This window comes from Littorina saxatilis, linkage group LG17, assembly GCF_037325665.1.
Source record: "Littorina saxatilis isolate snail1 linkage group LG17, US_GU_Lsax_2.0, whole genome shotgun sequence".
Taxonomy (NCBI): Eukaryota; Metazoa; Mollusca; class Gastropoda; order Littorinimorpha; family Littorinidae; genus Littorina; species Littorina saxatilis.
Window position 1 is genome coordinate 50,503,651 of NC_090261.1, and position 72,089 is coordinate 50,575,739.

The window sequence follows — 72,089 nt, forward strand, 5'->3', positions numbered from 1 at the left end:
AAAAACAAACGTACCTGATCCTGAATAAAATCAGAGCAACCCATATGATCATTAAAATATAACCATTCACTGGTCCATAGGTATACTCTTTTCAAAAAGGAGATGGGTATGGAAGAGGCAGTGCTTCTGTTAGTGATTCAAAGTGCCAGACATCCCATCCTAGTGCTGTGAAATGGATATAAATTATATATATATTCAATATTTCATGGAAGCTTACTAATATTTGCATGCAAACATACTGTGACAGTACTAATACAGTAAAAGCATTATTGAGGGTGAACAGCCTGCTTTACTTGGTTTCAGTGAGGAGTAACAATACTAACAATAACAATAACATGCCTAAGTTGTGAAATGTAAGTACTTAACCCCCCCCCCCCCCCCGGACACTGGCAAAATTCCAGCAGAATGTCCCCCACCTTCGCTGACGATTATCCACAGTTTATACAGGAAGTGTGCAGGTAGGTTGTCTGCCTCTGTGTCGGTTTTACCTCCGCGGTGTAGACGAAAAACTTTTCCACTTCTGCCACAGGGCGAAAAGTCTCGTTTTGGCACTTTAACTTGGCATATAACATCAAACATCACGTTAATTAACTGAATTGTGTGGCATTATACCTATGCGATTCATGTCACATTAGAAAAACTGCCGTAACGCAATAAAATTCCTGAGATGTTAGTATTATGCATAACACGGTAAAACATCGAGTTTTGGTGTCTGCGTTTTGGACGTTTTCGCTGGGATTACGGAGGGCTATTCACATCGTGTTAAACAAGTTGTCGCAGTGAGCAAAACACCAGATAACGTCTGGAATTATGACAAGTTATTGCAGTGACTTAAACTCGAAGTTAGCTGTTGGTTTTGATGTGTTTCACTGCGTTTTCGTCTTGCTTTTGTTTCATAATGTTGTTGCTGTTGTTGTTACTGTTGGGAGCTATACATCACATTTTTGTTCCCCCAAAAATTTATTCTTGATTAATATCAGGACGCAAACCATCCCCTTTACTTCACACACACACACACACACACACACACACACACACACACACACACACACACACACACACACACACACACACACACACACAATCTACTCCTCAGTTTGCAGCGTGGCTTCGACAGCGAGTTTGCCCGTACCCAAGGGGAGTAACTCGAAATAACTCAGCGCGCGGTCTGCTGTAAAAAGCCCTAATAGAAATCACCCGCTAGGTACACGCGCACTCAAGTTAACCTCTGCTTTGACCTGTGGCTGTGTGCCAAGAGAGAGCAGAACACACACGCCGTAGACCAGATAAATAGGTGCTTGATTTTGGTATTTTGATTTTACATAACATTAAACTTTTCTTGGTGTTCATGGTCATGGCAACAGCCATAATAATATTATATCATGTATAATATTACATTTCAGCATATGTGAATTACATGTCATCATAACAAACTGTCATACATTTTTATTCCTCATCATTCTGATTGATCACAACCAAACCTACTATCAGTGGACACATCCAAATGCAAGCGCCTGTTCTTGACAAATTGCCACAGTGACTGATCTAAAAATATAGGTCCTTTGCCGCCACGGACACTGTTTGGCCTGTAGGTAAAATGTACAATGTATTTTCTGATTTGTGCACAAAAGCTTTTTTTCTTTTTTTCTTTTTTTTAACATAACAATGTTTAATGTTACTGTATGTTTGAAAGACCATGGTCACATTTGTAAAACAAATGTTAAATTAAAAAATAAATAACATTTTGGTTCATGATTTTTTCCTACACCTGTGCTAAAACTAAGAAGTAAAAATGTCGGTATATAAGTCACTCAAATACTATAAAGTACGAATGGTTAGAGTTCGTTGCGGTTGACCCTGCACAGTTCGACCTACGATGTTTTTGTTGAACAATTTTGTCAACAACAAAAAAAAAAAAAAGTAAGGGCAGTAACTCAAGACGTAAATGTGGCAGTGTCCCATAGGCAACCGCAGAGTTATCCTGTCCATAGGCAAGCGCTTACTTGATCCCAATTACTAGGCGTCTCCGGACGCCTAGAATAAGCTTCTGAGTGAAGCAAATAAAAAAAAAATTAAAAAAATTGCTTGGGGATACTTTTATTTTTATTTTTTATTTACACGACACAGTCACGCAGTCAAACACTGTCAGAAACCCAGACAGACAGACATACAGGCAGACAGGCAGACAGACAGACAGATAGACAGATAAAGAGAGGCTGACAGATAGACTAAAAGACACTCCCTACACAGACAGAGGCACCCACAGACAGAAACACAACAACAACAACAACAACAACAACAACCATCACAACCTCCACCAATATCCACAACTACAACCAGCACCACTTACATCAAGAAGACCCCAAAGCTCTCATCCGCGTCAAGCCTGAACCGCTCCCACAGAAGCAGACGATTCCTGCGCGGGTGAGGTCCTTCTTGCCTGTAGACCGTCTCCACAGACTGATAGTCCATCACGTTCACAAAGTCGAAGATGCCGGCGCGCAGACGATAGACCGGGCCAAGGCTCTGGAAGCTTTGCAAGAACCAGTCATTGAGTCTGGAGCTGTACCGAGCCATTCTCAATATAGTCGTCAGGGAGTACGGTCTGTCCGAACTACTCGGCATCTCTTCGAACGGCTTGGGTATAAACGATTTCGAATGAGGAATCTTGTTCTTGTTTGACGTGTGAGGGTTCTGGGGTTGAGGCGTTAGTGACTCCTCTTTGAGGGGCTTTGATAAAGACTTCCGCGGTGAAAGCTTGTTCGTTTCTGTTGTACATTTCTGAGACATAGAATTTAGTGGCATCTCTTCGAATGTCTTCTCGGAACCCTTTATCCTGGCTGTGGGCGAGGTCGTGTTCGTAAATGTAGAGCTTGGAGTTGATGTAGTAAGTGTTGGTCTTGAAGAACGTGTGTTCTCCTCACGTTCACTTGTACTGAAGACCTGAGAATTGCAGGGACCATCACAAACAGATTCAGTGTTAGTTTTCTGCAGCGTGGAGACTTTTGTGGAGTTTGAGCACTGTTGGTCTTTATTAGAAGTTACCGATCCAGCAGTTGCTTCCAACCTGAAGTTTCCAGTCTCTGTGGAGGAGGATGGCTGTGTTTTTGTCGGTTCTTTCCTGACTTTTGCAGAAGATATCATTGTTCTACACGACAATACCTTCATCCGTTCCACAGCACATTCTACCGTGCTGGGTAAAGTGAACAGAGGTCGTTCAATGCCTTGAACAGTCCGCAGAAGTTGTTGCCGCTTATGACAAGAGACAGCAGGTCGTCGCAGAGCTGCGCCATGTTTAACAAAGAGCGGACTGACATGACTGTAGAAGCGATGTTGATGAACACGAGCACAAAGTTGCGTTAGCACTGATGGAAAGGTGGGATCTCTCGCCGCTGAAACACACACAGCCTGCCTTGAGGAATACAGCAAGTTGCCTGCTCTGGTCACAGCGGTCATTGTGCTAATACTTCTGTGATGGTGTATAGTCAGGTCAAATTTAACTATGAATTATTCACAACTATCGACCACAAACATTAAATTCTGAACACAGCGAACTGCGGGTATAGACAAATGAACTAGCGTAGCTTTTGATGCCCTTTATATACTCTGGCAAACGATGTCACTTTCTTTCTTTCTTTATTTGGTGTTTTACGTCGTTTTCAACCGTTCAAGGTTATATATATCGCGACGGGATGTCACTAGTTGTATCCGTTCGGTTGATCTGAGTTCAATAACGTTTTCTTGCGGGTCAGTTCACGTAAAGTTCGACACCAACTGTACATAGTTCATCACTGATAACTGAGAGTGTTATCTAACAACCCCGTCGCGATATAACATTGAACGGTTGAAAACGACGTTAAACACCAAATAAAGAAAGAAAGATCTAACAACCATGTCAGAGTTCCCCTACATTGACCTGTAAGTCTGTATAAAAAAGGGACTTATATACAGATACGAGCTTAAATATATCCCAAACGAAAGCTGCTGATGACTTCAACATGAATGGTTTGTTTGTTTGTTTGTTTGCTTAACTCCCAGCCGACCACGAAGGGCCATATCAGGGCGGTGCTGCTTTGACATATAACGTGCGCCACACACCAGACAGAAAGGGGGGGGGGGGAGATGGGATAGAGCCACTTGTTAAGTGTTTCTTGTTCACAAAAGCACTAATCAAATAATTGCTCCAGGGGCTTGCAACGTAGTACAATATATTCTTTCTTTCTTTATTTGGTGTTTAACGTCGTTTTTAACCACGAAGGTTATATCGCGACGGGGGAAGGGGGGAGATGGGATAGAGCCACTTGTCAATTGTTTCTTGTTCACAAAAGCACTAATCAAAAATTTGCTCCAGGGGCTTGCAACGTAGTACAATATATGACCTTACTGGGAGAATGCAAGTTTCCAGTACAAAGGACTTAACATTTCTTACATACTGCTTGACTAAAATCTTTACAAACATTGACTATATTCTATACAAGAAACACTTAAAGCCATATGTACTCGATGACTATACACGCTAATTGCTTTACCAACAGCTGGAGACATGCTAAATTAAGTTCCCTGCAAAATATTGTGGTCTAGGACCCCTTCAATGTTGAGATATGTTAATTTTCATTTTGATCTGGATCGTCCTATTTATAGATTTGCCAACAGAGGTAGCGTTGACGCAAGGGAAATAACTCCGCGTCTTTGTTTACATCCAAAGTTTTTGAGACTCTAAAACAAGCTGTAATGCATGTATATGGTCCGCGCATGGCGACATATCGTCATTACATGGTCTTATGGTGCGTTTGACATCGATTATGGGCAAACTACACTTTGTAAACACGGGAGCGCGTACATATGCCTTTAACAAGGGTAAAAGGAGAAACAGAATCCGTTAGTCGCCTCTTACGACATGCTGGGGAGCATCGGGTAAATTCTTCCCCCTAACCCGCGGGGGGTAAAACACTAACCCCATAATGCCAGACGCCAGGCCAATTTTAAAGTCTTAGGTATGACCCGGCCGGGGTTCGACCCTATGACCTCCCGCTCACGGGGCGGACGCCTTACCACTAGGCCACCGTGTTGCGGTTAACATGAATGGTTATTTTGTTGACACAGATCGAGATAAACGCGTCAGATATATAATAAATTAGCGTGCCTAGCCTTTGTATTTGTGCGTGATAGTGGCTTGTGTTAAAGATTAAATCCTTCTCGTGTGGGCTTCACCATCACACATCTGTTCAGGCTTTTACACGAAATAAGAGCATCCGTCAACTGAGACAAACACCATGCGCAGAGTATATGTGACCCTCCACCACGGAATGAGTCGCATGTCACCTTTGCATGATTTTTATATGTTTGCATTTTCTAAAAGAGATTTTTTTAAAGCTCCATCCAGTGGGGAAAACCGTTTTAGAAAAGAGCGAAAACTTTTTGAGTTATAAGTTTGTGACCAAGGTGACCCTCACACTGATACCTTACACCCCCCCCCCCCCCCCCCGCCCCCCCCCCCCCCCCCCCGGACGTATATAAGGCCTAGCGCAGAACCCTGCGAGGTGACATCCGACTCATTCTGTGGTGGAGGGTCACATTTATACTCTCCCAAAAAAGAAACTTAACACGGCACCATGCACGTGATTTTCGTGCAGACACTATTTTTGCAATTCAACAAAAAGGGCGACCACCCAGAAAGGTCTTGCTTCAATGATGTTCTTTTTTGTGGTTTAGTGGATAGCAACAATGTAACTGACAAACTACTGGTTGGTCCGGTGTCAGAATAATGTGACTGGGTGAGACATGAAGCCTGTGCTGCGACTTCTGTCTTGTGTGTGGCGCACGTTAAATGTCAAAGCAGCACTGCCCTGATATCACCCTTCGTGGTGGACTGGGCGTTAAGCAAACAAACAAACAAACAAACTGACAAACTTCAAACTGATTTTTGGTGCTTTCCTCTAACATATTTGAACAAAAATCAATGTTTATATTACCCGTGTGTCAAGTTTCTTTTTGGGGGAGAGTATATATCCGCTGCAAAAAAGAATTGAGCAAAAGAAACCCAATCTACTCAAGTAGCAGCTAGGGTGTTGACTTTGGGCATTAGTCCAAGTGAAAAGCTGCTCTTCACACGTGTAAAACTTCGGCAGAACAGTTCTTAGAATACGCTTGTCTTCAAGTCTGTGGCAACGTTGATTTTGAAGCCGTCTGTCTGTGGTTACATTAATGTTCAATTCTTTTTGCAGCCGATATAATTATATACTCTGCGCATGGTGTTTGTCTCAGTCATCTTTCTGTTGCGACACCCCTCGTTGATAAGGTTCTGCTCAACATCCCTGCGGTAAAAGTTTGAAAGGAGAGATTCTATTCAGCTTAAAATGAGCTTGACTCGCATTACTGCAGATGAAAAGATAGGAGCTTGAATTACATCCCATGTGACTGCATGAAAACGGCTTCAAGTTACTGATTTGAGGTAACGCCTCGCTGATTCTGGAAAAGAACGTGTGCCTTTGAAAAGGTTTACTTCAACAGCAGATCAGTTATACCCCTGTGCCTCCAAACAACCTTTTTTGAGCTCTTGCAAGAAACTAGGATACTACCGACGCGGTAAAAATATGACCATGCACCGTTTATTACGAGACTCATTACCTCCTAATATTTCACTACATGCAAAAGTTTGATATTGATGTCTCCCTGCACTAGTAAGTTCTCTTCTGAAAACAAAGCGGATGTTACATTACTGCAAATTAGGGTTGAAACTCGTTCGAATATGATGCCGTGCGAACCGCCAATAAAGTACACAACCAGAGAATTGGAGAAATTAATACATACATATTATGTTAGATGTTCATGTTTCATGAACTCCCTGCAAATCCGAATAATCCTTAACAAAACACTGTTGGCAAACCTATTACAGCACTATTTTGGAAATATAAATTCGGTTTCGAGCTTGTACAAAAACAATGTTATCTTCTTCTTCTTCTTCTTCTTCTTCTTCTAGAACTTCTTCTTCGTTCATGGGCTTAGACTCCCACGTTCACTCATGTTTTTAGCACGAGTGGATTATTACGTGTATGACGTCTAATGTTACCAATTTAATGAAAGAAACAAGATTAAGACTGTTGCCGCGTTGTGGTATCCTTCGTACTACATTCCATAAATATTCTGTTGTTAGAATCCCATAGTGCAGATTTTAGATAGCTCGTATTGTGTTAGAGAAATAGATTTCATTGACCTTTTGTTCTATTACTGTAACAAACAAACAAATCGGTAAAACGATGAACAGAAATTCTTTCTTAAAAAAGCAAACAAAAATCTAATTTGTATAATTCTTCATTGGTATTGTACATTGTTCTGAATATTTACACTCAGATAGCGATTACTCTTGTGCTTGCAAAATATGTGTCGGTCTGTATCGATATGGAACTCCATTAGAAACTAGCCACATTTTTGGTTAAGAATTGAGGTTTAGGAACATAGAATCAAAGAAAATAACAAGTTACAGAACGACAAAGGTTGGACCTGCTGTCGGAAAAAACCCACACCCAAAAACAAGCAAACAAACCCGCGACGACACTTTTCTTAATTCTCGCCCAAAAGTGTTTTTTCCACGTGTTTTTTAACAGGAGGTTTGAGGCTCCACACACACATGGGAAAGCCGAGACTAATAATGGCAGCCACCATGTGCTATGTCCCAAACCCTACTACAAGTCGGGAATAACACATTAAAATACACATATTAATTCGCACGCACATACTTAAAGGCACAGTAAGCCTCCCGTAAACCATCACAGAGCTCCCCGAGCGTCTACATACAGTACCAGCATACTTCCATTTGAACGCTCACCGAACGGGAACATCCTGGCTGCTTTCTGTCGAGCGTGAGAAATTTGTCAAAGAATTTATTTTCGTGGACTTGCTCCTCGACAACAATGGCGCCTCGTTTTGGTGCTGGGCGGCTGTTATGAATATTCCGCAATACTGGAAATCACGCCCGGACAGTAAGCCTCCCGTAAACCATCACAGATACTGTCAGGCTTTTACACACAGTACAAACAACCTTCCATTTGAACGCTCACCAAACGGGAACATCCTAGGTGCCCTACGTAAAGAGCGAGCAATTTTTAAAGAATTAATTTTGCAGATTGTCACGAACACTTTTTGGACCTATCCTGAACACAGGTCAAAAATGAGTTACTTCCCTTTGGGTCTCATTCTATCGATGTAAACTGGCCATAGCCGTGGATCGATGATTATCAGAATGTTTTTAGACCGTGGTGCGTTTTTGCGCTAGACCTAACTTTTAAAATCTAAATAATAAATTGACAGCTTGTTACACAAACATTCTTTAATCATAAAAGAATTCTTTTTTCATCAAGACAAGATCAGTACAATTCGAAGTTGTGAAAGTTTGAAAAAAGAAAAGCCCGGAAGCAGGGTCACGCAAGGGTCGTAGCAGACGAGTGACGGTTTATGCATATCGCCGTTCCTCTCAACAGTCAAAAGCCATCGCTAGAGTTCTTGTGAACCACAGCCGTTTGTTTCGTGCATAAAAACGTGCTATTGCAGATAAGCTCACATCGAGTCGCATTCAAATGACTAACTGACGACTACATTGTGAAAAAGGGAAACTGGATCACACGCGGGTTCACGATGGCTCAGGGGTAAGATAAACCACGCAAAAATAAATTCTTTGAAAATTGTTCGCTCTTTACGGAGGGCACATAGGATGTTCTCAATCGGTGAGTGTTTAAATGAAAGGGTGTTTGTACGTACTGTGTGTAAAAGCCTGACCGTATATGTGATGGTTTACGGGAGGCTTACTGTGCCTTTAAACTTTTTATATGTAACATGTTGAATTTTAATGTCTAATGTAAAGCGCCATGAGATTGCCATTTGGCGGTGAACAGCGCTATAAAAGAATGTTTTATTATTATTATTATTATTATTACTTATCCCAACGACATAAACTTGAATTACAAACAGTAAACATTCATTATCACATACACATTCATGCATCTGCCTGGGGGCATATAATGCAATGCATTTCCAAAAGTATGATGACATTTGTTTTTCCTCAGATAAGAGAAAACATTTTTTTTTTATATCCGGCGTCTCCCGATAAGTAAAACCTCGGATATAAGACAGCAAAAATGATTTCCCCTGGACTTTCTTATAAGCGGGCTCCACTGCATGTTTGTCTCTCGTTTTTATATTTAGTCAAGTTTTGACTAAATATTTTAACATCGAGGGGGAATCGAAACGAGGGTCGTGGTGTATGTGCGTGTGTGTGTGTGTGCGTGTGTATGTGTGTGTGTGTGTGTGTGTGTGTGTGTGTGTGTGTGTGTGTGTGTGTGTGTGTGTGTGTCTGTGTGTGTGTGTAGAGCGATTCAGACTAAACTACTGGACCGATCTTTATGAAATTTGACATGAGAGTTCCTGGGTATGAAATCCCCGAACGTTTTTTTTCATTTTTTTGATAAATGTCTTTGATGACGTCATATCCGGCTTTTCGTGAAAGTTGAGGCGGCACTGTCACGCCCTCATTTTTCAACCAAATTGGTTGAAATTTTGGTCAAGTAATCTTCGACGAAGCCCGGACTTCGGTATTGCATTTCAGCTTGGTGGCTTAAAAATTAATTAATGACTTTCGTCATTAAAAATCTGAAAATTGTAAAAAAAAATAAAAATTTATAAAACGATCCAAATTTACGTTTATCTTATTCTCCATCATTTGCTGATTCCAAAAACATATAAATATGTTATATTCGGATTAAAAACAAGCTCTGACAATTAAATATATAAAAATTATTATCAAAATTAAATTGTCGAAATCAATTTAAAAACACTTTCATCTTATTCCTTGTCGGTTCCTGATTCCAAAAAACATATAGATATGATATGTTTGGATTAAAAACACGCTCAGAAAGTTAAAACAAAGAGAGGTACAGAAAAGCGTGCTATCCTTCTTAGCGCAACTACTACCCCGCTCTTCTTGTCAATTTCACTGCCTTTGCCATGAGCGGTGGACTGACGATGCTACGAGTATACGGTCTTGCTGAAAAATTGCATTGCGTTCACTTTCATTCTGTGAGTTCGACAGCTACTTGACTAAATATTGTATTTTCGCCTTACCCGACTTGTTGTTGTTCTGATTGTATCATGTTAAAGCGCCTAGCTGGGTGACTGAAGGGAAGAGGGGGGGGGGGGGGGGGTGTTACGTGACGACTGAGAGAGCGCACACCGTTACGCCGGTGTGACTGTGATCATGTCAGACTTTGCAATCACTGTTGACAAGGTTTGGGCTGCCAGGTTAATGGCCTCAGCATTGAAAACAACGACGTTTTTTTCCTTCAAGATTTTCTTGCACACCAGCACTGAATGATCCTGAGAGAACGACTTTGTGTACCTTGCTGCTTGCACTATTTGACAAGCGATACTGCGGCAGTCACCGCACTCAGCAAACACTCACTTCCGCTGGAGGGCTGGCCGCCAATACAAGGACAAGGTGGCCAGGGTCAGTTTTGTTTTGCCAAGCTGCACACTGGCCAGACTGCTGCGAGTGATCTGATACAATGGTGAACGGCCGTGTTGTTGTTGTTGTTGTTGTGTGTGTGTGTGTGTGTGTGTGTGTGTGTGTGACTGACTGATGTATTTATATTTCATATTTAAAGGGATCTTTTTCCTTACTAAAACAGTGCGTGGTAAATTTCGAAACGAGCACCGAGACAAACAGTTGACAGGAGTCAGTGTCCCTTGTTATGATGAATCTGAGTTCAGACTGATTTAAAAGCACGGGCCAATATTAAAGGACACTCAGGGCCGGATCTGGGGGGGGGGGGGGGTCCTGGGTTCCGTAACCCCCCCTCCCCCCCTGGCCATCCAATGTACCTCTCAGAGAAAAAAAAGGTGAACTTTTTAAGCTCTTCCCCCAACTCCCTCAGTTTATTTGGTCTTCTAAAACTATTTCAAATTATGAACAACATCAAGTCGACAACGGCCTGCCCTCCCCGTTATAAGTCCATCATCATAGTAATATTCAAAGTAAAGAGTCCTGTCAGACTTATTTACTAGGCATATATGTCTTTGGGATTATTCCACTGAACCACTATGGTAAATGAATATATGAAGTATTTTGTTACTGTTGAAAATGTGTAATTTTGATTCCCAATTGCAAGGAAAGACCAAAAAATGACCTCACAAATGCAAAATTTTCTCGCCCACCGGGGCGTTGCCCCTGCACCCCACCGGGGCCTGGGCGCCGGGCCCCTGGACCCCTGCCTTCAGTTGGAACCCCCCCCCCCCCCCTCAAACGAAGTGACTTGGTCCGGCCCTGACACTCATATCAGTTTCCACTACACACACTGACACACACACACATTATCATCTATATCAGTATTTCAGCAACTTCAGTAACAAACTCAGTGAATACCTCAACCGACTTACTTGTGCCCGCGTTTAATGTTGTGTTTTGTTATAATTTGACTAATTTGTATCTTTTGTTATTTTCGTCTGGTAAACAGGTATATTTGGTCCCTTTTACTCTACCAATAATGTTAAGGTCTGATCGTCCCGGTGTCAGCCATGCTGATCGTAAATGTCGCATCCTCAACTTGTTGAAAATGTAAATAGTTAGTATTTACTACACGACGACGAAGCATCTTCATTTCAGAGGGAAAAAATACGCACACGAAAGATAAACTTTAATCAGTCTACTTCAGTTGTATCAACTGAAACACTTGAGCACAGTTAGCCTATCTCAGTCAAAAACTCTAGTTGACATTGTTGAAGTTTCGACCTGAACGACTCACTCGATGGGTGGGGGGTGGGGTAATGTGCTCTGCTTGTCTTACATCACTACAAGAGTAGTATTATTAGGCGGGAGTGGGGAGAGCACATCCCACACACAACACTCACCCACTTTTTGTCAAGTGCCTGTGGCGCCGACCACCGTTGACCCCGAAACAATCAAGGGACACAACAACGGAAAGAGGAGAACTCTTCTGTGTGCTTGAAACAGGTTTGGTATGCGTATGCAGCGTGACTAGACACACGGGTTGTAGACTTATCACGGCTGGTGTGTTTTGTGATGATCTGTTTATTTTGGTAGTTAGGACTGTACATATATAATGTACGTTGTCTCTTTCTCTTTCATTACCACACAGCATAATTAGGGTGGGCTTATGTGCTGCCTTGTCAGACTTACGTGAGCCGGCTCGATCTTGTGCAAACTGAATAGCGGAACGCGTCTGGTTTCGGTTCATGTGTTGAGTTTGATGTCAATCAGAACACAAAGAACTGCTGAAGTAGATAACATGTCTGTTTGTGTAGCTTAAACAGAATTTTTTTTCGTAAGCGATTTTTGGCTCCAGTCAGAATGTTGTATCTTTTGCTTTACCGTCTGAATAGAATGCACATTAAAATGGAACCATTTTCAGATTTTGACTTCAATCCCTCGATCCTTTTCTGCTATTGTTTGCAAACAGCCCAGTTTTAAAAATGGATTTGACAAATAAGTTTAGTTCAAACGATTTTTATTTAAAAAAAAAAGGATCACAAAGACAACCCTATGATAGGATTGGTATTATTATTTTTAAAAGCATCGATGTTTGGATAATCAACTTGTCTGGTCATGCATAGACCTATTAAGGTCCCTGGGTCATGTTATGATCAAGCACTCCATGAAGTTATATTGTCAGCTTTTGCCTGTATGTCTTTGAAGGAAATGATCTATTCTATATATAGTGATCTACACGTACACGCTTGTTCAATTGAGTTGCTGACTAGACTTGCGGCTGTGTTTAGCCTGAAACCATAGACCTATATTAGAGGTCCCTGCTGTAACTAACTGTATGCTTGCAACTTGCTCAATCAAGTTCATGCAACTGTTCATATGTACCTTACTTTGGTTTAATGTTTTCCTTCAAAGGTTTAGTTCTTGTGTCTTTGGTGTAAATAATTTAAATACATGAATTGATCTAAAACTGCATATTATATTTTGTTCATGCTCTTTCAATTTCATTTACCTATGCTGCTATTTCTAAGCTTAGCTAGCCTTACACGTACATTAGTTATACTGTGTATACGTACTGGTAGTCTTAAATACATTTTCTCTTAGTTCCTTTCTCAATATGTTCCAGGACCTGATGGTTATAATTAAACTGTATACTCTCTGAACAGTATTTTCAGTAAGTCATTATGTGAGTTTTATTGTTCTTTTTTCCCCTGTTATATATATATTATGTTCTCTTGCTTCTACTTCTAAAGCAATAAAAACTTGTGCAGTGCCAGTTCTCATTGGAACTAAACTGCACTCTTCTTATAATTTGTTATTTCTGTGGATAGCCTGTGAAATGAATTAACAGAAACACTGTATATATGTGCACATCCTAGATACTGGGTCACAACTATGGGACATGGACACCAGGAAAAAAAGTAGGACTGAATTGAGTGAAATACTCTTTTTTAAGTGCAAAAGACATGCCTGTATCTTTTTCTGTCAAAGAGAGGACCTTTCATATCGGGGTTTCTTTAGAAATGACAATTAGACACATGCAGTACGCTCTATGTCGTGGGTTACATGGTTTCCACTTTAGGCTTCAATATCCCACAGGAAAGAACTTTAGCTCAGTTATTGCATGTGGCATGTGGACAACATTGATAAATAAATATGCAAACATGAAAGTTTGAAATTACAAGTTTCCATAAGTTAACTAGATCGAAGTAGAAAGTGGAAACCGTAACCCACGCAATTTCCAGGTGCAAAAGTTTTTCTTGTAGGTCAAATGTAGCAACTAGCCTTTTGGGCACCCTTTTGGGTTTTAATACATGATAGAAAGATTTAAGTGAGCAAAAAGTTTTCGATCTGTGCTCACTGGGTTTATGTGTATAGAGATAATACTGTCGTGAGTTACATGGAAACCATAGTTTGTAATGTCTTTTATTTCCAAAGAAAAGAACTAAAACTTGATTATTGCAATTTGCATGTGGACAACATTGATAAATAAATATGCAAACATGAAAGTTTGAAATTACAAGTTTCCATAAGTTAACTAGATCGAAGTAGAAAGTGGAAACCGTAACCCACGCAATGTCCAGGCGCAAAAGTTTTTTTTGTAGGTCAAATGTAGCAACTAGCGTTTTGGGCACCCTTTTGGGTTTTAATACATGATAGAAAGATTTAAGTGAGCAAAAAGTTTTCGATCTGTGCTCACTGGGTTTATGTGTATAGAGATAATACTGTCGTGAGTTTCATGGAAACCATAGTTCGTAATGTCTTTTATTTCCAAAGAAAAGAACTAAAACTTGATTATTGCATGTGGACTACATAGATAAATAACTATGCATACATGAAAGTTTGAAATTTTCAAGTTTCCATAAGCGACAATCCTAAATGAGAGAATTAATCGATTGTCGATCGTGCGTTGCAGAAGAATCGAAAATTTCATAATGGCGCCGATCATGAGAACACATGTGCTGCTCAAACTTTGCACCAGATCAAGCTTTAATCAGCAAAATATCGCAAAATTCGTCGATGAATATATGCTACAATTGTCAAAAAAGATTTTACAGGTCTCAAACAGTGAAGATACAGCGTGGTCTGTCGTGAGTTACGTCTCAAAAACCGGAAACGAATACGATTGGGTGGATAAATTCTCATTGTCTATTCACATGACCGGGTCAAACGTCATGAATGGAACTTTCGACGGTGTTCCCGCGATCTCACAACGCGTGTGTGATAGGCAATGCGGGATTTGTCGTCTGCTGTGGCCATGCTTTCGTGGGTTACAGATGGAAACGAAACAAGGGTGGGGTACATTCAAGCGCGATTATAAGCTGAAATAAATTTGTTTCCTACCGTAGTGCTGTGTTTTGAAAACCTAAATGTTGTTGAAATAAATAAATAATGACTTTGAATAACTTTGAGGTTTCCTTTGTTCAGCAGATCGCATTTTTTGATGAAGTTGAAACCGGAAACGACGGTAACCCACGATTACGTGTTTTCTTTGCCGATCAAACTCCCAGAAGAAGAAAAATAGATGTAATTCTTGAGTGTGTATGTCGAGAATACTCCTTCAGCTGACCCATAAACATCACAATAAAATTCACAGAGCTTTATTCTCCATTATGTACAGCTGCAACACAGACTGGTGTATTTTTGTCCCAGTTTTAGGTGCTGTTTTGGGGGCATTTTGGCTAAAAATTAAATCGTTTAAAACCCACAGCAATGTTTGGAAACCCAAACTTGGTTGTTACAGTAAGTCAAATCCATCCCCTTTGACATCAAAGCATCCCCTTTGTCATCCATTGCTCAGAGATATTGTGACAGTCATTCAAAGTTGACAACCCATAGTATTTCCCAGTATCTAGGACGTGCACATATATATATATATATTGTATATATATACATGTATGTGAACATTTCTATTCTCAGCCAGCCGCTTGGACCAACACGTGTGGTGTAAATGATATTACCTGTGGCTTAGGAAACTAATTTTATCAGGCCAAAATGACATTGACAAGACTCTAAAATACTCCACTTTTTTCAAATGAAAAAGGATAACATGTACACATGTATTTGTTTTTGAGAACTTCACTCTGCAGCTTTGTTACTATTTTAGTTTGAACATGATACACTTTCCAAATGCTTAGCCATGCAGATGTTCAAACTCTTCCTGTGTAGCAGAGGATATGAAATTCGAATTCCCAAAATTGCAAATGCAGGGATGTGAACTTCTAAGTTATAATACATGGAGTGACAAGTATGTCAAGAAATCCTGGACCAAAGAATGTAAAATGAAAGAGTTGGTCATGCATTTCACAATAAATCGACCTGTTATCTATCGCAAGAAAACTACTTTTGGTTTCTTTCTTCTCAAATAAAGGGACTGCAGATATGACTAGAAAAGTAGAAGCTATAGATTATTTGCTTGCTGTTTCATTAGAGTTTGAAAGGGTTTTACTATTTACTGTAGTCTGTTGGAATACCTCTTTTCTCCAGTGTACACATATTATTGAGTGATTTGATGCAAAACAAATAGCCAAGAGCAAAAGTTTTTGTTTACCAGTGCATGAAATGTGATAGTGCGCAAAGAATGAACCCATCTATATAGACATTGCACCCTGCTGCCTCAACTTGTCAGTTTTACTCCAATGGAGGTTGTGAATTCAGTTTCAGACGGTTTCATTCCACCTGGTTTGAACTGGTTACTTCAATCTGCAACGATGACAGACATCTCTCAGTATGTGTTCCCCAATGACACACCAGTGGCTGTTCTGGACTGCACCGAGGCATTCAACGGTCTGTCAGACAAAGAGAAACTCTACTCTCACTACCTGGCCCAGGCTTCCTTTGCTGGCGGGCTGATTGTGCTTGTGCAGGTAGGTTTAGAGATGGCTATTATTGTGTTAGCTGTTGTAGAAGCACTGGTGATGAGGAAATAGAAAATGTGTCTCTAATAACACTGGTCACTCGGTTACAGAAGCCAATTGGACTAAGCATTATACTTCTTAGCAGTTACAATAAATAAACATAAAAAGAAGACAACACCACTCCCATCACTTGTCAAGTACCTTTTGGGAGGTAAATTATTGCTGTTGTGTCAGTCACATATAATTTGAACTAGATGATTACCCGCTTCGCCGGGAAGAAGTAGAGCCAAATACCAGGCTGCGCCTGGGACCGACCCGGCTTTGCCGGGTGTACGCCGGCTTTGCCGGCGCACGAAGGAAAGAAGATAAATGCGCAAAACACTGGAGACCTTCTAAAAATAGTAACGTAGTAACGGGAATATGGATTCACGCCACACGAAGGAAGGGAGATAAACGCAAAACACTGGAGAAGATAAGGAAGAGTTACTGGGAATGGTGAAATTAACAGAAAAACCAAAATCGGTTCAGCGCTGCGCGCTGTGAGCACGTGTTGAAATATCTCATCGATGAGGTTTTGTCCGGGGTCTCTCTGAATAAGCCCACCAAATTTGAAGCAGATCCATTGAGAACTTTGGCCGCGCATCGCGCACAGACACACAGACAGACACAAGTCGTATATATAGATGCACATATTCCAGGAAGGTTGCAACAAACTTGGATAAGGTATTTTTTCTGTGAAAATGAGCATGCATGATGTTCAGAACTGATTATATACCCTGCTATGCCTGTCGAGGGATCCCGGATGTTGCGAGGAATTATTTTCTTCAGCAAATTTGTCGAAAAGGATTGGAAGTTTAAGGCAGTCCTTAAAGGCACAGTAAGCCTCCCGTAAACCATCACAGATATGGTCAGGCTTTTACACACAGTACAAACACCCTTTCATTTAAACACTCACCGATTGAGAACATCCTAGGTGCCCTCGGTAAAGAGCGAACAATTTTCAAAGAATTTATTTTTGCGTGCTTTATCTTACCCCTGAGCCATCGTGAACCTGTGTGATCCAGTTTCCCTTTTTCACAATGTAGTCGTCAGTTATTCATTTGAATGCGACTCGATGTGAGCTTATCTACAACAGCACGTTTTTATGCACGAAACAAACGGCTGTGGTTCACAAGAACTCTAGCGATGGCTTTTGACTGTTGAGAGGAACGGCGATATGCATAAACCGTCACTCGTCTGCTACAACCCTTGCGTGACCCTGCTTCCGGGCTTTTCTTTTTTCAAACTTTCACAACTTCGAATTGTACTGATCTTGTCTTGATGAAAAAAGAATTCTTTTATGATTAAAGAATGTTTGTGTAACAAGCTGTCAATTTATTATTTAGATTTTAAAAGTTAGGTCTAGCGCAAAAACGCACCACGGTCCAAAAACATTCTGATAATCATCGATCCACGGCTATGGCCAGTTTACATCGATAGAATGAGACCCGAAGGGAAGTAACTCATTTTTGACCTGTGTTCAGGATGGGTCCAAAAAGTGTTCGAGACAATCTGCAAAATTAATTCTTTAAAAATTGCTTGCTCTTTACGTAGGGCACCTAGGATGTTCCCGTTTGGTGAGCGTTCAAATGGAAGGGTGTTTGTACTGTGAAAAAGCCTGACAGTATCTGTGATGGTTTACGGGAGGCTTACTGTCCGGGCGTGATGTCCGGTAGTAAATATTCATAACAGCCGTCCAGCACCAAAACGAGGCGCCATTGTTGTAGAGGACCAAGTCCACGAAAATAAATTCTTTGAAAATTTCTCACGCTCGACAGAAAGCAGCCAGGATGTTCCCGTTCGGTGAGCGTTCAAATGGAAGTATGCTTGTACTGTATGTAGACGCTTGGGGAGCTCTGTGATGGTTTACGGGAGGCTTACTGTGCCTTTAATATATCTTTCCTTCGAAGTGAAAAGGTTGGGCAGCTCAATTTGTGGAAATGAGGGTAAAGTTATCAGCGATTTGAAATAAGTTTGCCATCCCTGCCTGTCGTTATGAAGTTGAACTGCGTTTATTGAGTTTACGCTGTTTTCTGCAGACTTCTCCGGAATCACCTGGCATCTTCCTGTTGCTGCAACGTGTGTTCAGGGGTCAACCTCTTGAGAAATTGAAGACTGCTGCTGTTAGCAATGGGGTTGATGAAGAACAGTTCCAGGTAAATTTGTTTAGTTCAGTGTTAGTCTGTGTATAGTATGGATCTTGGTTTAAGACTGTTAATTGTGTTATTATTAATAATACTAATAGTGGTAGCAGCAGTGAACATTATAAGATAGACCTTTTGACAAAGGGAAATATGCATAGTCTGATGTATTTTCATTCTGTATGTTATGTTAAGATGCTATGCTGCACCTGGCTCTCTGTCTAAATTTAATTTTCTCTTGCGAATATTTTTTCATATTTCATTTAGCTTGCCAGAAAAATGGGATATCAGTTATCATTATGTCATTAAAGCAACTTTTTACTTTCAACAATGACAAGAAACAGCACAATGTGTGTACAGTACAGACAGGTAATGGCAAACAACAAGTGATGAAAATAAATGTAACCGTTACCATTTTTTCCATTTCTTTTTTTCCCTTTTTAGTCATTCCTGGTGTATGCAGCAGCCTTCTACTGCAACATGGGAAACTACAAGTCATTCGGAGACAGCAAGTTCATCCCCAATCTGCCTAAGGTGTGTGTGTGTGTGTTGCAGTAGTTATGTCTGAGTGTGTATATGAGCAAATCAATGGTATTCTTGCTTCGATCAAATAAATGCTGAGGACACATGCTTTCTCAAAACTACAGCATTTCCGTAGTGCGTTATTTGGCGCTTGTTTTAAATAAATTCTTGTGTTTTGGTGTACCTTTTGGAATTTTATCTTTACAAAACGTGTATGAAGGTATCAGATTATTTTCTGACTTTAACTTCCAGTTGTACAATGTTACCATTGTATTACAGTTCCTTTTATGGCCTCCAAAAATCTGAGAGAATCAGTTCTTAAAGGACCAGACCATGCTGTTTCATTGTCAAAAACGCTTCGAATCGTGTTCCTGCGCGACTGAACACTTCCCGATGTGTGCAGTTAGTTAGAAAACCGCTTTCTTACCGTCTTCAACAATGTTTGGTTTATTTCGGAATCTTCTAAGGCCGTAATCCGACAATTATTGTGACTGAAGCGACGCATTTCTTCCCCAAAACAACCCGCCATTGTGTCTCGTTTTCTTCGCGAGACTGGCGGAACTCTTGGCTTATGAATGAATTATCCGTGATGTCATACAATGTCAAGATGGTGAGTGCTGCACCAACAAGCGTAACTGCAGACGAAATTGAACCGTACATGTTCGAACCACTCGCTTCTCTGCTAGAATCAAGCACGGAAGATGAGGAGGCTACTTCCAGCAGTGGTGAGAACAGTGACGACGAAAATTGCGACTCTGTTTGTCTCAGCGATCAAAGCCAAAAGGTAAACACGCCCGCTCTCTGTGCTGAACTTATCGTCTGCTTTCGAGTCTGTGCTATTTTTTCACTCTCGTCTTTTTGCTCATGATTGTTTGTGTACTGAAATGGCAACGCACTCGCGAATAAGTGTGATATTGTGTAAGTGTTCATGCATTGCATTCACGAGTGAAAGAACAACAGCTCATCGCAGTGTTCTTGATTTCAGGAACTGGTGTTCACTGTTCGTGTTGTACTGTGTGGGAGGGGCAGAAGAGGAGAGAGAGGAAGCTACCCTGAGGTACATTGTAGAATGAAAACTTGCAGGGGAGCAAGAATGCATCACCAGCCACGAAGGTGTACATACAACTTTTTTTGAGGTGCCTATATTTGTTTGATTTTTAAATGTATTTATTTGTTGTTGTTTTTAAAGGCTACCAAGAAAATTTAAACTGAACAACTGTTGTCATTTAAATTTGTTACACTCAGTCACATATAGTTTCACACACACAATAATTAACTCACTTGCATGCCCACTGAAGAAGTTTGCTCTTCACATTGTTCTGTTGTTGTTGTTGTTGTTGTTGTTTTTATAATGTAATCATTGTAACATTAACACTCAGTAATAACTAATATTACAACACAATAACTTTTTCATCAGAACTCACTCACATACTATTAAACCCTGGTTTATGAACACTTGCATTTGTACTTTGCATGGGAAAGCAGCCTGAATTTCAGGTGAAATTTAATAACAGAAGATTTAGATATAATGTATGTTGCTCTAGATGCATGTTTTAATAAATAATAATGACATTCAGGAAAGTAAAAGTACTGTTGAAATTTGCTGTTGTAAAATGTCTGATGATTAGGGTTCTGTTGCACATTTAGTGAATTGACTGTACCAATTGCTGTTATTAGTTACACCCAATCAGTGCATCCACATGATATTATGTAGCTTAAATTAAAGAAAATGTTTTGATGTGTTCAGGACATACAGACAAGTTGCATACTGACTTGCCGAAAGAACAGGAAAGTTCTTCCTGCCTGTCTGGTCGCTGCCATCAGAGACCTCTTTCTGTCACAAAGATACACAGGCTTCAAATATGTCACATAAATAAAAGGTACATTACATCTTTCAACTGGGGGGTGTCTGTGTGGGGGGGGGGGGGGTGCATAACTATTGCATATTTAAGGTCGGCTTAAACTGCAAACAGAAATGTGGAGCTTGTGTAACAATTCTTGCTTTGTCAGATTTGGAGATAGGCAGCCTCAGTCTATATAGTTAGTCGCCAGTTGAGGCGTTCTGCTTGGTGACAACTTGAGCTTTGTCAACTGGTCTAGCTGTAGCAGTCAAAGTCTGGGCACTGTTGCATTGTAGTGTCGCTGTGTATGCAGAGCTTTGTTGTAGCTGCCATAGGCCAGTGTTAGGATCACCACCTCCTCAAACAGCTCGTTCAGATAACCTGATGAAAAAGTAAGGTGTGAGGGTAGAATGTCAAAACTTAAGCTCGAAGTTTAAAACAAGAGAAGGAGAAAAACCTATACATGCTATCACCTGTAGATTTTCATACATGCCAAAGAAAAAATCTCAGTGAGGTAATCTTGAGTAGTAAATGTTAAAATGTCTTTGTTTACCTTTTATTATCCAGGCTCGTGGTTCATCAGACAAGTCACTGTGAAGGCATTTCAGGAAGCTGTCTCCATGCCCCTTGTGCTGACATGGTTGTTTTCCACTTAGCCTTCACCTCTTCCACTCGCCTGGACCCTCCGGTGTAGATTGGGCACAGTATTCATGTTAGGCGCGTTTGATCGATCTGCGCGATCGCGCGATCGCGCTGCGCGTTTGGTGGATCAATCAAACGCGCACACATCGATCGATGTGTGCGCATTTGATCGATGCAAAGAATAGGCTACAAAGAATACAAGAATCGTTAAAACGCGCAGCTCTTATACTTGCGCATTTGGACGATCTGTCACAAAGTAAGTCCCTACCACACACACACATCGCACGCCGGGAAGTGAAAAGTTTCAAATACAGGAATGTTCCGAAATATACCCCAACAACGTTTTTGATTTGTTTGTTGTCAGGCCTCTCAATCTTTCAAACAGTCTCTCTCTCTCTCTCTCTCTCTCTCTCTCTCTCTCTCTCTCTCTCTCTCTCTCTCTCTCTCTCTCTCTCTCTCTCTCTCTCTCTCTCTCTCTCTCTCTCTCTCTCTCTCTCTCTCTCTCTCTCTCTCTCTCTCTCTCTCTCTCTCTCTCTCTCTCTCTCTCTCTCTCTTATGATCTTATTCTTATATTATCCTACATACGTGAGAGAGACACCCGTGAGATAATAATCGTTCAAATCACACGTGTGTATAATTATCATGTAAATGAGGTCATGTCAAGCAAGTCTGGCAGGGACCTGTTTTTCCACTGCTTATGATGCCAAAGTCACCGAGACAAACGTCATTATAGAAACACAAATTGCGCTCGCTAATTACCCTCGATGAATCTTTAGAACTAACACGTCACGCCACACTTTCAGAGTGACGTTTCTTTGCTTTGACGTAATAGATTGCACGAGGCTTTAGAAGAGATCGAGGTTCTAAAACTAGCGTCTTCAATTTAGCTGCCTCGAATGCAGGACATTTTCAGTAAAATACACGTAAGTACAGTATGTAGGATAAACAGAATACTACATGGCTTGCTGTTCCTTACCAGATTTACACTCGTTGCTTTATCAAATAGTGAACAGCTCGCTTTCGCTCGCAGTTCAATATTCAAAAAAACAACTCGTGTAAATCTGGTACGACACAGCAAGCCATGTAGTATTCTCTATTTCCTATTATTGCGTGTGTCTGCGTTTCATCATAAAAAGTTTGTTCCTATGTAGGGCCCATTTCGATTATAACCATTTTGCTTAGATCAGGACTAGCTGGAAGAAAGGTCCTATGGACCTAATGCTATCTTTCCTGTAATAAAGTTCTATGTTTCAATGTTTCTCTCTCTCTCTCTCTTAGTCTCTCAGTCTCTCTCTCTCTCTCTCTCTTAGTCTCTCTCTCTCTTCTCTCTTTCTCTCTCTCTCTCTCTATCGCTCTCTGTCTCTGTCTCTCTTAGTCTCTCTCTCTCCCTCTCTCTCTCTCTCTCTCTTAGTCGCCCAGTCTCTCAGGATCTCTCTCTCTCTGTCTCTCTCACTCTCTCTTAGTCTCAGTCTCTCTCTCTCTCTCTTCTCTGTCTCTCTCCTCTCTGCTCTCTGTCTCTCTCTTCTCTCTCTCTCTCTCTCTCTCTCTCTCTCTCTCTCTCTCTCTCTCTCTCACACACACACTTTCTCTCTCTCTCTCTCAGTCTCTCTCTTAGTCTCTCAGTCTCTCCCCCCAATCCCTCCTTCCTCATCTCTGTCCATCCCTCTGACATCTCATGAAAACAGCTGAACTTTTAAATCATTTGCTATTAAAGGACAATTAAACACTCAATGAGCTAATACATGTGAAATGGATGATCAGGTGCAACCTCGACGCATATATACCTGTGATGTGATGTCTTTGAGGTAGTCTAAGTGTTTGGTACAATATAATCCCATTTTTTCTTCTTTTTTAAAATGTCTTACAGATTGTTGTTTAGACACTTATAGCTAGGCCTACTTCCGGTCATAACTTCCGGTCATTGCCAGCAGACGTGTGTGTGCGTAGTATGGTGATTTGTGAGACGGATCGTCCAAATGCGCAAGTATATAAGAGCTGCGCGTTTTAACGATTCTTGTATTCTTTGTATTGATCAAACGCGCACACATCAATCGATGTGTGCGCGTTTGATCAATCCACCAAACGCGCAGCGCGATCGCGCGATCGCGCAGATCGATCAAACGCGCCTAACATTCACACTTCTTTCCAACGCCTGTTTTAGACAGAAAAAAAAAAGTTACCACAATCAGCAGAACTTTCACTGGAGAATGAGCATAATTCTTTCATACTTTTCTTTCTCATAGCTTATTTTTTGTTTTTATAATCTCTTCATTACAATAAATAACATCCATCTTAAGATCTATTTTGAGCCTTAATTTAAGTTGACTAGTAAGGATATTAATAATAATGTATTTATTTTTATAATGAACAAACTAGAGAATGTATGTGGATATGTGTGTGATGGTGCTGTATGTGTGGTTTGGGTTATGTCTGTACTGATGTGTACATTTTATGTGTTTTGTATGTTTTACGAGTGCGATTTTATGTGATGTTATTCTGTACACCAGCTAAAACAAAATGTCTGGTATATTAGATAATAAACGCACCTTTAAAAAACTTATTAGCGACTACACCCCGTCACCCTCCAGTCCCCCTCCCCCCATTACACCCTCCACTTTTAACATTGTATAAAAAATCATGTCCCAATATAGGTCCCTATATATATAAATACTAGATGATTACCCGCTTCGCCGGGAAGAAGTAGAGCCGAATACCAGGCTGCGCCTGGGACCCGAGCCGTGTGTACGCCGGCGCACGAAGAAAAGGAGATAAACGCGCAAAACACTGGAAACCTTCTAAAAATAGTAACGTGCAGTGACCTTCTAAAAATAGTAACGTAGTAACGGGAATATGGATTGACGCCACACGGAGGAAGGGAGATAATCGCGGCTGAAAACACTGGAGAAGATAAGGAAGAGTTACTGGTAGTGGATCCCGACAACAAAACAAACAAAACAAAACAAAAAAGCGGTTCAGCGCGCTGCGCGCTGAGAGCACGTGTTGAAATATCTCATCGATGAGGTTGTGTCCGGGGTGTAGCTGAATACGATGTCCAAATTTGAAAAAGATCCACCGAGAACTTTGGCCGTGCATCGCGAACAGACAGACAGACAGACAGACAGACACTAGTCGTATATATATATATATATATAGATGATATGTTTAATCGCCACCTAGTAAACAACCTGGAATGTTCTTGTGGTTATTTTGCTGAAACTGTTCTTCACTATTTGTTATCATGTCCCCTGTTTAATGATGCAAGAACCTCAACAATCGGTACATTAGCTCCAGAATTTGTTAATATTGACACACTCCTGACAGGTGATTCAAACATTTCCATATTTGAAAATAGTACTATTTTTGTTGTTGTCCAAAGCTATATTGAGAAATCAAACCGCTTTGGGACACCTTAGTTCGATGTTGTTGGTGGTTGTTTTTTTTAAATATATTACTTGGGGCCCATCTACTTTTTGATATTTTGTTGTGTCTTTCGTTCTCGTTTTGTATTTGTTTTCGTTTTCGGTATTGACACAGATTGTGTTCGATAATTCAAACTAAGTTTTCCTTGTTGTTTTTCTCCTTTTTATTTTTTCCTTTTTTTTTCTTCTCTTTTTTAAAAAACTGTGTCGCATTGATCATATTCCGCCATGAAATTTCAGGCATGTTTATGTGAGCACTTATCATAAGTTTTAAACTTGTTGTGCTCCTTCTTAATGATGTTGTTATATTATTATGTATCTGTTTTCGAATAAAATACTGTTTAAACAAAAAAAAATATAGGTCCCTAGTTACCTGGGAGGACGTTAAGCCCCATAATCAACATCAACAACGTATTGAATTGAATTGAAAAGCTGGGGTTAGGAGGTCTAACTTCTTGAATTAAAGTGGTTTTTTCTCAGATGCATGTAGTTTATTATTTGCTTGAAATCATGGTGTATTCTGGTTGTAAGAGAAGAGTCAATTTCCTTGTAAGCCTGCAAATTTAAGACTTGTCATTTTTGAAGTACATTTTTGTAAGGGTCCACAATAGTCCAGGATAAGGAGGAAAACCATAGGGTGGGTCAGGAAATCTGAAACATTGCATAGGTTTTATTTGCCTATGTAGACACAAAAAGTACTTAGAGCACTTTTTTCCCCCCAAGAGAGCACAGCTTAGTTTTAATTATTTTAATGCCACTGTTAGCAAGAGGAGTACTACAGTCAGCAATCAAACAGTGGATTTTTTCTGTAGACATTGTTATTTCTGTTTAGGTTTTTCAGTAGTTTTCTATGCGGATAATCATGTTGCATGATCACTAGAAACAATCCAGCTCTATAGCATGCAAGTTTTGTTTTTGTTTTTTTACCATGTTACTCTGAGAGAAAAAAAAAACCCACAGAGATTAAATTGAACTGGCAGTTTGACTGAAGCCGTGGTAATAACACAGAGTTGTGCTCTTCCTACAATCAATTTTTTTATGTGGATGATGATGTCCGTACATGTACTTGGTTGTATTATTTTGCTAGACTATTTGTTTCTGTTAGATATATCTGCTCACAGGGTTGTTGTTCATAATTTGATGTTACATTTACTGCTGATCAAAATGTATTGTTGGAATAGGTCTGCTAAATATTCTGACTGCAGTTTTGTAATTGTAAAATCAAAGAACACAGATGTTTTAAGTATCAAAGTGCTTTTCACACACACACACACATACACTCACACACTATGAGTATGACTGCAAACATGAATTTGTACTTGTATTACAGAACCTGATCTGAAAGAAAGGACAACAGCAAATTATTCATGCAAGCTTGCTGTATTAACGATTTCTTTATCCATTTAATAAAACACTGAATTAAATGATAACAACGTATGTAAGTGTTTGTGTGAATGTCTATGTGTATATGGACGGACACTGATTAAACCTGAGACTCATCGATTACCCAGGTGAGTGTAAAAGAGGGAGAGAGAGGGAACTTTAAGGTGGGTGCATGGGGACGGACATGTAGTAACAGATATATGTTTTAATCTGTAATCTTAACACATGTGCCTAAAATTAGGAACAATGCCATTCCACCACAAATACTGTCAGTCTGACAAAAACGCCCAGTGACACTGAACCCCTATCCCTTACAGAACACATCTGTATTTATATACGGCTTGTGTGTGTCTGTCTGTCTGTCTCTCTGTGTCTCTTCGCGATGCACGGCCAAAGTTCTCGATGGATCTGCTTCAAATTTGGTGGGCATCTTCAGGTGCATTTCTCTAACCTTCAGTCATCGGTTAGTGGTTCTAATAACCTTTAAAACAGCATGGTCTGGTCTTTTAAAAAGGAGGGGGTCTTAAAAGGTAGGTAATTTAACAGAGGATATATGGATTGAAAATCTGAAAAACTAAGTTTGTTTATTAAAAGGGTGGAGGTCTTTTATTGTGGTGTCTATAAAGGGTGTTCAACTGTATGATTTTTATTCAGGACAAGGTGGAAGCGATCGTCCTGAACAGTGCAGCGGCCGTGGCTGACCCCGGTGGTGTGGCCAGTCTGTGGAACTCTGTGAAGGACAAGATGTTCTCGCTGGCCAGCAGAGAGAAGGAGCTGGGTCTGGGAGAAAAGGTAGGACTCTCATTTGTTTTGGCCTGTTAGAATGCAAAACTTCAGGCTGAAATGCTGTTCAGAAGTATATGTACGTTTGTGTGCACATTCACACAGACTGACAGAGACACAGATGATGGTACAGACAGACTGACATGCACGCACATACACACACACACGTACGCATGCGCACACAGACACTCTCTCTCTCTCTCTCTCTCTCTCTCTCTCTCTCTCTCTCTCTCTCTCTCTCTCTCTCTCTCTCTCTCTCTCTCTCTCTCTCTCTCTCTCTCTCTCTCTCATACAAGGGTGCAGGGGCATTAGTGCAGGTTCATGAATGAAATTGAAAAGGTTCAACTTGGCATTTTAATCGTGAATAGAATTTTGATTTGTATTTTGGAGAATTATGTGAATAATCAATTCACAGTGCATGGAGCTGACATGTGAAGCATTATTTTTTTCTCTGATTATTTGCTGAATTTGTTTTCAGGGTACAACCACTTACTTCTCTGCCAACTGTGACCAGCGGGATGCAGAGATTTCACAGGAGTTTATGGTTTCCAAGGTAATATTAACAAGTTTTCATTCACAAACAATGTGGCCTTTCTGTCACATAATATCTTGTGGTTTCAATTTAACGGCACTGAAAAGAAAAAAAGAGGTAGAAGAGCAGGAAGGAATAAGGCTCTTTTTTAAATTATGATTATTATTCTTTCCTTTTTTGTGTGGGGGGGGGGGGGGGGTGGGGGGGGGGGGGGGGGGGGGGGGAATGCTGGGTCTGAAATGCTCTCAGAAAAAAGATCTTACAAGAGTGGGACTCTTAGAATCTAGGCACACTGTGGGTCTCATTGAGAGAAAAAATCATTTTGAAAGGGAGGAAGTATTTGATTGGCAAGTCTTAAAACAGAATACACTGAGTAAGTTTTGAAAGCCTTCTGATGTTACAGCTTTTTTGCCTGGTCAGTATCTACAAATAAAACTAAAAATAGATTTAGGAACTCAAGGTTTAAAAAAAAGGGGGGGGTGTCTTAAAACAGTCAGTTTTCAAAAGAGGTTTTACTGTATCCACATTGTGGGATCAGAATTTCAGGTCAAGTTGATTATTTTTTAAATTACTGTCTCATGCAGGATCTGTCGCCATACAACACTCGCCTGTTCAAGAAAGAAGATCCCTCCAAACCTCTGCCATCTTATGAATTGAGGCTTGCATCTGCCTTAACACAAGGTACGTGGTCTGCTGCTTTTTCACCTTTATTGGGATAATTATAAAGAAACACCTCTCGTAAACCGTTTCGTAAAATATTATTACAAAACTAAACTGAAATGACAAAATTCAGTTTAAGGTGTGATACTTTCGTGCAGTGGTTTCTCAAAAAGAAGATGATATAGTGTTGTATTTTGTTTTGATTTATCAGAAAGAAAATAAACTTTAGCTCACGCTACAAAAACAAGAACGATTGTAATACAGAGATTTACCTTTATGCATGTCGCATGAATATAAATCATTGTAGACCTGAAAAAAACATAGACATACGACCTGACTCTGAGGCTTTTAAAACTGCAGCAGCTACTTTTTGATTGTCAGTTTGTTTCCAGGTCACTAATTAAAAAAGTAAAGACTGTAATTTGCATGAAAACATATTGCACGTTGGCGGAAGATGCTTATGAGGGCACACGAATCTGAGCCACTTGATATTCGGATAATAACAATGTGCATTCTTCTTTGTGCAGAAGGGGAGGTGCCAGGGTTTGAAGGGAAGAAGATCCTTGGCCCTCACCAGTTCACGCCAAAAGATGTTGCTGGCCCTATGACCTTTCAGGTCACCAGGGGAGACTACTCGAAACTGCTGGAGATGGTCAATCAGAATCTTGACAAAGCTGCTGTAAGTTGTTTGTTATATGCCTTGTGGTAGAGTATCACCAAATACATTTCTTAGTTTAACTTTTCTGTTTTAAGAAAGATTGCATGATTTTTTTGATTTTTTTTTTCATGGAATAGACAATGTTCAGAAGTAACTCTGTATGGGTTGTGAAAGAGTAAATACAGAGTTATTTTCAGAATTAGTCTCTTCAGTCTAGTTTTGATTTTTATGGTTCATTTCGCTGCTTTCAAATTCCAGGAGAACGCAGCCAATGACAATGAGCGACAGATGCTGCAGAAGTACAGGGAGAGTTTCCAGACAGGTTCCATCCCAGCTCACAAAGACGGTTCTCGCTTTTGGATTCGCAACAAGGGACCCATTGTTGAAACGTGAGGCTTACTTGTCTGGAAAGTACAGGGTGACACGAAAAAAACAGATCCCACCAAAAGTTTAATATTTTCTGAAATAATCAGCCGATTCTTTTATTTTTTCAGGTGAGCCAAGCTGAAATGATGTTCTAACAGCCCACCAAGTTTGAGCTTCAAGATGTCATGGACAACGGAGCATAAGACATTTATAGTCGAGGCCTATTTTCGGTCGAATTCTATCCACGCTGCTCAACTGGAATTCAAAAGACAGTTTGGACGTAGAGACTTTCCTGTTAAATCAGTTATCTATGGATGGAGGGATAAGTTCAGAGACCATGGGACTGTCAATAACCTCAATAGTAAAAACCCTAACAGGGGATCCCACTCTGGTCGACCTAAATCAGCAAGGACACCGAGGAATATTGATTCAGTCAGAGAGTCTGTTGTGCGCAGCCCGAGCAAATCTGTTCGCCGGCGAAAATAGGCCTCGACTATAAATGTCTTATGCTCCGTTGTCCATGACATCTTGAAGCTCAAACTTGGTGGGCTGTTAGAACATCATTTCAGCTTGGCTCACCTGAAAAAATAAAAGAATCGGCTGATTATTTCAGAAAATATTAAACTTTTGGTGGGATCTGTTTTTTTCGTGTCACCCTGTATATAGTTCTTTCCAGCTAATAGTATAGGGACCCATTGTTGAAACGTGAGGCTTACTTGTCTGGAAAGTATATAGTTCTTTCCAGCTAATAGTATAGGGACCCATTGTTGAAACGTGAGGCTTACTTGTCTGGAAAGTATATAGTTCTTTCCAGCTAATAGTATAGGGACCCATTGTTGAAACGTGAGGCTTACTTGTCTGGAAAGTATATAGTTCTTTCCAGCTAATAGTATAGGGACCCATTGTTGAAACGTGAGGCTTACTTGTCTGGAAAGTATATAGTTCTTTCCAGCTAATAGTATAGGGACCCATTGTTGAAACGTGAGGCTTACTTGTCTGGAAAGTATATAGTTCTTTCCAGCTAATAGTATAGGGACCCATTGTTGAAACGTGAGGCTTACTTGTCTGGAAAGTATATAGTTCTTTCCAGCTAATAGTATAGGGACCCATTGTTGAAACGTGAGGCTTACTTGTCTGGAAAGTATATAGTTCTTTCCAGCTAATAGTATAGGGACCCATTGTTGAAACGTGAGGCTTACTTGTCTGGAAAGTATATAGTTCTTTCCAGCTAATAGTATAGGGACCCATTGTTGAAACGTGAGGCTTACTTGTCTGGAAAGTATATAGTTCTTTCCAGCTAATAGTATAGGGACCCATTGTTGAAACGTGAGGCTTACTTGTCTGGAAAGTATATAGTTCTTTCCAGCTAATAGTATAGGGACCCATTGTTGAAACGTGAGGCTTACTTGTCTGGAAAGTATATAGTTCTTTCCAGCTAATAGTATAGGGACCCATTGTTGAAACGTGAGGCTTACTTGTCTGGAAAGCATATAGTTCTTTCCAGCTAATAGTATAGGGACCCATTGTTGAAACGTGAGGCTTACTTGTCTGGAAAAGTATATAGTTCTTTCCAGCTAATAGTATAGGGACCCATTGTTGAAACGTGAGGCTTACTTGTCTGGAAAGTATATAGTTCTTTCCAGCTAATAGTATAGGGACCCATTGTTGAAACGTGAGGCTTACTTGTCTGGAAAGTATATAGTTCTTTCCAGCTAATAGTATAGGGACCCATTGTTGAAACGTGAGGCTTACTTGTCTGGAAAGTATATAGTTCTTTCCAGCTAATAGTATAGGGACCCATTGTTGAAACGTGAGGCTTACTTGTCTGGAAAGTATATAGTTCTTTCCAGCTAATAGTATAGGGACCCATTGTTGAAACGTGAGGCTTACTTGTCTGGAAAGTATATAGTTCTTTCCAGCTAATAGTATAGGGACCCATTGTTGAAACGTGAGGCTTACTTGTCTGGAAAGCATATAGTTCTTTCCAGCTAATAGTATAGGGACCCATTGTTGAAACGTGAGGCTTTCTTGTCTGGAAAGTATATAGTTCTTTCCAGCTAATAGTATAGGGACCCATTGTTGAAACGTGAGGCTTTCTTGTCTGGAAAGTATATAGTTCTTTCCAGCTAATAGTATAGGGACCCATTGTTGAAACGTGAGGCTTACGTGTCTGGAAAGTATATAGTTCTTTCCAGCTAATAGTATAGGGACCCATTGTTGAAACGTGAGGCTTACTTGTCTGGAAAGTATATAGTTCTTTCCAGCTAATAGTATAGGGACCCATTGTTGAAACGTGAGGCTTTCTTGTCTGGAAAGTATATAGTTCTTTCCAGCTAATAGTATAGGGACCCATTGTTGAAACGTGAGGCTTTCTTGTCTGGAAAGTATATAGTTCTTTCCAGCTAATAGTATAGGGACCCATTGTTGAAACGTGAGGCTTACTTGTCTGGAAAGTATATAGTTCTTTCCAGCTAATAGTATAGGGACCCATTGTTGAAACGTGAGGCTTACTTGTCTGGAAAGTATATAGTTCTTTCCAGCTAATAGTATAGGGACCCATTGTTGAAACGTGAGGCTTTCTTGTCTGGAAAGTATATAGTTCTTTCCAGCTAATAGTATAGGGACCCATTGTTGAAACGTGAGGCTTTCTTGTCTGGAAAGTATATAGTTCTTTCCAGCTAATAGTATAGGGACCCATTGTTGAAACGTGAGGCTTACTTGTCTGGAAAGTATATAGTTCTTTCCAGCTAATAGTATAGGGACCCATTGTTGAAACGTGAGGCTTACTTGTCTGGAAAGTATATAGTTCTTTCCAGCTAATAGTATAGGGACCCATTGTTGAAACGTGAGGCTTACTTGTCTGGAAAGTATTTAGTTCTTTCCAGCTAATAGTATAGGGACCCATTGTTGAAACGTGAGGCTTACTTGTCTGGAAAGTATATAGTTCTTTCCAGCTAATAGTAAAGTAGGCAGCTGGTACATGCAGCTGGTAGTGTGAGGTAAAGTTTCTATAAAAGTGGAGATAATTGTTGTTGTTTTTTTCCCCCACTTTCTTCTTGTCTATGAATATAAATGTTGTCTATGTGAATAAAATAATGCTGTTAGTGTTACAGATCATTAGGGGGAACAATTATATTTGTAAAATTAAAGAAGACAGGAGTAGATTTTGTCAATTTGATTGAAATACTATACGTTGTTTGTATTTTTGACCAAAATATGACATTTAGATCGAGACAGTCAGTGTTCCTCCGAGACCACGCTAGTGGTCGAGGTGAACAATGACTGTCGAGATCTGTGTAAAATGTCATGTTTTGGTCAAAAATACAAATAACATTTATGTATCGATCGATTCTGGTTAGAATTCCATTTAGTTTTTATGATTGAACACACACAAACATGCACTATTTTGTAGTCTCGGCTGGCCGCCTAAATATGAAGTTTTGTTGGCCTCTGACATCACATGGCTCAAAGAAGGGAAATCCAGTGTTCAATCGATACACATTCTTTTAAACAGCAGTTTTAACTTGTTTGTTATTTACCGTACTTTCCGAGTCATAAGGCGCGACTTTTTTCCTCGAGTTCGACCCCTGCGTCTTGTATAACGAAGCGCCTAATCCGTGTATGAAATACGAAAAAAATCAAAGAGACCGCTTGAGTACCAGTCAAACAACTTGTGATAATGCATGTTTCAGCTACTAGGTACTGCCCTGCCTTTGATCTGGCCGCACACACAGATTTCCACTCTGTTAAACTCGGTCACTGACCCCGATGCAGGAAGTGTTTCCTCTCTCAGGTATGACAGGGGAACCACCTCTCATGGCAAAAACTGGGTCATTGACCCCTGGGAAGAAGGTCGTGTCTTTTAACAAGGCCACCCAGCTATCACAATGCCTTTGATCTGGCCGCACACACAGAGCACACATAGTTTCACCCAGTTAAAGTCGGTCACTGACCCCGATGCAGGAAGTGTTTCCTCTCTCAAATATGACAGGGGAACCACCTCTCATGGCAAAAACTGGGTCATTTTGGTGCGCCCTATCGGCCCCCTGTGTCCAATGGGTTACTGGATTACAATTTTTTTTTAAAAGAAGGGGGTGCGTCTTAGATAACGATCAAGCGCCTTGTCACCCGGAAAGTACGGTATTTATTTATCTGTTTACTGAACTCTATTTTTACTTTGCAGCTACATTGGCTTCATTGAGTCCTACAGGGATCCCACTGGCATGCGAGGGGAGTTTGAAGGTAAGACACAGGGTAGAATCATGAAGCTGGCTAGTGTCCTTGGACCTCACCAAGATATCTGTCATGGGCTCATTAAGTGTCAAACAAAGAATTGGAAAGAACAACAGTAATCGCAGTGCTAGTAAAAGTCACGTTACATACACAGTTGCTTTTCAGGGATGGCAAATGTCTTTAACAATTCTGGCTGATCTCATTCCTAATACAGTGGAAGCTGTCCTGGCGATCACGTCTCCATAACGACCAAACTTTCTGGCTCACCTGCAGTAGCCTTATTTTATTCTATCTTTTCAACAGGAAAAAAAGTCTAAAGCTTCCATAGAAAACATTCATCTCCCTCTTGTTTTGCACTAGAAACAACACGCCTACATTACATCGCAAGCCTACAGCTTCCACAATAAACATTACATCTCAAGCCTACAGCTTCCACAATAAACATTACATCTCAAGCCGAATGCTTCCATAGTAAACATTGTATCTCCCTCTGTTTGCAAAAAAAAGAAAGAAAAAGCCTTTTGCTTCCATAATAAACATGTTACATTACATCTCCCTCTTTCAGGGATGCTACTCTTCCGTCTAGGACGGAAAATCCCCAAAGACGGAAAATTCAGTTTTTTTGAAAATCTGAAGAAGAAAAAAATGGAACGGTAGTGCCAAAACTGGTTTTGGCTTTGTCTTCTTCTTCTTCTTCTGCGTTCGTGGGCTGAAACTCCCACGTACACTCGTGTTTTTGCACGAGTGGAATTTTACGTGTATGATCGTTTTTACCCTGCCATTTAGGCAGCCATACGCCGCTTTCGGAGGAAGCATGCTGGGTATTTTCGTGTTTCTATAACCCACCGAACTCTGACATGGATTACAGGATCTTTTACGTGCGCACTTGGTCTTGTGCTTGCGTGTACACACGAAGGGGGATAAGCCACTAGCAGGTCTGCACATAAGTTGACCTGGGAGATCGGAAAAATCTCCACACTTAACCCACCAGGCGGCCGCAGCCGGGATTCGAACCCTCGACCTTCCGATTAAGAGGCCGACGTCTTACCACCCCGCCACAGCGCCCGACCTTTGCTTGAAGGAAACAGAAATGCGCCGACAGAAGTACCCCGTGCGTGTAAACCTCTTAGGCAGTGTTGAGTTTCACAACAAGGCCAGAGGCGGTGTTTTCGATTTTGTCATGCTTCATACTTCAATTTACTTTAAATCATTGTGTGATTTTCGTGACCGAAGATGTCTTTCATAGAGTACGGCGAATTGACGGAGAAAGTCGATTCGTCTGTTATAAACAAGTGGCGATGGGCCTGGCTCAACAAAACGGACAAGGATAAAAATGAGCACAAATTGTGGTGTGTCAAAGTCAATCGAGCTGGTGTTTGCTTTTGCAAAGTTTGCAACAGGAAAGATGAAATATGACACTGATGGTCGGTGATGTTTCCATAATAAACATGACATCTCCCTCTATTTAACAGAAAACAACTAGCCTTTAGCATTCACAATAAACATGACATCTCCCTCTTTTTGACAGGAAACAACTAGCCTTTAGCATTCACAATAAACAGGACATCTCCCTCTTTTTAACAGAAAACAACTAGTCTTTAGCATTCACAATAAACAGGACATCTCCCTCTTTTTAACAGGAAACAACTAGCCTTTAGCATTCACAATAAACAGGACATCTACCTCTTTTTAACAGGAAGCAACTAGCCTTTAGCATTTACAATAAACAGGACATCTCCCTCTTTTTTTAACAGGAAACAACTAGCCTTTAGCATTCACAATAAACAGGACATCTCCCTCTTTTTAACAGGAAACAACTAGCCTTTAGCATTCACAATAAACAGGACATCTCCCTCTTTTTAACAGGAAACAACTAGCCTTTAGCATTCACAATAAACAGGACATCTCCCTCTTTTTAACAGGAAACAACTAGCCTTTAGCATTCACAATAAACAGGACATCTCCCTCTTTTTAACAGGAAACAACTAGCCTTTAGCATTCACAATAAACAGGACATCTCCCTCTTTTTAACAGTGTTCATGGCGGTGGTGAACAAAGCCAAGAGCGCCAAGTTTCAGGCACTGGTAGAGGGAGCAGAACACTTTCTGGCTCACCTGCCCATGCCCTCTTTTTATCTCTCTTTTTAAACAGGAAACAAGTCTACAGCTGTCATAATAAACATGACATCTCCCTTGTTTTGCACACAAAACAAAACGCCTCTAGCTTCCATAATAAACATTAAATCTCCCTCTTTTGTTTTGCTGGAAACAACAAGCCTATTGCGCCCAAAAGACATATTACATCTCCCTCTTATTTTACATAGGAAACAATAATCCTACAGCTTCCATGATAAACATTACATTCTATTTTTTGCACAGGGTTTGTGGCGGTTGTGAACAAAGCCATGAGCACCAAGTTCCAGGCCTTGGTGGAGGGAGCGGAACACTTCCTGGCTCACCTGCCCTGGCCCAGCGAGTATGAGAAGGACACTTTCCTCCGACCTGACTTCACCTCCCTTGACGTCCTGGCTTTTGGCGGCTCCGGAATTCCGGCTGGCATCAACATTCCGAACTGTGAGTCAGTAATGGGTGATGTTTGTGAATGACTGTCCTGGATTTTATAGGCTTTGGAAGAAGGTGCAACTCTTCTGCAGCCTCAAACCTCCTGGGAAATTTCTATTGATGACGTCAGTTAACAAATCTTTTCATATCAGGGTAAAAAACATAATTTTTTTCCAAGAGCTATACTCTTCTCTCCCTTGTGTTGGTCAATGTGTAACTCTTTTGGTGTTTGAGGAAAGTTTGATTGTATGTCATACCTGTCGAGTACTTTTGGCCTCTGACCATAGTAAATGGCATAAGAAACCATAGTTGGGGATCAAAAACCATAGTTAATGCGTGGATCAGGATGTGGTTAAACGCACAAATTCAACTTCTCACGCATACACACTAAACCAATCAGCAAACTAAAAGTAAAACACATAAATTCCTTTCTACACAAACTGCTCTTTATTTACCACTACATGTAATACATTTACACTGCACTCTTGTTCGTTCATTTTTTTTGTCACTTGTCACTTGTCACTTGTGTTCTTTGTTGTATTCATCTGTGCAAATCTTTGCTTTGTCAATCATGCTGCCAGTCACCTTAAAATCATGGCAGCATGCATCAGAGTTAATTTTGACCTGTAAGAAGGCAGTCAGTGTGTCAGCTCCCAGACTGTGATCCAGCACTTGAAGGTGTTGCAGGGTTTCACTGCCAAATGGAAATTTATTCAACATTTTCCTCACACAGGCCACGTAGAACTGGCGCACATCATGCCAGAACTTCTGTTGTGTGGCTGGTGCAAGCTCCTCCTCAGAAATGAATGAACGGCAGTCCATGCCAGCAAAAAAATAAAAAAAATAAAAATTATTTTTATTTTTTTAAATGCTGAAAATGCGTATGGTTTGAGGTATACGACATAGGACCCAAAAAACATCGAAAAAACGTAAGAATTACGCAGAATGCGTAGGACTTGACAGGTATGGTATGTTGTGAAGATGTGTGGCTACTTATGAGACACTTCGGTGGCATAGAACTGCTCATGGTGTTGACCGGCAAGATTCATAAAGCGCGACTACCGTTCGCAAGACCCAGGATGTGTAACAAAGATGCTACGGGACCTAAATCTACCATCTCTACAAGAGCGCAGAAAACAACAGCGACTCACCACTCTCTTCAAAATCATTGAGGGACATACCCCAGCAATACCTCCAGAAAACTTCCTGAAACCAATAGATAAAGAGAAGAGGAAAATACGGGCCAACACCTTTCCCGATTGCGTAGCAAGTAACATCGTCACCAAGTACTCTTACAACAACACCCGTGGCTACATCATTCCAGACGCCAGCACAGAGCAGTATCGACGCTCCTTTTTCGTGCAGACGGTGGCTGAGTGGAATGCACTAGACGAGCAGGTGGTCCAGGCAAAATCTGTTGCTGCTTTCTCAACAGCAATAAGCAGAGGTGCCACAAGCGGCCCTCTGCTCTAAAATCTAGAGAATCACTTTTAAACCAGCTTTTAAACATTTTAAATTAGGGAAGCTAAAATAAGAGGACTGGGGTCGGCGTGTATGTTGGGTGCTTTACGTCCCTCGTTACCCCCCAGCTCCTCAAACACCCAAACAATGATAGGAAATTGTATAGGTTATGGGGTGTCCTAAACTAGGGGTTACTTGAAGTAACATGTTAGATGTTTTTATGAGGACACACAGAAATTGATAGGTCCTTAGTTTGTTTTTAACGTATAGGCGGTGCGCTCTCACCCCCGTCGCGCAAATAACCTAAAAAGGTTCCAAGCGGCGTAAAATTCCTGATTCCTGAAAAATTCCTGATTCATGATAGTGTTACGTAACATTAGTAATTAACACAGAAAAAAAGAAAACCAACAGTTGACAAGGTCAGGTCTGTCTAAGTAAGTTGTTACCATAGCCTTGACCTTGTTTCATGTTTTAATTTGTCATTCATTGTACATTTCTGCAGAAAGCTTTTTGATTTTTGAAAAGCTTAAGGAGGCCAAACAAAAATGGTTGTCAAAAAATTAAAATTCTTTTCCCTTCCCCCCCCCCCCCCCCCCCCCCCCCCCCTCTTCTTCAGCAGACATATACCTGGTTGTTCAAGGTGAGTTATAAAGTTATTTCTGTTTTAGTTGTAACTTATGAGACTTATGGTTTCTGTTACGTTGCCAGATGATGATATCCGTCAGAATGAGGGCTTCAAGAACGTATCCCTGGGCAACGTGTTGACTGCTGGGTACAAGGACACCAAGATCACCTTCATGTCTGAAGAGGACAAGGTCAGGTCAAGGTCACATGCATGTAAAATGTTGAAAGGGATGTGGACTGTTTTAGCCGTTCCAGTGGGTTCAAACAGATTTCATATCATGCACTTTGTTGTTGTTGTGGTTGACTAAGGCGGTAGATAATGTACACACAAAATATGGGTCTTGCTCTCCTCTTTGCTTAAAAAGAATTCCGATAAACTGTCTGTCATAGACTGTCTGTCCATAAAGACTCTATCTTGTTTCATTTCATTTGGTGTTTTAGAATGCTAAATTTGCTCATCATGATTTTCATTCCATGCCTTCTTTTGTTATGTGTATACCTGGTTTGTCATCTTTTTGTTTTGTTTTTGTTTTTGAATCTATCTTGCTTTACTCAAACTGCTTATGTCTCTTCGACACCGATCCCCCCAAAGAAAAAAGAAAATAAACGAAAGAATTTTAAGCTTCTGTCATCCGTCGATCTTCTGTTCCTTGCTTTCAATTGAATGAATAAATATTAATGCAAATTTTGTTATAATATGTACACAGGTGCTGTACACCAAGTACAAGATCCCATCCTTCGAGGTGCAGGTGGGCCTGCATGAGTTGTTGGGACATGGCAGCGGCAAGCTCTTCAACAAGAAGGCTGACGGCACTCTGGACTTCGATATCGACACTGTCACCCACACCGAAACCAAGGAAAAGGTATGGAACTGGGAAATGTGGACAGTTACTTGGCAGTTTTTGTGTCTGAGAAAATTGACTTCTTTTTGAAAGGAAGATTGTCGCTCATAAACTTTATTTCTGTGTTATGAAATTGGAATTGGGGATTTTTATTCAGTAGTTGTTATGTTGAAGAGAAGCTGTCATTCATAAAGGATTACTTTATTCTCTGTACATGTGTAAGGGGGAGGGTGGGAAATAAGGGGGGGGTGAATATTCCTTTCATTTCCTTTCATCTTTCATTACTTTATTGTCCCATCGCTGGGAAATTCGGGTCGCTTCCTCCCAGTGGAAAGCTAGCAGCAACGGAGTCGCGCTACCCAGGTGTCTGCGTGTTTAGGTGTATTCAGCCACCTGCACTTATGGCAGAATGACCAAGGTCTTTTACGTGCCATTGTGATGACACGGGGGTGGGACATGGCTTCCGTCTCTGGGTCTGCACATAAAGTTGACCCGTGTCCGTCCCGGCCCGAATTCGAACCTGCGACCTTTCGATCACAAGTCCAGTGCTCTACCAACTGAGACTGGTTCCTCAAAGCTCTCATTTAGGGTTGTTGTCTGTGTATAGAGTAGTCCTGAAGAAGCCTCCATTGGTGAACATTTGATTTTGTTTTGTATGTGCTGTCCTTGTATTGGTGAGTACAGAATTCTTGTGTTTTTCAACTCGGTATAGTGTTTATCTCCCTTTGTTATTTGATCTTATATATGGTTTATATGTATTTGCCTGATGTGCACAATGTGAATGTTATACTTGTTGAGAAAAAAACTTGTTGTGGGTCCTTTGGGGTGGTCATAATAAGCAGGTTGTTGTTATCGAGAGGTGATCACCAGGGCAGGGCAGGTTGGACCTCATTAATATTATTATTGGTATTGTTTTAATGTTGCACACACAGATTACCAGCTGGTACATGCCAGGAGAGACGTGGGACTCCAAGTTCTCGTCAGTGGCTTCAACCTATGAGGAGTGTCGCGCTGAGTGTGTGGGCATCTACCTGTGTTTGCTGGCTGATGTGCTCAAGTGAGTTCACAGAGAGTTTGTCTTTTAAGGCACACTCCTTCCTGTGAAAACAGTCTGGCTCACCATCTCAGATCTGGCCAGGCGTTTACAATCAATCAATCAATATGAGGCTTATATCGCGCGTATTCCGTGGGTACAGTTCTAAACGCAGGGATTTATTTTTTTTATTTATTTTTTTTATTTTTTATTTTATGCAATTTATATTGCGCACATATTCAAGGCGCAGGGATTTATTTATGCTGTGTGAGATGGAATTTTTTTACACAATACATCACGCATTCACATCGGCCAGCAGATCGCAGCCATTTCGGCGCATATCCTACTTTTCGCGGCCTATTATTCCAAGTCACACGGGTATTTTGGTGGACATTTTTATCTATGCCTATACAATTTTGCCAGGAAAGACCCTTTTGTCAATCGTGGGATCTTTAACGTGCACACCCCAATGTAGTGTACACGAAGGGACCTCGGTTTTTCGTCTCATCCGAAAGACTAGCACTTGAACCCACCACCTAGGTTAGGAAAGGGGGGAGAAAATTGCTAACGCCCTGACTCAGGGTCGAACTCGCAACCTCTCATTTCCGAGCGCAAGTGCGTTACCACTCGGCCACCCAGTCCTTACATGGTATAAGACTATCCCTCCTTTTGGTCACATACCAAAAATGAACAGCCTGGGTGCTCTCAAGGCACAGTAGGCTTTTTTTTTTTTATCAAAATAATGTTGTAGACATTTAGAAATTCCTCATCGCAGGAAGCAATCCGGGTGTTGATTTTTGGTATGTGTCCAAAGGTATAGTCTTATCCCATGTGAAATCCTGGCCAGATCGGATATGATAAGACTTTGAAGAAAGAGTGTGCATTCAAAGAAATGAAGGTGTTAGGAAACGCTGCCGTTGCTGAACTCTTTGAGCAGGGGGTTTGGTTGAGTTTTTGCAGAACTAAAAGAAAAAACTTTCGCTGTTGTTTGGGCCCACTGTTACTTACTAGAAGATCCCTTTTGTGTGGAATACATAAATGTCTGAATCAAACATAAGCACAGTGAACATTAGAAGATTTCTTTTTGATAGGTCCAGTTGCATGAAGAAGAGATCAGAGATGTTCTTATTCATTTGGGATGTGGTGGTTGTACAGTCAAACCCGTCTATAACGACCACCCAAGGGACCGATCAAAATTGATCGTTATAGACAGGTGGTAGATATGGAAAGGGCAATGATATAGAAGAACAAGTCGCGTAAGGCGAAATTACTACATTTAGTCAAGCTGTGGAACTCGCAGAATGAAACTGAACGCACTGCATTTTTTCACAATGACCGTAGTCCGCCGCTTGTGCATAACGGAGTGAAACTGACGAGCCTGTTCAGCGCGGTAGTGGTTTCGCTGTGCTGCATAGCACGCTTTTCCGTACCTCTCTTCGTTTTAACTTTCTGAGCGTGTTTTTAATCCAAACATATCATATCTATATGTTTTTGGAATCAGGAACCGACAAGGAATAAGATGAAATTGTTTTTAAATCGATTTCGGAAATTTGATTTTGATCATAATTTTTATATTTTTAATTTTCAGAGCTTGTTTTTAATCCAAATACAACATGTTTATATGTTTTTGGAATCAGGAAATGATGCAGAATAAGATGAACGTAAATTTGGATCGTTTTATATAAAAAAAAATTATTACAATTTTCAGATTTTTAATGACCAAAGTCATTAATTAATTTTTAAGCCACCAAGCTGAAATGCAATACCAAAGTCCGGCCTTCGTCGAAGATTGCTTGGCCAAAATTTCAATCAATTTGATTGAAAAATGAGGGTGTGACAGTGCCGCCTCAACTTTTACAAAAAGCCGGATATGACGTTATCAAAAGTATTTATCGAAAAAAAGAAAAAAACGTCCGGGGATATCATTCCCAGGAACTCTCATGTCAAATTTCATGAAGATCGGTTCTGTAGTTTGGTCTGAATCGCTCTACACACACATACGCACAGACAGACAGACACACTCACACACACACACACTCACACACACACACACACACACACACACACACCACACACACACAAACACACACACACACACACACACACACACACACACACACACACACACACACACACACACACACACACACCACGACCCTCGTCTCGATTCCCCCTCTATGTTAAAACATTTAGTCAAAACTTGACTAAATGTAAAAACTGGTTTGGGATCCTTTGGAGTGGTTGTTGTGAGCAGGTGGTCACTTTCGAGTGGTGGTAGAAAGGGCAGGGTTGACTGTATTCGTCCCTTTGTGGTGTTGTGCAGGATCTTCGGGTTTGAGGGTGATGAGGGAGACGACATCATCTACGTCAACTGGCTGAACATGGCACGAGCTGGACTCATGGCTCTGGAGTTCTACTCCCCTGAGACCCGGCAGTGGCGACAGGTAGGGGTGTAAAAAGCGCAGTGTAACCCTGTAACATTAACTCTTTTACAGTCAGTGTATGACCAGCTCACTGATCCTTATTGGATCTGATTTACTTTTCTTCTTCTTCGTTCATGGGCTCAGGCTCCCACGTTCACTCATGTTTTTAGCACGAGTGGATTTTTACGTGTATGACCGTTTTTACCTTGCCATTCAAGCAGCATACGCCGCTTTCGGGGAAGGCTTGCTCGGTATTTTCTTGTTTCTATAACCCACCGAACTCTGACATGGATTACAGGATCTTTTCCGTGCGCACTTGGTCTTGTGTTTGCGTGTACACACGAAGAGGGTTAAGTAACTAGCAGGTCTGCACATAAGTGGACCTGGGAGATCGGAAAAATCTCTACTCTTAACCCACCAGGCGGCAGCTACCGGGATTCAAACTCACAACCTCCCGGTTTGGAGGCCGACGTCTTACCACCACCACTGCGCCCGTGATTTACTTTCAGTCCACCCCCTTTCCTCTCCCTAAGAGAAGGTAATATTCATCCAACCTTAATGTAGATACGAATGCTATGCCGTCTTCCATCTGGCTTTGTTTTTGTTTTTTTGTTTTTCAGAACAACCCCCCCACCCCTTCAGTTCGGTGTGTCCATTGTCATTTAGATGTCCCAATCATTTGTATGTGTCCTTACACAGCATAATGATCTTAGTAGTGAGTGTGTCTGCCTCTCACAAAATACATTTTTATAACATTTCTAAATAATCCATACAATCGTTCGCAATGGAAGTACCCAGAATCAAATCTGAAAACCTAATGGAAGAAATTTGTGACTTGTTTTTTTATTTATGCTTTGATTTCAAATTACAATCTATTGGGGTATACGATTCTGGCATATTTGCAAAGTAAACTTCCCTTTTGCATGTTGTATGACTGTTAAAATTATCACACCGAAATCGCGCAAGTAGACTTGTGGACTAGCTGTGTCCTGCTGTTGAGAATGACTATGGTATGTTTTTCACCATTGTGCAGACTCACATCAACGCTCGCTTCGTGATCCTATTGAGAATGACTATGGTGTGTTTTTGACTCACATGCGAAGCAAATGTGAGTCTATGTACTCACCCGAGTCGTTCGTCCGTCCGTCCTGGCGTCCGTCCGGAAAACTTTAACGTTGGATTTTCTTGGACACTATTAAGTCTATCAACACCTGATGTGGCCTGATGGTGTATGGTTACAAGATCTCAAAAAACATGTGCGGCAACTTGACCTCACTTCAAGTTCAAGGTCACAGGGGCCGTAATTGTTGTCTTAAAAACGACAATTGTTCACATTTTCGCATTTTCTCTGAAGTTTTTGAGATTTAATACCTCACCTATATATGATATATAGGGCAAAGTAAGCCCCATCTTTTGATACCAGTTTGGTTTACCTTGCTTCAAGGTCAAGGTCACAGGAGCTCTTCAAAGTTCCGTCCTGGCGTCCGTCCGGAAAACTTTAACGTTGGATTTTCTTGGACACTATTAAGTCTATCAACACCTGATGTGGCCTGATGGTGTATGGTTACAAGATCTCAAAAAACATGTGCGGCAACTTGACCTCACTTCAAGTTCAAGGTCACAGGGGCCGTAATTGTTGTCTTAAAAACGACCATTTTTCACATTTTCGCATTTTTTTCTGAAGTTATCGAGAATGGCAACCTTAGCTATGTATGCTATACAGGGCAATGTAAGCCCTATCTTTGGACACCAGTTTGGTTGACCTTGCTTCAAGGTCAAGGTCGCAAGGGTCCTTTAAAGTTGGATTGTATACATATTTTGAAGTGACCTTGACCCTGAACTATGGAAGATAACTGTTTCAAACTTAAAAATTATGTGGGGCACATGTTATGCTTTCATCATGAGACACATTTGGTCACATATGATCAAGGTCAAGGTCACTTTGACCCTTATGAAATGTGACCAAAATAAGGTAGTGAACCACTAAAAGTGACCATATCTCATGGTAGAAAGAGCCAATAAGCACCATTGTACTTCCTATGTCTTGAATTAACAGCTTTGTGTTGCATGACCTTGGATGACCTTGACCTTGGGTCAAGGTCACATGTATTTTGGTAGGAAAAATGTGTAAAGCAGTTCTTAGTGTATGATGTCATTGCTAGGTTTAGTTATTTGACCTTGACCCTGAAGGTCAAGGTCATGTAAAGGTCAAGGTCAAGCATGTGAGTCGTATGGGCTTTGCCCTTCTTGTTCACCATTGTGCAGACTCACATGAACGCTCGCTTTGTGATCCTATTGAGAATGACTATGGTGTGTTTTTCACCATTGTGCAGGCTCACATGAACGCTCGCTTTGTGGTCCTATTGAGAATGACTATGGTGTGTTTTTCACCGTTGTGCAGGCTCACATGAACGCTCGCTTTGTGATCCTGCGAGTGATGCTGGAGGCGGGGGAGGGGCTGGTGTCCATTGAGCAGACCACAGGGGACGACGGTCAGCCAGATCTCCGGGTCAAACTGGACCGGGCCAAAATCATCCCTGTGGGCAAGCCTGCCATCGGAAACTTCTTGCGAAAGCTACAGGTTTGACATAATTAAGAAAAATTGGAACGTTGTACATTCAGGAAGATATATGTTTACATGTGCGAGATGTCAAATGGGAAATCAGGTGTCATATTATATGCATGAAATATGAAGACGTCAATTTTCAAATATGAAAGATCAAATTAAAATCAAGGCAGCGCTTTGCAGGTAGCAAATGTCAGGTTAGGAGCAAGGTACTACGTGACAATAATAATAATAATAATAATAATAATAATAAATGAGCATTTATATAGCGCAACATCATAACTTTACAATTATGCTCTTTGCGCTTGACACATTTAAAATTAAAACACAGTTGTACAAACATTTACATCTATATTCATAGTCAACAATGCTTAATTAAAAGCATACACCATCAAACATACATTACCAAAAATTCTTCCACTAACTAAGTGATAAAAACATGAATAAAATAGGTAGTGAAAACAAGGAAATACCAGCTGAATACCCTTAATCAAACAAAACATGTTATCAACAATACTGAAAACAGGCCTAGAATGCGATGCCATGTAAAAAGTAAGGTGGAAAGGAGAAGATGGAAAATTCCAGACTTGAAATATGCACACATAAAATGTCAAGATATTCACTTGTTTTAGACAGGATCTGTGTGTGTGTGTGTGTGTGTGTGTGTGTGTGTGTGTGTGTGTGTGTGTGTTGTGTTGTGGTGTGTTGTGGTTTGGTGTGGTGTGTTGTGGTGTGGTGTGTGTGTGTGTGTGTGTGTGTGTGAGGGATAGAGAGGGCACTTTTTCTTTTAATGAAATATATATATTTTTTTTTTAATCCGGAATTGCTTGTCTGTAACCAGAAGCCAGCCTTTTAAAAAATCTTGCCCAGTTGAGACACATTTCACCTTGGTGTATTTAAATGTTTGTTTGGTGTACACCCATCTATTTGTGATAAGAAACATACTTGTATTGGAAAGAAACACAAACATTTGACAATCTTGTGCAGGTGTACAAGAGCACAGCTGACGTGGAAGCCGGCAAGACCATGTACGAGTTTTACTCTGACGTCAACGACAGCCACGAGCCTCACTTCCGCAGTCTGCGCTCCATCGTGCTGGCCAGGAAGCAGCCACGTCGCATGTTTGTGCAACAACACACCACAGAGAAAGGTATAATGATGGAATGGGTTACACATCTTTGTGTTATAAAGTATACAGTGGAACCTCCCTCTTAAGAACACACCTTGCCCCTTTTGAGACTTTTTCTTCTTCATATTTTCTCTTCATAACTTCTGTCAATTTACTTCCATTTTCAGACTCTCATGCACAACTACTGATGCTGTGATGCTATTTTCAGGTGGCCAGGTGAGCTTAAAGTCCTATGAGCCCACTGCAGGGGGACTCATCCAGTCGTTTGTTGACCGTTTCCCATCGCCTGATCTCGACGCCATCATGCAGGGACTGTGGGAAAAGGATCAGCCCTACTTCTAAACTTCTTTACAAGTTGGGAAGACAGTAAACTTGAACCACATGATTTTGCTGGGGAAGATTCTGATTTCTTGATTTCTTTCATCAAGTGACCATGCCTCTCTTTGCCTTCAAGCGTGTGTATTGAAACACTGACTTTATAGGTCAAAAGGAGTTAGTCTAAAGTGACTGTGAAATCTGAACATTTTTTGGCTCTGCTTTTTTTTGCGGAAAATAATTGCTTATTTCTCTTGTTGGTAAGTGTGATTTTTATGGACTTTGAAAATCTTTTCATCTGAAATCTGATAGGGTATTACATGTACTAAGATGGGGAGAATTTTGTGCCACTGTCGATAATTAAGATCACCGAAATTGCATGTATCTGTGAATTCAATTTATATTATTGTTGATGGTTGTGTTCATTCATTCAGAAGCAGCTGCTGTTTACTACCCTTTTGTACTGTTTTATACAGAATGTCCAAGTAAATGGAATGAGCTTTTCAGTCATTTATCTTGATGTGAATATGCTGTGGGGTTAAAAATGTCTTACTGCTTAGTTTTGGACTCAGAGTGACACTTTCAGTGACAAATACAATCTCGTACAGCATTAATATTAGCACTGTGAGGAAAAGGCTTTGTTTTTCACGGTAAAAAGTCTAGGCACATATGTCATTACCTTATAGTTGCTGTGAAAGAAACTAGGGCTAGCTAGAGGTGTGCATATTCATAGGTGTATTTTGACGGTTTGAGAACAGGTGCAGATTTTGCAGTTGTCTTGAATCGGCCCAGAATAGGCTCTCATTATTTTTACATATATCTGTATTAAAAATGTACAGAATTAATATATTTCAGAAAATAGATAACTGACTTTGTGCAATCAAAAAAATACAAATACAGCTCTGTGCAATTAGAAACAGCACATATTCAGCTGCGTGACTATGTGCAATCCAAAAATCAAAGAAAATGCAGGTTTAGTTCTCAATATCATGTTTTTGTGAAACACTGCAAGACAGCGTTCAAGGCTTGGAATCATTGTATATTTTTTATCTCAAACTGAATCTCTCTAGCTGTGCATTGTAGTTTGGTTTTCTTTTTCCTCTGCTTATCTGAATTATTGTCCTGTTCTTTTCTTCTCTTTTATATTTTTCTTTTCTTTTCTTTTTGGTAGAACTTTTCCTTACCCCTTGACTGCCTTAGGACGGGTATACCCGTCCTGCACTTGTGCATTATTTCCATGATTAGATACTAAAAACAGATTCTTGGTTGAATTTCCTTTAAAAATAACATAGGTTTTACTTTCCTACCTACTGCCAGTTTGGAGCTAGAATTTTTTGTGAATTATTACACCCCGAACTCCAATATTCCCTGGCAGTCAGGAAGTTTTGATTGGCAGCGAAAGGGTTAAGAAATGGAAAGGTAGGGCATTAAGTGTGTGTACTTTGAGTGTGGATGTGTGTTTTTTGGTATCTGGGAAAGGGATCTTACTTCATAATTTATTATGTCATTTAATTACTGTCTGAAATCCTTTATACAAAATACAATCTGCAGGAGTCCGGAAGTCAAAAAAATAATTCTTAACGCAAAATGCATTTCCTCTTTGGTTACTAGGATGGATGAAAATAGAACCAGTTTGACCTGGAACAGACAAGACTTGAAGGCAACAATGGAAATATATATTTGAATCAGTGCTCTTGGGAGTATTGAGCTGTTACTCTACCAAATATGGACGATAAGGCAGCACATGAGCTTTCAGTAAGTCAAAGGAAGTAAACAGGCTGCAGTAAGGCAGGATTTGTACATGATTGTATCCCTTTGGCTTACAGAAAAGCAGCAGTATTGGAGTTTTGTTCCGCAGTATTTTCAGTTCAGTCAGTTTCAGTTATGCCTTTTCCCCCCGCGGGTTAGGGGGAAGAATTTACCCGATGCTCCCCAGCATGTCGTAAGAGGCGACTAACGGATTCTGTTTCTCTTTTTACCCTTGTTAAGTGTTTCTTGTATAGAATATAGTCAATTTTTGTCAAAGATTTTAGTCAAGCAGTATGTAAGAAATGTTAACTCCTTTGTACTGGAAACTTGCATTCTCCCAGTAAGGTAATACATTGTACTACGTTGCAAGCCCCTGGAGCAAATTTTTGATTAGTGCTTTTGTGAACAAGAAACAATTGACAAGTGGCTCTATCCCATCTCCCCCCTTTCCCCGTCGCGATATAACCATCGTGGTTGAAAACGACGTTAAACACCAAATAAAGAAAGAAAGAAAGTTGTTAGCCCTTCGCACAACCCCCAACCTGGAGGGCCAGGGTGTATACTTACTTAGTCTGGCCCCATTCACCTCAGACCTGTCCAGCGTGGTTACACCTGCCAGGAGCACTATGAAGGCTCCGGCCGGCATAGCTCTTTGGATCATCAGGGCACACAAGCTGCTACGCCACGGCAAGGCATATACACCAGTAGCAGCCGCAGTATTTTGTTGAAGCGTAATTTTACATGTGTTGAAGATGTTAGATATAAGAGATCTGTGTAGTGTTAGTGTTAAGCAAGCAGAAACATCAAATTGCAAATATTTCTTCAGTTTTTCCCCATTTCATTTAGCTGTGAGGTAAATTTGATCGGAGGTTTACATTATACTGTTTCGTGACAAACAGAGTGTTGAAAACAAGCATTTTGTGTCTCTTTTCTCTGCTCTGGAAATGTTTCTTTACACATGCGAAGTCATGCATTTAAAGAAATACAGCTTTTTGTCAGAAAAAAAATTGAATGTGAAGGTTCTGTTATATGTGTGTGTGTGTTTCTGTGTGTGTGTGTCTCAGAGATCATGTATCCAGATTCTCGTTCATAATCGAACACACTCAGGTGTACAATCAAGAAAATATTGTATCAACAAACAAAAATCTGTATTGAAGATATCTTGGCTTTTATATTTATACAAAGAAACGGTTTGGTATTCTGTTATTAAAAAAAAACAAAGAAAACAAGAACACCCTTCATTGCCCAGGTCACCCATCCACTCAAACACATGCGAACAATCAACAGCCTGGCTGGTTCATGTGCACAGTCCAAATGTTGTTTCAGAAAGAATTTTGCACATTCTTCTTCTTCTTGTCGATCACACGTCTATGCAGTTGGACCGCACAGCGAGACAAATGTTGCTGTCTTCTCCAGGTCCTCCTTTCCTCCATACAGCTGGCAGCGGAGAGGCACATTTTTGCAGAATGAAATAGGTGTCACTTGCGAAATTAATTAGGCAAATTGAAATCTAACAATCTACAGATTGGTAACAATCTGTTCTGACACAGATGACTTTGAAGAAAAAGCAGCAGAAATGTCTGACTTCTTCCTTCAACGTGACTACCCATCCAGCCTCTTGAATGTGGCCTTACATAAAGTTCGCTGCATACCGAGACAAGTAGCTCTGCAGCCATCATCCACCTCAGACAGATCAGACAGACCTGTGGCAGTTCTGACCCACCATCCCCACAACCTACCTGTTCGCCACATTTTGAAAACCAATTGGTTCATCCTTAAGTCTAGCCCCTCTGTTGGTGAAACGTTCAGCCTGCCACCCTTGTTGGCCTCCCGACGGGACTGCAACCTTCGAGACTCCCTGGTTCGATCCTCTCTTCGTTCGCCAGTTCCCCTACAACCCGGCACACACGCATGCCAGAACCCTCGTTGCCACACCTGCCCCCACATTTGCCATTCTACCACTCTGACCGGCCCCCAAAAAGATTTCAACATTAAACGCACGTTCTCTTGCACCAGCCGCAATCTCATCTATGTCATATCCTGTCTCAAATGCCCCAAAGTACTCTACATTGGTGAGACCGAAAGAACCCTCTCTACCCGCTTCACCGAACATCTGGCAGATATTCGGCATCGCCGCTGTAGGTCTGTTGCCCAACATTTCAACAGCAGCAACCACACCTCCCTGGATGCACGTGTGAAAGGTGTCTGGCAAATGTACAGCACCTCCACAGACAGAAAACAAGTAGAGTCCGATTTCATATTATCCCTGGGCACATCCACACCTGACGGTTTGAATGCGAAAATGTGATGTACTTGTATTCCCCAAACATACTGTGGATTTACGGTACGTGTGTGTGTGTGTTTGTGTGTGAATGTGTGTGTGTGTGTGTGTTTATGTGTGTATTCATGTGTTTGGTTGTGTGTGTGTGTGTGTATGTGTGCATGCGTACGTTTGTTTTCCCCCCTCCCCCTTTTTTTTCCCCCTCTGTCCCCCCGTCCCCCCCCCCTTTATGAATGTGTATCACTTTTAGTCTAGTATGCCTGTGCCCATGACATCATCCAACCACTTCTCTCCCCTTTCATTCATTTCCGTTCCTAGAGTTCCTTTCCTTTTTTGCGTGTTTCCCCTCCATTTTCTTTCAAACCTTGTTCGTTCCGTGTTGCGTCTGCTTTTTGTTGTCTTTTGTGTTCTTGTTTTTCCTGATGAAGCTTCCATAAGCGAAAATTCGTACCGTCTTGTCTCGTTCTTGTATTGGTGAGTATACAGTATTCCTTTGTTTTTTAACTTTTTTCAGCAAATTGATCCAACTCTGCACAGAACGCAGCCAGGCTGTTGGTTTTTGGTATGTGTTCAAATGGAAGGATGTTCTCATGTCATATTTGTTTGTTTCGTTCATGGGCTGAAACTCCCACGGCTTTTACGTGTATGATCGTTTTTACCCCGCCGTTTAGGCAGCCATACGCCGCTTTTGGGGGAAGCATGCTGGGTATTTTCGTGTTTCTATAACCCACCGAACTCTTGACATGGATTACAGGATCTTTTCCATGCGCACTTGGTCTTGTGCTTGCGTGGACACACGAAAGGGGATAAGACACTAGCAGGTCTGCACATTAGTTGACCTGGGAGATTGGAAAAATCTCCACCCTTAGCCAATCAGGCGGCTGCGGCCGAGACTGATTGGAACTCACGACCTTCCGATTAGGCACACACAAACAAAAAAAATAGGTGTGGTTACGGTAACATAGCCCAAAAAAATAGGGTAGGAAGGTAGGCAATCACTTTTATTTTTTTAAACTTTTTTTTCTAATGTGTACAAATTAAACCTACTTGACAGGGAAATAAGTGTGCGACTCGGGCGCTTTCGCTTTCATTGCGTTTTCTGCACTCGTTTTCTTGGTTTTTGTGGGTTTTTTTTGACAAATGCAATAAAAAGTTATAGGGTCGGCCCCTAAAAATAGGGTAGGTCGGGTTACCGTAACCACACCTATTTTTTTTTTAGGCCTTAGGAGGCCGATGTCTCATTCACTAGGCCACTGCGCCCGTCTCTCATGCCATGTAAAAGCTTGGAGAGATCTGAGAGAAATGATATCATCGTGGAAGGAATGTCTGATTAATGCAGGAAGACGTGTGTGATGGTCAGGAGAACTTGGTGCACCCCAGTCGCTCCAGCTGCTTGGCGCCCTGAGCAAGGCAGTAGAAGATGACACTGAACGTCAGAAAGGAGTCCCCTGTAACGTCACAAACATCAAGAACGCATGTCATTTTGAGAGTTGAATCACAGCATCAGTTCTGATCGGCTTTGTGACTGAGTCACTTCGTCTTATTGCGTCAACGTTAATTCAGTCTTTTTCGTAAATATATATGAACCGAAATTAGATTTCACTGTTTACTTCTTTATTCATTTACTATTTATTTATTCATGTCATCATCATCGGCATCATCATCATCATCATCATCATGGGAATCTTTAAACGTGCCAGCACGAATTTAGGATTAAATATAGTCCGCCTCGTCTTATTTTCATTTGGCATTGGAAAACTACCCCACGAATGTGCACATGTGTTACCTTATCCCCTTCCCCGTCACACGTTCCTTCTCAACCCCCCCCCCCCCCCCCCCACCGTCCCATCGCCAACCATGCATCTCCCCCCTCTCCGTACTCCCGGACGGGTACTTACCTGTTTTCTTCCCAGGATCTTCTGTCCATCCTCCACAAATTCAAACTTATCCTGCAGATCAGCGGCAGTGAGCATCAAACCGAACGGAAGAATGTGTGTTTAATTGAATTCAAATGATTTTGAACTAAAGTTAAAACGTTACTGTCAGGGGATAGAAGGTATCGAAATTCGTTTCATCACTATTAAAATGCGGAGTAAGTTACAACGTCGCATTCCGGCCGAGAGCAACTGTCATGGTCAATCAGCCACAGTTAAGGAATACGTCGGGCTTCAATTACCTTTGGTCGGGCGTCAATCCCCGATGAAGACCTCGAAGTTTCAAATGGAAGCATGTTAATGTGTAATTGACGCCCGACAAAAGCTAATTGACGCCTCGTTTTGGCGCTAGACCTAGCTTTTAAAATCTAAATCATAAATTGACAGCTTGTTACACAAACATTCTTAAATCATAACAACATTCTTTTTTTTATCAAGACAAGATCAGTACAATTCGAAGTTTTGAAAGTTTGAAAAAAGGGAGCCCGGAAGTCGGTCACGCAAGGTCGTGTTAGCCCAACCAGACGAATGTTCTGCATAGCGCTGGCTTCAAGTCTTTGAAGCCAACCACCGCCAATAAGTTCGTGTGACTCGCAGCCGTGTGTTGCGTTTTAGATTCAGAGGTACACAATAACGTGCTCTTGCAGATGCAGTGAGTCGCATTGAAATCACAAACTGACGACTAAATTGTGAAAAAAAGGAAAGTGGATCACACGGGTACACGATGGTTTAGGGGTTAGATAAACCACGAAAACTGGTGTGTGGTTTACGCAAGCTAAATAGCCATTCAACGGAACTGTGTCATTGAATGCTATTAAATGCTTGCTAGTGTGTTCCATAAGGTTAGAACTGCTTTTTTCATGAGAAGATTTAAATCGTTATGTAAACCATTTGAGACAGACTGGGGCTTTAATTCTAACTCTCCGCTCCCTCAACGCCCACATACGCTCATCTGTACTCTTCCAGATTAGTTCTAACGCGCATTGGCCATTGTCTCATATCCGCACCCCGGCCGGGTCATACCTAAGACTTTAAAATTGGCAATCTAGTGGCTGCTCCGCCTGGCGTCTGGCATTATGGGGTTAGTGCTAGGACTGGTTGGTCCGGTGTCAGAATAATGTGACTGGGTGAGATATGAAGCCTGTGCTGCGACTTTTGTCTTGTGTGTGGCGCACGTTAAATGTCAAAGCAGCACCGCCCTGATATCACCCTTCGTGGTGGACTGGGCGTTAAGCAAACAAACAAACAAACAAAATCATATCCGCACTAAGTATTCGGCCATTCCCCCTGCAACCACGATGTTACCTGCACGTCAATGTTGAGAAGAAACATGGCCCTGGACACGGCGATATGGAGAAGCAGGAGGGGAGGCAGCTTCTAGCAGAAGTACGTGGAATAGACGTACCACTCGTCATTCTCCACGTCCTGAAACTAAAGACAATTTTGAAGTAAAAAAAAAATCATTGTCATAGCCGTTGTCGCTCTCTCTGTCTATGTGTCTGTCTCGGTCTCTTTGGCCTTTTCTGTCTGTCTGTCTGTCTGTCTGTCTGTCTCTTTCTCTCTCTCTCTCTCTCGCTCTGACAGTCTCTGTCTCTGCCTCTGTCTGGTCTTTCTGTCTGCGTGTGTGTGTGTGTGTGTGTGTGTATGTGTGGTGTGTGTGTCTCTCTCTCTCTCTCTCTCTCTCTCTCTCTCTCTCTCTCTCTCTCTCTCTCTCCCCCCCCCCCAAAAAAAAAGTACTGCATTTGGCTAGTTCAGAACTTCACAATCTTGCCTCTAGGCATCACAAAACAAAGAGAGAACATAAATGAACTTAGAAATACTTTCACATCTTAGACTATCTAGAGAACCATAAGCTACCCAGAGTGTTTCTCACCTGCTTTCTTCCCAGGATCTCGTATCCATCCTCCACGTATTCGAGATTATCCTGCAGATCTGCGACAATGACAAAGGTGCTTCAGATTACGTGTAAAATTTTTTACAAAAACCATCACAGATCATTCAAGACTTTAACAAAGGACAAGTTCATTTTTGATTTTTTTTTTTAAATTCCAAAAAGCTACAGCCTTTCGCCGCTTCTCGAAAAGAAAGGCATGTTTTTGCGGAAACAATTTCGCAAATTGACAAGGTGCCAGCCAGGCAAACAGAAAGGCAAACAGACAGAGACAGACTGAGAGAACCTTACAAAACATGCATTACGATTGACAATGGACTCACCCAACGATGCCAAATAGACATTGTATAACCCGTAGAGGATGCTTGACACCCCCACTACCCAGTAAGTGGTCTGTTCCCACGCCGGCAGAGTGCCTCTACCCGTCGTCCCATGGTCTCACCTCACATGCTTTGCTTCCAACACACGATGTCTTGGGACGTCTGAAATGCATATTAACATTTGTTTGGTTTTTAACTTTTAAGCGGGTACAGTCGAGTCTCTGTAAGTGGTTATTTGCAACATCTCTCAGATCTTCTCAGATGGGAAACGAGCAGCCTTCCAGTAATTTGAACACTTGCCAAAATACCACTACCTTTTCTTTTCTTCCTTCACATCTTTTCATTTTTCAATTCAAATTTAAAATGAAAACGAGAAAGATCAGTCTGTACCGCACACATTTTACCTACGCAAAGAATACGCGACTCTCGGCATCTGCGCGCAGCCTCGGCCCCACAAATCTCACAAACGTATGCAACGTGTTTCTTCTGAAGAAGACACTTATAAAGAGGGTCACAATATTTGCATATAAAACAGCTGTTGACAATGAAACGTAATTGTCAATAAATGAAGCAACATCTGCGAGCTGGTGCAGATCAAACTTTACATACCATACACAACATGACAATTATAACACTCTATAATCTGATGTGACGCTATTGCACGTTTGATATCAGTGTCATGGAGACCGATGACAGGCATCAAAGCCTAATTCCTTCTTACAACATGATCAAATGTGATTTTCGTGGAGACTGTTGCATGGACGTATCAGGTTACAAAATCCCTTACAACTACTCTAATAACTATACTTCGATGCAACGTCACAAGCGCCTGAGCCAATCAGAAACGGCTTTCCGATAGTACACTTTGGGGATGACTTTTGCGGGGTCCTGGCTGCGGTGACACTTCCCAGCATCACGTCTGTTCTTCGAGAGAGGGAATAACCAGAAGTCACAGGGAGTGAGATCGAGGCTGAAAGGTGAGTGAGGCAACACTGAGGTTATCGGTCTTTTAGTAACTCAGGGGAAGGTTGCCTAATATGATGGACCAATTTTTGTTTAATGCTGATAACTAAAGTTGGCCAAAAATTATTGCAACAAATTTCAAACACAAATTAAAGCCTTAATCCCCGTGTCATTTCATTAAAACTTTATATGCCAGTTACGGCCGTTCACTGAACCTTCAGGATCATCTTTTGGAATAAATATTTCTTTTACAGGGATCACGTGACCGCCGCTCAAGTAAGGGTACCCTCAAAATCGACCAGACAAAAACGAAAGAGCCGAATGAAAAATCGACAAAAAATCACAATTGCCAAAACTTTGCAACAGTTTGACATACGAGAACAAAGTCAAACCAATTATCTACCCTGAACAGATTGTTTTGTTTTGCTACCTTGCGTATTTCGCGTGCTATGCTATTCCTACTGATGCAGGTGTCGATCGCAAGAGCGGTCAAAAACGGGACTTTTTGCGTCAATTTTTAGGGGTATCATCACAAAAAAGGCTGCACTGTAGCAATGACAAGGTGGATTGCTTTGAAACTTTCAGAATATGTTACCAACATCCTTGAGATACTTCATGCGAAATTATGGATTGTTACAGGTATTTGTTAAAGTGTTATGCAATTTTTCGAAAGAAGTTTTAAATCTCGCCATAGCATTGTTTACTTGGGTCAAAAAAATTAATGACTTTGCATATCATTAGAAAAACGATTGATACACACACTGCGAAAGTTTTATGTGCGTATAAGCACTGACACAAGTTTGCTAGGCCTGTAAACACGCTTGATATTCAAGTTAAGCGATGATTCTGGTGCCACAGCGATGCGCAGCCAACCGTGACCGTAGCATGTTTTAAGAGGCACGCAGCGATAACAGCCTGTCAGCGCGAAACACCGTGAACGTTCCATTTTTTTCTCATGTGTTTGCATGACTAGCAAATAAACGCCAGAGGCTACACGCAAATCGCCAAATGAAACTTGGACAAAATCTGTATCAATCATTTATCTGTAGATATGCAAAGTCATGAATTTTTGTGACACAAGTGAACAATCCTATGACGAGTTTAAGAACATTTTCCGAAACATTGTGTAACATCTGGATAAACAACCGTAACGATCCAAACTTTTGCACGAAGTATTTCTAGTATGTTAGTAAAATATTTTGAAAGTTTCAAAAAAATCCACCAAGTCATTGCTAATATGTAGCGCTTTTTGACATGATACCCATAAAAATTGACGTAAAGCGTCCCGTTTTTGACCGCTCTTGCGATCGACACCTGCATCAGTAGGAATAGCATAGCACGCGAAATACGCAAGGTAGCAAAACAAAACAATCTGTTCAGGGTAGATAATTGGTTTGACTTTGTTCTCGTATGTTAAAGTTGCAAAGTTATGGCTATTGTGATTTTTTGTCGATTTTTCATTCGGCTCTTCCGTTTTTGTCTGGTCGATTTTGAGGGTACCCTTACTTGAACGGCGGTCACGTGATCCCTGTAAAAGAAATATTTAATCCAAAAGGTGTTCCTGAAGGTTAAGTGAACGCCGTAACTGGCATATAAAGTTTTAATGAAATGACACGGGAATTAATGCTTTAATTTGTGTTTGAAATTTGTTGCAATAATTGTTTGGCCAAGTTTAGCTTGTTTTCTTGCAAAGAAGTTTCATCTTTTTGGTTTCGTAGTTCTTTTCTCTTCAGTCAACCGTTAGGCCTAATTAGAGCGAATTAGCTTTGATAGACATTCAGTACAAAATGAATACAGAAAAAGTCAGAACTGGTCCATATTAGGAGACTGGACGCCTAATATGGACCAGTGTAGAGGCCTTAATAATAATAATGCAAACTTTTATAGCGCTATTCTAGAAAAATGTCTACTCTTAGCGCTTTACAATACATACATCGACCAAGCATACTATACACGCACAGGCAAAGAAACCGACCAAACATAACCAACAAACTATACATGCACAGGCCTTCACGGATAACTGTAAAAAGCCCCCTATACTTCAAAATAATATGATACAACTAAGTGTACGAGTCAGACTTATTCAAATATGATTTAGGTTTATTTGTTTCGGTTGGACGAAAACGTTATTTGAAGCACAACAGAAAACTGAAGAAACTTCTCGGTCTTCATCGGGGATTGACGCCCTCCCAAAGTCTAATTGAAGTTTCAAATGGAAGCATGTTAATGTTATTGTAATTCAATCTGACGACGATCTCTTTCCTGCTTTCATGCGGTTGTAAACAGACAGAACTGTTTCTGTTCTGTTAACACACTACTTTCAATATGGATTCACATATACAAATACAAATTTAAAAAAAAATAGAATTACATAAATGTCTGGCAACAAGCCATCAGACATCTTAATATATATTATGTTCGTTAGCTCCCACTTCTGGTCACTCAAGAGAAATCTAAACGTCAAGCTATTCTTCGTTTTTTGTACAATCCAGATACCTATACGTTCCGCTAGGTGGCTCCCAAGCGGGGTTGCTCCGGTGCGAGGCAGCCAACCTTACCGCCTTTCTGTTCATTGGCTACTGGCACGGCGGAGGCACGCGCCACATCACGTGGTCTCTTCTGAACTTCGCGGAGGTCAACCTGGAGATGGTGGGCTACTATCTGGAGAGATGTTCTCTTGTACAAGAGCATGTGATGAGTGCGTTTCTCACCGCCATTATTGGTCCATTTTGTCTGTTTTCCGGGTGTTTTTTTTCTCCCGGCCTTTCTTTTCTAGGCCTTTCCTTTTCTTTTTTTTTCTTTTCTTTTCTTTTCTTTTCGTTTATTTTCATTTCATTTCAAAATTGCTTTCAGGTGAAGAGAGTGTCGGAGAGAGGTATGGGACGGGTGAGGTGTGTGCTGCTGTATCCAGTGTGGTTGCTCGCCGGCGTGTCCAACATGTGCTTTCTGGCCGGACCCGAGTTCGCTTATGTCTACGCCACCAGGATATGCCTTCAATGTGAGTGAAGCGGCGCTGCATGTCTGTTTGCTGTCTACTCTGGAAAACACCCATCTTTAAAGGGTATAGACAGTTATTAACAGTGACAACACGTTTGATCCACAAATTCAACATTCGTCTATTGACATAATCAACAAAGCCGATCAGAACTGATGCTGTGATTCAACTCTCAGAATGACATGCGTTCTTGATGTTTGTGACGTTACAGGGGACTCCTTTCTGACGTTCAGTGTCATCTTCTACTGCCTCGCTCAGGGCGCCAAGCAGCTGGAGCGACTGGGGTGCACCAAGTTCTCCTGACAACCACACACGTCTTCCTGCATTAATCAGACATTCCTTCAACGCTCACGCCAGCTTTCACAGATGTCTCCAAGCTTTTGCAAACAATGGCTGCATCATTCCACTTGATCACATACAAAAAAGCAACAGCCTGACTGCAAGTTCTGTGCAGAGTTAGATACATTTACTTTGAGTTTATTTCGTAAATGATAAATACTTTAATCTGCAATATTCATTCTGAAACCAAATTCCATGTTGATGTTTGGCTTGTGTATGAGAGGTTGGGGGAAACTATTTCGTTTAAAAAATCTGGACATATCTATATCTGTGATTCAGTCGTACACTATCTCTAACAAGAGAACGACTGTACCTTTAAATACTGCTGTGAGGGAAAGACTTGTCGAGCTCAATTAACTGATGACCATTCCGCAAACCCGGCTGTACCACAACGAAACCATACCCAGCATGGCGTAAATATATTCACAAAGTGGCCTATTGCATTGATGTTTTCACCCAGCGATTCTTTGGTAATCGATGCCAATAGCATTTGAGCTACATTTTGAAAAGGTGTGGGTGCTTTATTATTTTGTATTTTGACCGTTTGTTTTATTTGTTGGATTGGAATATCTTTACATCTCCTCTTCGCGGTTGGGTTTTCAGCGTACCATGTTCTTTTCAAAACAGTTTGGCACATTGTTCGTTTACTTGCGGGGAAAGTCAGGGGACACAACCGCCCCCATTTCAGTACTTTATGTGTTGGAATATTTCCGGAGTTATTTTTCCTCCTATGCTCTTTGTACCATCCGCAGATCGTGTACGAGTATCGGCACCATTATCTTAAAATTCTACTCAGAACAAAAAGGAAATACACACACACACACATACACACACACACACACATATATATATATATATATATACACACACATGCACACACACACACACACACACACACACACACACGGCACACACACACACACACACACACACGCACACACAAACAAACAAACATACTAACCTGATGAAATACTAGTTTTGACCTTCAACAACAATGTGACGCACTACAGGTCAGGGCTTAACCGAATGGCTATTTATCAAACGCAAACCTCAAGCCCGCCTCAATGGTTTATTCTCGGTCCCCACTGTCCGGGTGATCCATCTCGTTCGTGTTTTGCTAGTCGATGAGCACATGGGGCATCTATCGAGTCTACTCTACTACTATTGTGATAGCTCTGCTGTGAAACCCAACTCCTGTGTTATGAGAGGGTAAATTTACATAGTGCAATATTATATTTGATTGTGATAGTCTTAATAAACGTGTGACCTTATTTAGATTTTATCTGTAAATGTATTCAATTTAAAGATGACACGGACAACACTTTAGGTCAGTGTTATTGGAAGTATGATAGGTGTGCTTGTTATTACATACGTGAACCTATGTTTTATGTTTTATGTGTGTTGTCCTTTTGTCCAATTGTTGTTATAATCGTTTACAGGCAGGCAGGGTGTGCCAAAGAACATTTTCCATTTTTATGTAACATTTTAATGCACAATAAAGTGTTGTTATTTATGGCATTCCATTTGTCAAATAATTATTTGGATACTTTTTCATGTTTTTTTCACCAGTTTTAGCTAAATAATCATTATTTAGAAGCTCATGTGCTAAATAAGTAATTGTTTATAAACAATGTAAAACAATTCTAAATAATTTTTTGTTTACGTAAACCATTCATTATTTACCTAAACAATTCATTGTTTAGAATTGTTTAGCCAACACATTTTCCATTATTTAGGGGTTTCTAGGATTCGCTTCTGAACTAAGTTTTATGTCTTTCAGTGATTACTATAATTGAATACAAGGTCTCTCCACACACTCTTATCTTAAAATAGCTGTTGTTTGGATATTATTTTGTTTATTTTACAAGCCGAAATTGCTGTACGAAAATAACTGATCTCAAACACAGTCAAAGGTCAAGGTCAATTAAGGTTTTTCCCTGCCGGGAGTGTTTAGTGTTTGCATTTTCTGATAAATAATGTTTGGAGATACCTTGTATTGAATTATAGTATATACACAAAGAAAAAAATGAAGCTTAGAAGTCAATTCTTGATTCCCCTAAATAATGAAAACTGCTTTCCCTAAACAATGAATTGTTTAGGGAAAGCAGTTTTCATTATTTAGCGAATCTGCTAAATAATGCATTATATAGGTAAACAATGATTTATTTAGCAACTGCTCACTTTATCCACCCAAAAAATATTATTTTGTGAAATAAGTGATTATTTGTGTAAACAATACATTATTTACGTAAACAATGAATTATTTACGTAAACAATGAATTATTTACGTAAACAATGAATTGTTTAGGTAAACAATGAATTGTTTAGGTAAACAAAAAATTATTTAGAATTTTTTTTACATTGTTTATAAACAATTACTTATTTAGCACATGAGCTTCTAAATAATGATTATTTAGCTAAAACTGGTGAAAAAAACATGAAAAAGTATCCAAATATCTATTTGACAAACGGAATGCCATAGTTATTGTTATTGTTATTGTTATAGTTTTGCTTTGTCAAAACTGACTGTAACAATTTACTAAATCTCCCATGAAATTCTGTTTTGTGGAGATCATCGAGATGTCTAAGACAGAAACAAAGGTATTGTCAAAAGAAGCAACTCTACAAAACAATACAATACAATACAATAATACTTTAATATTGCAAAAGAGAAATGACATTGTGGCTGAAAACATAATACTAAAACACATCAATATAAGCAACAATTACACACACACACACACACACACACACACATACGGACGAGGAGCACCTTAGGTACCGGTCATACGCAGACGGATCTGTGTGACTTCTGTACGTACGAAATCCACATTAGGTACCGTTTGGCTATACACAGTGTGTAACCCGTACGGACGAAGGCGTTAAGTACCTGTTTCCTATACACACTGATGGTTGTGTATAGTGTCAGTAAAGTGTGAATAGGTGAGGATGGAACTTTAACCGTCGATCACTTTACATGTATAACCTCAATTAATATGTTGCATGTTTTGCTTTTGATTTGTATGTTCCTTACTTTGTCATTTTGTTGTTTATGTTTATTTGCTTGTTTGCTTACTTGTCGATTGTTTGCTGGTTCGTTCGTTTACTTTGTTTATTTGTCATGTTGCTTTACTTGTTTATCATTTATTAGACATTTGTATTAGAAGTAAGGACCGGTTGTAAGAAAAGGCGTCACCTTAAACCTCTATCCTTGAAAAATAAAGTTCCATCATCATCATTATCTCTCTCTCTCTCTCTCTCTCTCTCTCTCTCTCTCTCTCTCTCTCTCTCTCTCTCTCTCTCTCTCTCTCTCTCTCTCTCTCTCTTTTTACATTTAGTCAAGTTTTGTCTGTGCCGGTGTGCGTGCGCGTGTGTAGAGCGATTCAGAGTAAACTACTGGACCGATCTTTATGAAATTTGACATGAGAGTTCCTGGGTATGATATCCCCGGATTCATTTTTTCTTTGTTTCGATAAATGTCTTTGATGACGTCATATCCGGCTTTTTGTAAAAGTTGAAGCGGCACTGTCACACCCTCATTTTTGAAACAAATTGATTGAAATTTTGGCCAAGCAATCTTCGACAAAGGTCGGACTTCGGTTTTGTATTTAAGCTTGGTGGCTTAAAAATGTATTGATGACTTTGGTCATTACAAATCTGAAAATTGTAAATAATTGTTTTTTTATAAAACGATCCAATTTTACGTTCATCTTATTCTTCATTATTTTCTGATTCCAAAAACATATAAATATGTTATATTCGGATTAAAAACAAGCTCTCAAAATTAAAAATATAAAAAATTCTGATCAAAATCAAATTTCCGAAATCGATTAAAAAACAATTTCATCTTATTCCTTGTCGGTTCCTGATTCCAAAAACATATAGATATGATATGTTTGGATTAAAAACACGCTCAGAAAGTTAAAACGAAGAGAGGTACAGAAAAGCGTGCTATGCAGCACAGCGAAACCATCACCGCGCTAAACAGTCTCGTCAGTTTCACTGGGTTTTGCGCGAGCGGCGGACTACGGTCACTGTGAAAAAATGCAGTGCGTTCAGTTTCATTCTGTGAGTTCCACAGCTTGACTAAAATGTAGTAATTTCGCCTTACGCGACTTGTTTTTTTTGTTTTTTTTTTAAATTGGAGAAAACCGGTTTCTTTTTTTGTTGGTTTTTTTGTGTGGTTTGCATGGTTGTTTATACAAAAAGCAATTGAGGAGCCATAGATGGTTACTTTTTTTTTCTCCTTTTTTTTCTTTTTTTGTTTTTCTTATTCTCGTCCATCCGCTCCCTCCCACCCCCCTCATAATATTCACAAACGTCATATATCACTTCACCTCATCTCGACTTATACATTACTCACAATCTTCTAATGTACATTTTATTTTCCAATAATGATACTATTCAAATCGTATCTATCACCATACTAATATTTACTAATACACATTTTTGCAATCAAAATAATGTGATTAAGTACCTTATTATTTTGGCATATATTACTAGGTTGATAACCAAACAAGACATCGTGTTCTGAGAGGTGCACATTTGATCCTGTATTTCTAAAAATATAATGGACAACATTTTCCCAAAAGCTCGTCAACTTCTCACATTGACAAAAAAAGTGTTCAACATAATCAATGTGTTTACAAAATGTACATAATTTTGTTTCTCTAATTTTCATTTTATTTAATAATATTTTCGTGGGATAAATATTATGTAATATTTTTCATTGTAACAATCGCAATCTTTCTTCTTTTGTACATTTGCTTGCTAACAGCTGCCAATGACTGTGATCTAGTTTAACCTGATATTTATGTAACCAAAATGTAGCAGCGCAAGGCTCGCTCGCTTTAGACTGGACTATCAGCATGCGAATCTTTCTCGCGGAGGGGTTAATGATCACAGGGTTCCGTGTGTCAAGGTCATTATTGTGTTCGCCTGCTCGCGGGCTGGCTGTGTTTTTGCGAAGTGCAAGCGCTCGCACAGCAGTCTTCACTGCGCTGTACTCAAAAAATCTAGAGGGACTGTATCCTTTCTTTGTGCACAGCTGGTTAAAAGGAATCATATCTCCGTTAACCCAAATATCTTTCACCATATCTAAATGCGCTTCTATCCATTTTTTTAAATATAAGCTTTTATTTTTATAAACCACTTTTATATTGTTCCACAAACATTGATCGCCAAAGCGATCTTCTCTCTCATAAATCAATGCTTTATTATGGATTCATTTTAAGAGAACTTCTGTCTAAAAGTTTGATCGAATGCATTCAATACCTTGGTTTTAGTAGTGTTGTGGCTTTAAAACAAAGTAAATTTCTTCCCAATACCTGATAAAGACTTAACGGAATCGTTGTCCACGGTTCATGTTTTTGCTGTTGAAGTTTTGCTGCCCATGTCAGTAAAAAAGAAGTCTGCATATCGTGGACGTTTATCATGTTAATACCACCTTCTTCCACCACATTACACAATACATTTCGTTTAACTTTTTCAAAGGCTTTTGTATTTGAATACTTCCTTTTCCAGAGAAACCTGAACAAAATAGTATTCAACTTATCGAGAACTTTAACAGGGGCAAGAAGCGCCTGCATAACGTAAACAAATTGTGAAACTAAGAAGGACTTAATAATACATAATTTGCCGCTTATACTTAAATTTCTTCTTGACCATCTGCAAATGATTTGTTCAACTTTTTCAAGTCTTTTTGGACCAATTTTCCATAATTTCAGAGGCGGGGATGTCATTTTTAAAACTGACTAATTCCCATGATTTTAACCTGGGTATTCCATTTAATATCGCAATATTTCTCTTGACAGTTTTTACGCGATCCCTACCACATTGCTTCCGTTTCACTTTTATTTAATTTTAAGCGAGATATATTGGAAAAATCATCAATAATTTTCAAAACCGTTTCCATGTCGTTTTTATCTTGAAGTAAAACAGTTATGTCATCGGCGTACATAGCCAGTTTCAAAATACGCGATGTTTGTTCTGCAAAACCTACATCTGGTAAGGCAAATCCTTTAATATTGGGGTGACTTCGGATTTGTATTGCTAATAATTCTACACTTATTTCTTCCGAAATCCAACCCATATAATTTATGCAGCTCGTGGTGTTTGTCATTAAACCAATATGTAATGCTATTTGAGACCGTGGAAGAGCCAGGTTGGTTATTGCCCTTTTAACTTCTCTTAAAACTTTAATCCATTTAACACATTTTTCGCCAAAACCAATTTTTTTAAAGGACCAGACCACATAGTCTTTTGAGATGGAATCGTAGGCTCGGGCGTAGTCAAGGGCAAGTAATATACCTGCTTGATTTCTTTCATTAGCGTAATTAATGACATCATCAATTAATCTAATCAAGTTACTTGCCTTTCTTCCCTTAATACATCCTGTCTGATCTTCTGACACGAGGTCAGAAATAACACCAGATACGCGCTGCGATAAACATGTTGCCAGCATTTTATAATCTGTATTGGTTACAGATATAGGGTTTCCAATTCTTAAGGCTATCTCTCGGCAAATCTTTATCCTTATGGATCAACGTGATAACTGCTCTTTTCTGAGTATCTGACAATTCACCGACTCTAAATGCACTTTGAAGGGAATTAACCACCATCATTTTTACTTTAGGCCAACATTTTTTCATGAAACTTGTAGTCAATCCGTCTAAACCTGGTGACGAACCATTTTTTAATAAAGACAGCGCCCTGCCGATTTCTAACACGGTAAAATCAGTTTCCAAACCATATTTTCGTTCGTCATTTAACTGAGGAATATTTAAATTAAGAACTTTACTTTCAGCATCCTCCTCAACAAAATTCCCATTTTTATCAAACACGTTATTGTAAAATCTCACTTGCTCCTGTAAAATTCCTTTTTGCGTCGTTATTGAGAGCCATTTTCATCTATTAATCTGTCCATAAATTTTCAATCAGCTTTCACTTTTTCCATATTTAAAAAATATAATATCACTTCACATGCACAATTCTATATAACATATTACAACCAAACACAATAGCAAATAAGCAAAAAAACTCAGAACATGGTTTGAAAGGGTAGCTTTATTGGTCTTTTTTTCGAACGAATGTAAGGATCACTATATCCCGCCAAACCGCAACACGGTGGCCTAGTGGTAAGGCGTCCGCCCAGTGAGCGGGAGGTCGTGGGTTCGAACCCCGGCCGGGTCATACCTAAGACTTTAAAATTGGCAATCTAGTGGCTGCTCCGCCTGGCGTCTGGCATTATGGGGTTAGTGCTAGGACTGGTTGGTCCTGTGTCAGAATAATGTGACTGGGTGAGACATGAAGCCTGTGCTGCGACTTCTGTCTTGTGTGTGGCGCACGTTAAATGTCAAAGCAGCACCGCCCTGATATGGCCCTTCGTGGTCGGCTGGGCGTTAAGCAAACAAACAAACAAACAAACAAAATATATCTCGCCAACTAGAGTTATTACGGCTTGTTGATTTTGCCAATACAAAAGTCATTTTTTCTCACTTCATTGGTGCAAACAGTGTAATGTTGTGTTGTAAATTCTATTGTTATGCGATTGTTGTTATATTTGTAAGCATAAGAGAGAGAGAGAGAGAGAGAGAGAGAGAGAGAGAGAGAGAGAGAGAGAGAGAGAGAGAGAGAGAGAGAGAGAGAGAGATTTTTCACTCCATCAAAGTATCTCCTTTTGAATAAATATAAGTCAGGGAATACGTCTAAAAATGGCCTCCAAATTCCAGGAAATATGTATATTACCTGGATATTTTAGGGAATATATATATATTCATTGAGTGAAACAGGGAATACGTATAAATCAAATCTCTTATATTATTAAAAGCTGCATCAAAAGGTGTGCAACATTGATATCGGGACTACACAAAATAGAATGTTTATATAATGGGTGGTGGTGGATAATGCTGTCTGGATTAAAATATAAAAAGAGGTAAACAGGTGGCGAACTGTTAAGTTTCACTGACGGTTTAGTCTTCAGTGACAATGCAAATAACAAATCAGAGGTGATTCTTGCTAAACATCAAGCTTTTATTTATTCGTATGAATTTAGCAATGAAAAACGGATTGACAATTAAGGGTAAAGAGAGAGGGGGGGGGGAGAAAGAAGGAGGGGGAGAGAGAGGGAGGGGGGAGAGAGGGAGGGGGGGGGGAGAGAGGAACGGGGGAAGAGAGGCAGGGCGAGAGAGAGGGATGCGTGGGGCTGGCGGTGGGGGTTGGGGGGGGGGGCGTGGAGAGGAGCAGCTAGTCGTAGAGCGGTTCGACTCGCGCAGTGGCTATACATTACACGGTTCGCGTGCCATCAATTAGCACGTCGTCAAGCAGGTAACCCGCTGAGAAACCTACTGGAGAGCTAGAGAGACAGCTGGACGCATTCCTTGTTTATGGTCAGCAGATTAATGTACTGCCACACTGAGATTGAAGTCGCAGAGGGTTACATCGGACTGGGTGGCCGAGTGGTAACGCAGTTGCGCTCGGAAGCGAGAGGTTGCGAGTTCGACCCTGGGTCAGGGCGTTAGCAATTTTCTCCACCCTTTCCTAACCTAGGTGGTGGGTTCAAGTGCTAGTCTTTCGGATGAGACGAAAAACCGAGGTCCCTTCGTGTACACTACATTGGGGTGTGCACGTTAAAGATCCCACGATTGACAAAAGGGTCTTTCCTGGCAAAATTGTATAGGCATAGATAAAAATGTCCACCAAAATACCCGTGTGACTTGGAATAATAGGCCGTGAAAAGTAGGATATGCGCCGAAATGGCTGCGATCTGCTGGCCGATGTGAATGCGTGATGTATTGTGTAATAAAAATTCCATCTCACACGGCATAAATAAATCCCTGCGCCTTGAATATGTGCGCGATATAAATTGCATAAAATAAAAATAAAATAAATAAATCCCTGCGCTTAGAACTGTACCCACGGAATACGCGCGATATAAGCCTCATATTGATTGATTGATTGACATCCTCATATAGTCACAGTATACTGACACCAGTCCTAGCATGATAGAGCGGCTGTCACTATAGGTGTCTCTCTTTGTGTGTCTGTATCATATTACTTGTGATCAAAACAAAAAATGCCTGATAGGAAACAAATAGAAAAAAATGTTATGACAGAGATTCCCCTAATATTTCCGAATGTCATTTCTACAATGACGCTTTGAATAACGTCTTGATAAAAGTTGGTTGACGTGAAATGTGGCTTGAAAAAAAAGAGCATTAAAACCTTTAACGTAATGCAACAAGCAGAGAATGCAGAGAATATGGAATATTAGCTGTCATAGGGGTACGATACCAGTTAATCACGTTTAACCGAATGTTTGGAGATTCGAGAGTGGAGGGTGTCATTATTGAAGAGAGAGAGAGATGGAGAGATAGGAGAGTTGGGAAAAGAGAGAGTGTGTGTAACTTGAGAAGGTGAGAGACAGAGGGCGATGGGGAGAGGTTGAGTGATCATATGAGGGGTGTTGTCAATATTAGAAAGATAGAGGGGGAGAGAAGGAGAGAGAGATGGGAGGGTGAAGAAAGATCTAGAGAGTGTGTAAGATGCCTCCATAAGAGATGTAGCCTAGAATAAAAGCAATGTCCCTCGATGCATGTATTATTTCTCTTAACGAGTATAAAATAAGTTATGTAAGTCATTTTTCGTAGGCCTAATATGAAAACAATAATGTTGAAGTCTGAATCCAGTATCATTATTTTGAACTGTTTCGGTCTATACATGTAGTCTGCTTAAAGCAGAACGCTTCCGTGTAGCATAAATATATATCTTTCATGTTCTCTTGGGACGGGCCAGGGAATGTGTTACAAACTAACGCTTGCTTATTAGCAAGCCCAGTCAGTTCTGTACGCGAGTAGTGAAACATGATAGCGGTCAGTGGATCAGTTACCAACATTCCTACTGACATCTGGTAGTGATTTAGTCTTGATGGTGATCGGTGCTTTCCTTCGTTAGCCACTGGACTTGTCAGTTACATTTTGACGATTATCTGAGCGACCCCTTTTACAGAAAATTCAAATAGCAACCGAACCCATTCATGGAAGATCATATAGGATGTACATTAGGTCCCTAATCACGAAGACGGTCACCTAGAAACTCGCTCAAATATGTGATTTTTCTTGATACATTGTTAACTAATCTAAAAGATTGGAGTTTTCCTAACAATACACACACACACAACGTATTCGTTTTGATAACAAAAATAATGATATGGCATGTATCAATAGCCGGCATGTGATAAAGGGGTAACAAAATAATAATTAACAAGTGACCATAAGGATCCTAATACTTTCCGTTTATCATCTCGTGCTGTGGTTGTTGTTTTATTATTTAAAGTCTTCTTCATCGAAATGATAAGACATCTCGGGCTGATTGGTCCTGATATGGCTCAAAAGAGTCGGCTGGACCGAAAGCAAATATCAAGTAAAGTATCTGGGGCTGATAGAACATATAGACCCTAACGGGTGTAAAGTGAGCATATATTAAAACCCTTCCTGGCCGGATAATATGGTACCTAGGGTCACCAAAGTTCAGAGCTTCTCGGCATCGACTCCGATGAGCATGCTTCCGAATAGTGGTGTCACCAGTTTTATCAGTTTTGGAGAAAAGTGGGTGCAAACGAAAACATTTAAACCATGCCTGACGGGATAATGTTGGCACTAGGATCATCAAACTACAGAGCAAATCAATATCAATCACCACAAACTGGGGCCTTAATTTCGGAGAAAATAACTGTGTCCTTACTGGAGACAATTGAGTTTGTTTGTTTGTTTGCTTAACGCCCAGCCGACCACGAAGGGCCATATCAGGGCGGTGCTGCTTTGACATAGAACGTGCGCCACACACAAGACAGAAGTCGCAGCACAGGCTTCATGTCTCACCCAGTCACATTATTTTGACACCGGACCAACCAATCCTAGCACTAACCCCATAATGCCAGACGCCAGGCGGAGCAGCCACTAGATTGCCAATTTTAAAGTCTTAGGTATGACCCGGCCGGGGTTTGAACCCACGACCTCCCGATCACGGGGCGGACGCCTTACCACTAGGCCAACCGTGCCGGTTAGACAATTGAGTACATGTATACGAAATAGCATTTCCTGACGGGATAATTTTGAGTGACACCAGGGTCATCGATCCGCAGGACATAATTATGAGCGTTTATTCCCATGGACCTCGAGCTCATAGCCAAAATGAGTTTCAATAGCTTTACCCATTTGGGAGAAATGAGTACATATATATGTTAGTCATATTGAGAACAGACACAAGTCAAACGGGATAATTGCACTATGATCAACAAACTACTTCCTTTTTTCCTTCGACAACAGTACTCTGGAACCAACTACCTGAACAAATACAGTTAACTGACTCCCTCGGGGAATTTAAACATTACTTAACAAAAGACGACACACAAATTCCCGTTTACTTCTACAGTGGCAGTCGACAAACACAAATAATCCACACAAAAATTAGACTTAATATTAGTGATCTAAAGAAAGACTTAGTTGAGCGACACCTTGCGGAAAACAGCGTATGCGACTGTGGTGATGGAACAGAAACTGCAACACACTTCTTACTAGAATGCCGTTTACACTTAGCTGCAAGAAACAACACAATCAACAAACTAACCAACAACCTCATACACACAGATATTTTACTTCATGGAAACCCCTCCTTGCAAACAAAAATTAACAAAAAAATCTTTTTAACAGTGCAGGAATTTATTGGACAGTCCGGCCGTTTCGAACAGATAAACATGTAAAGTGAAAGCAAAATCGACACGTCTACTCGTCTCTCTCTCTCTCTCTCTTTCTCTCTCTCTCTCTCTCTCTCTCTCTCTCTCTCTCTCTCTCTCTCTCTCTCTCTCTCTCTCTCTCTCTCTCCCTCTTTCTCTCTCTCTCTCTCACTCTCCCCCTCTCTCCCCCTCCCTCCCTCCCTCTCTCCCTCCCTATCTCTTACTCGCAAACACCATAAATATTATATTATGTATTCCCAAACGGATTTTTGTTTTGATGTACAATTTTCATTCAATTTTCTTGTCATGTTTGCAAGCTTTTCATTTAAACTGTACAATAGCCGCCATTTATATTATATGTAATTTTCTAGAAATAGTGAACACCACTATAAGCATTATGCTTGTTGTTGTTTACTCAATATGCGTTTTTTGTAAATAATGCACAAACGTTAAATAAAACAGTTTAAACCAACAAACTACTTCGTTTGAATGCAAATGTGTTGTTTGTCCCCCAGAGGGTGGACGTTTGCGTTTGTTCCGGTCAGTCTATATGTCACACAAGTCACTAAAATATCACTCACGCGAACTGTCAAGACGCAAAATAGATAAGTTGGTAAATTGCTCTCCTAACGTGACAAAACGAAAGTGTCTGAGGCAGGAGATCGAATCCCATTGGCGTCGTTAATTTAAAAAAAAAGCTCACAGGGTGACGCAGGGGTTTGTCGGACCTGTTCTTCTTAGGGGTTGGGGAGGGGGGAGGTGTTGCGTTGTTGTTGTTGTTTTTTGGGGGAGAAGAACATTGCAGTTATGATAAAAAAAAATTCTGTCAATATTTGTCCCGCGCTAATCTGTGTGAAATCGCTTACCGTAACGTTGCCAATCATAATTCATATATTAATACAGGTACTGGTAGCCTCAGTCACACGAAATTGCTAATGTCTGTGGTACTGGGCAACTTTCACGTTATTCCTTTTGCATGGGCATAGTGGAGGCCACCTCAATCAGGACTGGCTGGGACTAATGTGTTTATTTTTTTTAATTAAATGGGTTTATTTGAACATTAAATATTTTTACCTACCGCCGGATGCCCTTAGGCACCCCTGAAGCTCGACATGCAGCCGTCCGGGATAAAACTGCCCGAGAATCCAATAAACACTTTAGACAACACAGTATCATGTCAAATCAAGTTCACTCTCAAACCTATCAAGTTATTATTGTTGTTACTTATTGGAATGGCAAACGGAACATCCATTGCCTATGGTTTTTGTAATGACATAGCTGTATTTCTCCCTGAAACTTTTGCAAATTATTAGCAGGCCAGTTGGTTAGGACACTCTTGCTTCATCACGTTCTAATCGATCAC

The 72,089-nt window shown here is 40.5% G+C and overlaps 2 protein-coding genes and 2 long non-coding RNA genes across 8 annotated transcripts in view; 2 read left to right on the forward strand and 2 right to left on the reverse strand.

Moving 5' to 3' along the window:
• The window catches only part of LOC138952573 (1,25-dihydroxyvitamin D(3) 24-hydroxylase, mitochondrial-like), a 13,185-nt gene extending 9,636 nt beyond the window's left edge, over nucleotides 1-3,549 (reverse strand). The window contains exon 1 of the mRNA XM_070324260.1: nucleotides 2,351-3,549. Within this exon, the coding sequence (XP_070180361.1) occupies nucleotides 2,351-3,456 (1,106 nt within the window). The 5' untranslated portion in view covers nucleotides 3,457-3,549. The remainder of the gene's footprint in view (nucleotides 1-2,350) is intronic.
• An 8,435-nt stretch (nucleotides 3,550-11,984) lies between these two features.
• On the forward strand, nucleotides 11,985-49,185 carry LOC138953812 (dipeptidyl peptidase 3-like). 5 transcript variants are annotated; one of them, XM_070325751.1, is made up of 18 exons: nucleotides 11,985-12,055; nucleotides 16,151-16,359; nucleotides 18,429-18,545; nucleotides 18,975-19,064; nucleotides 26,992-27,129; nucleotides 27,599-27,673; nucleotides 28,237-28,333; nucleotides 28,840-28,991; nucleotides 29,229-29,359; nucleotides 33,520-33,578; nucleotides 35,948-36,142; nucleotides 38,300-38,406; nucleotides 38,923-39,078; nucleotides 39,990-40,114; nucleotides 42,414-42,534; nucleotides 44,915-45,094; nucleotides 46,067-46,229; nucleotides 46,417-49,185. In XM_070325751.1, the coding sequence occupies exons 2-18, from the start codon at nucleotides 16,204-16,206 to the stop codon at nucleotides 46,548-46,550; spliced, it is 2,196 nt and encodes a 731-aa protein (XP_070181852.1). In that variant the 5' UTR covers nucleotides 11,985-12,055; nucleotides 16,151-16,203; the 3' UTR covers nucleotides 46,551-49,185. The 5 variants fall into 5 exon arrangements, with proteins under 5 accessions (XP_070181852.1, XP_070181853.1, XP_070181856.1 ...); XM_070325752.1 differs by having other exon boundaries at nucleotides 12,028-12,109; XM_070325755.1 differs by lacking the exon at nucleotides 11,985-12,055 and adding an exon at nucleotides 12,152-12,284.
• LOC138953819 (uncharacterized) lies at nucleotides 20,050-22,859 on the forward strand. The gene is made up of 3 exons (XR_011451617.1): nucleotides 20,050-20,188; nucleotides 20,800-20,932; nucleotides 21,461-22,859. It is a non-coding gene; the product is annotated as an uncharacterized lncRNA (long non-coding RNA).
• A 2,149-nt stretch (nucleotides 49,186-51,334) lies between the features above and the next one.
• On the reverse strand, nucleotides 51,335-54,420 carry LOC138953078 (uncharacterized). The gene is made up of 3 exons (XR_011451476.1): nucleotides 54,361-54,420; nucleotides 53,793-53,912; nucleotides 51,335-52,001 (listed from the first exon to the last, which is right to left on the reverse strand). It is a non-coding gene; the product is annotated as an uncharacterized lncRNA (long non-coding RNA).
• Between the last annotated feature and the right edge of the window lie 17,669 nt (nucleotides 54,421-72,089).

What these genes read in the sequence shown, in the direction of transcription:
- LOC138953812 (XM_070325750.1), top strand. An exon ending in AGACCCGGCAGTGGCGACAG is followed by an intron (nt 42,535 to 44,914) that starts GTAGGGGTGTAA and finishes ACCGTTGTGCAG; the next exon opens with GCTCACATGAACGCTCGCTT. An exon ending in ACTTCTTGCGAAAGCTACAG is followed by an intron (nt 45,095 to 46,066) that starts GTTTGACATAAT and finishes AATCTTGTGCAG; the next exon opens with GTGTACAAGAGCACAGCTGA.